The following is a 72089-nucleotide window of genomic DNA, read 5'->3' as shown; positions in this document are numbered from 1 at the left end:
AGAGGCCATCAAAATTGGTGACATGGTAGAACACGGTTTGAAAACAGGTAGGATTTTAAGTCAGGCATCCATTAGAGCAACCTCCCAAGCCATCCAAGGTGGATCCGGAGGAATGGCAAAGAATAGGACAAGAGAAGAAACAACCATGGCAGCATCATGGGGAAAAAGATACCGGGCCCCTAGACCTGTGTTCTCTGAAATAACCCCTCAACACTACTATCCTCATTCTGATATGGTCTATGCTTCACCACTTTATGCGGTTATGAATGCTCAACCTTTCAGCCGACCGCAACCACAGGCTAACAGAAATCAAGCTCCACCACCTAGAAGTCAGCCTCCTTACCAAAACCGCTACAATCCTCGGCCTTCCCAAAATAACTTCCGTCCTCGGGAACCACCCAGGAGACCCAACTATACACCAATCGGTGAACCCTACTCCACCCTATTCCCTAAGCTTGTCCAGATGAATTTGTTGCAGCCCATACCACCAAACGGGCAAAACCCGGAATCACCATCATATCAGCGGGGTGTCAAGTGTGCATACCATTCAGGGGTAGAAGGGCATGATACAAACAACTGTTGGACATTGAAACAAGCGGTAAAGAATTTGTTAGAGCAAGGGAAAATTGTGTTGAAAGACGAGGATGTCCCAAATGTGACCAATAATCCGCTGCCCGCCCACAACAACGGGCCGATGATTGGGATGATTTGTGAAGACAAGGAATTTGATCCGGCACTTAAGGCCATAATTGCTATTGCTAAAACAGAAAGGAAGCCCAAGACCACCCCGAAGCAAGAGAAAGAGGAAAAGAAGAGTAAAATCACCGAGACTGAACCGGAAAAGAAAATTGATGTATCCAAGCAGGCCTATGTGGTATGGGGGACGATCAAACCACCTCGGCTGAATGAGCCAGTGGTTATTGGACGCATACCACAGAAGCCAAAGTACAGTAAAGAGGAAGATGATAAGGGGTTCACGCTCGAAGAGAGTGAGGGAACATGTGAGGCGATGAGGAATAAGTTATGCGAAACACACATGGTCCAGCCAGGAGAGGGCACTAGCACCGCTGAGGTATCGTACATGGGACCAAGCGCCAAGCTTCAAAACTGGAAGGCTACGCCATTCCTGATCAAACGGAAGTCCTAATGGACCTGTCCTGCCACTTTCTCTGCATCACGAGCTACCCCAGGGTGTGACTCAGATGTTTTCTTTAGATTCCTGTTTTTTAATTTCCTGAATGTCAACTTTTTTTTTTATCTCCCCAAAATTCCAAGAAATGAAATCATGTTTCATCGCTCACTTTCTTTTTCAAGAGATCAACTATATTTTCTTTTTTTTTGTTCTCTTCAATTCTGATGATGCAGCTTTAAATAAACATGACATGCTTGCGGACTTCATGCCCAGATCCCGAGAACTCCGTCAGACTTCAAATAATGAGTCAAAATTTGAAATATAAAGAATTTGAGAAAATAGGGACAACTAAAGAGAATTGGTTCATGGTTTGGAAAATGTTTGTCACTAAAGCAGAGTTTGAAGACAGTAAATGGGTTTAGACCCGTACGGAATGTTAACCTTAATGACTGCGGTTTGTCACGAGTAATTGTACCGACGAAGAAGGGTCCATACGTCATTGGAAAATATTGCCAAGAAGAGCATTTGTATCTAGGCTACGACGCTGACCCCGCTTTGAAAGCAGATGCAGTACTATGCCTAAATCGCTCCGGCGATGTCTTCGCACAGTTTGAGATGACGAAGGCTTTCATTCTCGCTACCCAAACACTATCAACCCTTTGCAAACCCATTTGATTCGGTTACTCTTCTTTGATTACCCTCTTTGGAACCTGAAAGTATTATTAAAAATAAAATGAAAGAAAAAAGAGAAATTGAAATGAAAAAGACAAATAAAGAAAAAAAGGGAAGAAGAAAGAATTAGAAAAAATATATATATATATATATATATATATATATATATATATATATATATATATAAAAAGGAAAAGAAAAGATACAATGAAAATGAGAAAAGGAAAAGGAAGTGAAAAACAAAGTAATGCAGAAAAAAAAAATTCGAAAAAAAAAAAAAAAGTTGCCTGAACTACATCTGACTTGATTCCGAAAGGATACGTAGGCAACCTCTCCCTGGTGTTCAGTCACACCAAAATAAAAATCCAAGAAGTCCCCCAAAAGTGAAACTGGGGCAGAAGTTATAATGGTTCGGCAATAATCCCGCCCAAAAGGTTCCAAAGTTGTAGTTCAATCCTGATTCTTTTCACCCCAAACCTTGTACAAGTCCTTCTGATCAATCGGCAAAGACAGGAAAGTGGAAAACATCATTGTTGGAATCTGATAGAAATCAAATCGAGAAGAATAAAGTGAGAAAGTCTTATTGGTGAAAACCTTCGGGCACCATGAGGCGATGAGAGTAGAGAAATCAAAAATGAGAGAGGTCGATTAGCGAAAACCCGCAAAGGGCGTGGTCGACCGGAAAAAGGATACTTCATCACTGAAAGTCCTGGAAAGGTTCTCCGGTTTAGAAACCCAGATCAATAGGTTCATGAGAAGCTGGAGTTTGATACGGATCGGACATCCAGTCCAAAAGGCATGTCATGTCAGGTTGAAGCCAACATGCACTCCAGATAAGTCCTTTTTCCCCCGAAAGGGACGATTCTCTTTAAACTCATATGCTTTCCTTTTGCATAGTTTTCTTTGAATCCCTTTCGATCTAACTCTGATTCCGTAACAATTACAAAGAAAAGGTGGCAGGATCGGTTTCACAGTCCCCCGCCTGGCAAGAGTCAAAGAAAATACGCGGCCTCAGTGGTGCGTCAGTCCCATCCCGACTGACCATGGTAGTTGATTTGCTTCCAAAAGACTTCGAAAGAAAAGAAAAGCCTACAAAGGCAAAATAAAGTTGGAGTTATGTACCATGCGGTTAGCCACTGCAGTTTAGGTTTCAGGATCAAAATCCCTGACACAAAACCGACAAATCCCCATAGGGTCTCCCTTTGTAAAAATCCCAGTCTACCTTGTAAAAATCCCCCAAAGAGTCTGCCCAGCAAATCCCTGACAAGTCTGCCTTGTACAAATCCTCACAGAGTCTCCCCAATAAAAAATCCCCACTGAGTTGACCTCGTAAAGAATCCTCAAGCAGAATGGGATGAAAGAACCAAAGCCTTACACGAACAAATCATCACAAATCCGGAAATGCGAGTCTGATCAGTTTAAAACGGGTCGCCTATGAATCCAATCAATGACAAAGTTTCTCAACAGGAATTAGTCCAAGACCAAGCAATTGGAATGATCAAGGCCACCGAATCAACCACCGTTTTCAAACTGACAATTTTTCTTTGCTTAGGAAAATTGAGACAGGTGCAATCCAAAGCAACCATGCAAGAAGCAGGTTAGCCCAAAAGAAATGAAGCGCGCGAGCATCGAAACAGCTTTGCAGCAGGAAAACGACCAAAAGTAAGTTTCCCCGGAATTCTTTCATGCATTTTTTTTAAAAAAAATAAAATAAAATAAAAAATAAAAAAATAAAAAAATAAAAATAAATAAATAAATAAATATATATATATATATATATATATATATATATATATATATATATATATAAAGGAAAACCAAAGAAAAGAAAGAAGACAAGAAAGAAAAATGAAAATCCCCAGAAGAAAAAACAAATCATGGTAATATAGGACCTCATTCCTCAACTATCCCGGTATAAACCACGGATCTCCCTGGCATCACCCAAGGAGCTTTTTCTATCCAAATTCCCGGCATAACCCAAGGACTCTTACCTTTTCCCGGCATAACCCGATGAATCTTCCCGGCATAACCCGTGGACCTTTTCCGACATAACCCGATGAATCTTCCCGGCATAACCCGATAAATCTTCCCGGCATAACCCGATGAATCTTCCCGGCATGATCCGATGAATCTTTTCGGCATGAACCGATGAATCTTCCCGGCATGACCCGATGAATCTTCCCGGCATGATCCGATGACTTCCCCGGCATAACCCAAGGACTCTTATCTTTTCCCGGCATAACCCGATGAATCTTCCCGGCATAACCCGTGGACCTTTTCCGACATAACCCGATGAATCTTTTCGGCATAACCCGATGAATTTTTCTGGCATAACCCGATGAATCTTCCCGGCATAACCCGATAAATCTTCCCGGCATAACCCGATGAATCTTCCCGGCATGATCCGATTAATCTTTCCGGCATGACCCGATGAATCTTCCCGGCATGACCCGATGAATCTTCCCGGCATGATCCGATGACTTCCCCGGCATAACCCAAGGACTCTTACCTTTTCCCAGCATAACCCGATGAATCTTCCCGGCATAACCCGTGGACCTTTTCCGACATAATCCGATGAATCTTTTCGGCATAACCCGATGAATTTTTCCGGCATAACCCGATAAATCTCCCGGCATAACCCAATGAATATTCCCGGCATGACCCGATGACTCTTCCCGGCATAACCCGTGGACCTTTTCCGGCATAACCCGATGAATTTTTCCGGTATAACCCGATGAATCTTTCCGGCATAACCCGATAACTTCCCCGGCATAACCCGACGAATCTTCAGGCATAACCCGATGAATCTTCCCGGCATAATCCGATGAAACTTCCCGGCATAACCTGTGGACCCTTTCCAGCATAACCTGGCAATCCTCCCAATTTAGGGCTCCGATCCCTAAGTTGATCAAGTTTCTATTTAGCCAGCATTAGGGCTCAAATCCCTGAACTGAGCATTTTTTATTTAGCCAGCATTAGGGCTCCAACCCTGAACTAAGCATTTTTTCTGTTAGCCGACATTAGGGCTCCAATCCCTGAGTTGCGCTTTGTAGATTAGGGTTTTTTCCAATCCCCTCATCAATGCTGTAAATTTTCATGACAATTAACTCACGAAATTTTTCTAGTGAAACTAGGGCAGAAATTTCGTTCGTTTGTTTTGTTGTCTCAACAGGTCTGACCCTGAGGTGCATGGATCGAGACGACCTACGGGGTGAGTCTCAATCCAGAATAAAGAAAAGAACAAAAGAACAAAAGAAAAAAAGAAGAAGATGTTCCCACATATTGGAACAAACAAAGGGCAGGTCGCTCAAAAATTGGATCAAATTCCCGAGCTCCGCCAATCCCGTTTCATTCAATACTGCAGAAATAAACAAACGCCTACAACTTGCGAGCATCAAGATTCGGATCGAAGTCTACAAGCAGAATTAGCTGAGACCCAAGATCAAGTTGCAAAAGAATTATAGATAGGAATCTTGTAACTAGCGGTTGACAGGCATAAGTAGTTAGTTCAGTTTCAAGCACGGTGTAACAAGGAGATCAGTAAGCAGTAGTAATAGCATGCAACAACAGTAACATTGCAGTCCAACGGTAGTCCCAGCTACCAAAATTTCCCGAACTACATTGACCTGATTCCTGTTTAGCCCAGGATATGTAGGAAACCTTTGAAGCAAAGGTTCGGTCAAATCTTTTTCAAAAAATGCTTCAACGGAGTACTCGGATGGGCAAAAATCGCTCGCTTTATCTTTGCACGAAAACCCTTCGTGTCTCCGGGCAAAGAGGGGCAGCTGTAAGCACGTGATTTTTGCCCTATATGAGAATTACTCCCAAAAAATTCAAAAATAAAATGATTTTTCTTTGGTGTGCAATTTTGTGATATTTTGTGATATTTTGAATAATTATTTGTATTTGTCTGTGCGTGTTTATTTGCTAAATTAATAAAAAATACAAAAATATGTCGCATTTTGCATGTAGGATTTAATTCTACAATTGTTAGTAATTAAATTTGTTTTACAAAAATTAAAAATTACAAAAATAGGCATCGTTTGCATTTTTAGCATTTAATGTCCAAATATACAATTTTATGCTTAATTATTACTTAATTGTGCGTTAATTGTTATTGGGAGTTAATTTGCGCTTTTATAACTTAATTTAGTTCTTAATAATAGTTTAAGTATTTTTATAATTTAGTTTTAGAGAAATAAAAGAAGAAAAGAGAGCGAAAATATAAAGAAAGTCGGAATTGGGCCTCTTCTTCGATTTCAAGCCACAGGCCCAAAAAATGGCCCAATCTTCCCTACGACCCAGTCCATTTCGAACTGGGTCGACCCAGTCCATAACCCAACACCCCTATTATCTTACAAACAAAAAAAAAAAAAAACCCTAAAAACACAAAATACCCATCCGCCCCCTCCTCTCTTTTCTTCATCTTCCCAAAGCTCCAAACCTTCCAACCATGGCTGCCCAACGTCGACAAAATCAGCAGCTCCAACGAACTCCATCTTCTCCAAACAAAACGCCGAGCAAGCTGCCTTCTTCTTCGTCGTCACCATCCATGTTTGTCGACCACCATGAACGCTCCCTTTGTTTCTACTTCATCCCGTCATCGTCCCCATCTAGGCAGCGATGAACGACCCCCTCCAGCTTTATGTTCTTTGCGACGCACCCAGCAGCTCCCAGCCTTCATCATCGTCGTCGTCAAAACCGAACCAGCGACGACCAAACTTGCCCGCGTCGCCGCTGCTGTTGCCGCTCCAGCTGTTGCTGCTTCACGCCAGTGTCCAGCTCTCATCGACGTTGATGTCGCGTCCAACCGCGCCCAGTCCGTCGACCTTCTTCCATCTTTCTTCGACGCTGCTGTCGTGTATTTGCTCCCTCGTCCATGGATTTTATTGCTACTGCTTCAACCTTTTTCTACTGCCTCGTCCAGCTCGAGGGCAGCCATGAACGTCGACTGTTCTCCGGCTTCAGTTTTGCTTTCATCTTTTCCGCGTGGGTTCATCCAAACGCGCCCCCAGCGATTCTGCCACGTCAATTGTTGCCGCTGCTTCGGCGTGGCTTCATTTGTTTCTTAGGTTCGTGTTCATCGTCGTTTGGTCGAGCTTTGGTCCAGGTTTGTCGAAACAGTCCGTACATATTTCATTTCAATCCGGTTAGTGATTTTTGAGTTCTATTTTGTCCGTATTTTGTTTTGATATTTTTCGAATCTAAAATCGGCAAATGTTTGTTTTGTTTATCGTTTGAATTAATTTTTAGTTCATGTTCATGTGTTGTTTGTTAAATTAATTTTTCAGATTCCAAATGAAAGATTAAGTACTTGTTTTTCATGTTTATTTCATGTTCGTATTATTGTTGAAGTGAATATTTGTTAGTTTAATGTTTGTTAGATTCAAATTGAAATTTAATTGGTTATTTCTTCAATTTGTTTCATGTTGTTATGTATTTTCCGGAAATCATTAATGTTGTTTGAGTCATATGAATCCGTCATGTTTTGTTGTTTAAAAAAAATAGATTCATTCATGTTCATACTTTGTTTGGATGATTTTGAATCCGAATTTTGTATAGTTTGATTTCTTGTTTATCATTTATGATTATTTCTTGAATTGGTCTCATAATCTTGTTTAAGTTTAAGATAGGAATTGTTTGTTGTAATGTTGTTAGAGTAGTTGATTTTAAGTTCAATATTATTGAATTTAGAAATATCAAAATATACTTGTTTGTTGTTGTTGTTGAATCCGAAAATAGGATTGTTTGTTGCTAAAATATTGTTCAATCAAATTTTAGTTGTTCTTTGTTGTTCAATTTGTGTTCATGTGATTTGTTGTTGAAATGTTGTTGAAATCATGTTCATGTGATTTGTTGTTGAAATGTTGAAGAAATCATGTTCATGAAATTTGTTGTTTGAACATTGTTAGAAATTAATCATATTGTCTATATTTTGGTTAAGTTTGATTAATTGATGTGTTATAGCTGATGGGTAGTTTGGTAATGTATAGTACTTTCAGGGGTAAAATAGTAATTTGTAATAGGGTCGGAGGGGTAGTTTAGGAATTGTACATTTTGTAATTTTTTATGTGAAGCATGGGGGACAAAATGAAATGGGGTGGGTTGTGATATAGTTGTTTAATATAAAGGGGGGACAAGACAAAATTTAGTGGGGGGAATCTTGTATTTATTTATGTTAGGCATGGGGGACAAAATATAATGGGGTGGTGTAATATGTTTATTTAATGTAATGGGGATGGGTGGGAAGATAATGTGTTTGGTAGAGAAAATGGGTTGATTTTAATTGATTAAAAGATTTATGGGTTATGGGATATAAGTAGAAGTCTTGAAATCAGATTTTAGGAGAGACAGACAGAGATAGAGAGAAAAAAAAAAGAATAGAGGGAGAAAAAATTTAAGAGAGAAAATTCCGGAAAAAAAATACTAAGACTTTAGAAAAACAAAAAGAAAAACATTCTGGAAATTCAAAAGAAGAAGAATATACACCTGATATATAGTCCAAATATTCTGAGATACGGATTGAGAAATTAAGGGTTAAACACTAACTAGTCTTTCAAAAATCTGAAAAAGTTTCCCTTTGCTTCTGTCCGTTGGTTGTTGTTGTTTCCGGATTTTGTCTTGATTTTAAAATCTGTCACTAAGTTTCTCGTCGCTGGTTGTTACTAGTTGCTGGGATTGCTGTTGTTGTATGCTACTGAATTTCTGCTGATCTCTCACTTTTCTTTTGCTTCCAATATCAGGTACACAACTGACACGCTGATTATTGTAAACTGAAACAGGAAGCATGAATACGAAAAATGAAGAATTGAAGTTCTAAATTTATTTTGAATTATATTCTTAATTTTATTTGTATATATAAATTATTTAGCTTACAAAAATCGGAATCATGTAGCTATTTAATGTATATATAGTGGAACATCCAACGATAGCTTAACGGATGAACTATCTATATATTGCTTAAAAATAAATAAATGGTGTAGTAACTCCGTCTAAGTTAAAAATCAAACGAATAGACCATTTCGGAACTTGTAAGAAAATTGTTTAGTTAAATAATATTGGTTAATTCCAGCATGTAATTATTTTAGGATTAAAATTAGATTGCCAAGTTTTTTTTTAATTTGACAAACTAAGAACATGCCTAGTATAATATAATTAGGTAGTAATACGTGAGCCTGTGCCCGTATTGGCAACGGACTGCCTTGCTTGTATCATTTTACAGAATTTACGAATCATATTCGAAACTCAATTATAACAACTCAAGCATGTAAATAAATTAAGACCTTTTCTCTTTCATTTTTGTAGAGACAATTTTAATAGAAAATGTAGGCACTTTAGGATTATCCTGATAAAAATAAATGAGATGAGCCTCGCCAAATAAAACGCACAAATTGCGGGGCCCTCGATAAATGTTTAATTAAAATTACTTAGACTTCGGGATGAGCCGTTTAGCAAAATTCCACGGCCTTACCCAGAAATAATAATACGATAATTGCTTCAGGCGTGCATTTTAATAATCTTACCTTCTTAAATTCGGGTGCGCATTTATGTGACCCAAATCCAAATCTCAACGGAGTCGGAATGTATTAACAACCATGGGCGCATTGATTGTGACATGGTTCGAAATGCATTTTTACAATGTTGCAATTCCATAAAAAATAAATAATAATAAAAGCGGTTTTAAACTTAATGAAAGCACATAAGTAATAACATGTAATAAATCAGATATCTAGCCATTATAACAATTTAAGCGACCGTGCTAGAACCACGGGATTCGAGGGTGCCTAACACCTTCCCTCGGGTCAACAGAATTCCTTACTTAGAATTTCTGGTTCGCAGACTTCATTTGGAAAGTCAAATATTTTCCTCGATTTGGGATTTAAGATAAACCGGTGACTTGGGACACCAAAAGCCAAACCTTTCCCAAGTGGCGACTCTGAATTAAATAAATAATCCCATTTCGAATATTGTCACTTAAATTGGAAAAACTCCCTTGTGCATTTAACCCTTCAGGGCGGGCGCGCAAAAAGGAGGTGTGACAAGTATAGCATTAGAACTCTAGTTAATCCCATTTTTTTAATTCTATATATTTCAGGATGTTCTCATTTTACAGGTATGCACAAATGCTAAAGTTAAACGAGAGTTGAAAGCAAAATAACAAGGCATTTTGCAAGCAATTCCTATGTGATTCAAGTGTGCGTACCTGAAGCTACATGAACCAGATAGAAGAACCAATTCCAAGTGTCTGTCTTTTATTCTAGTTCAATTGTAGTAGGGCTTTTGCATTGTACTTTTTAGCTTTCTGTAGAAGCATTTGTACTAGGTACTCTGAATGTATTGTTCAAGTTAGTGTTAACTTGACATTGACGCAACAGCTTGAGGCTGGTTGCCACAAATGTTAGAGGTAATCCTTAGGTTTACAAGAGTTTTGTAAATGTTGTTTTTCGCTCAGTGATTTAGTAAAGTGTTGGGAGCAATCCTACTAAGTAGTAGGTTGTGGTTTTTTCACCTTTTGAGCCAGGTGTTTTTCCACGTAAAAATACTTGTGTTCTTTACTTTCTGCATTTATCATTCCGCAACTATAGTATAAGGAAAACCTAGAAGAACCAGGTCCTTCTATAATCTATGCACGTGAAAATTGGGTACCACACAAATAACCCCCTTCCCTGTGTGTATTGAAGTATGAAACATCAATTGGTATCAGAGCGGGTTATCCTTGAAGAGGCTAACACCTTAGGAGAAGATCAAGATGAGTGCACCACCTGAAAATTGGGAAGGGTAATCCATTGCTAGGCCACCACTCTTTAATGGCCAGTACTACTCTTGGTGGGAGTAATGAATAAGAGATCGCATATAGGGAGAGGACTATAAGCTATGAGACATTGTTACTAATGGTCCACTGGTTACTTTGAATGAAAATGTTGAAGGAGTAGATGTGCCAAAGACAAGAGCTGATTGCAATGCTGAGGATTTGAAGAAGTGGTAAAGAATGCCAAAGCCAAGAAGTGTCTTGTTTGTGGACTTGGTCCAGATGAGTACAGCAGAATCCAAGGTTGTTCTAGTGCTAAGCAAATTTAGGACACACTGCAAGTGGCCCATTAAGAAACAACTCAGGTGAAGAGATCTGGAGGAACTCTACTGTACTCTCAGTAGAGAACTTTTCTATGAAAGATGGAGAAACCATTCAAGAGATGTACACAAGGTTCACTACATTGACAAATGAACTAAACCCTCTTGGAAGGATTATCCCTGAAGAAGAAAGAGTTAAGAAGATACTCACTAAGGTCTTGCCAATTGCTTAGGAAAGCAAGATCACTGCTATCCAGGAATCAAAGAATATTTCCACTCTTCCACTAGATTAATTGATCAGGAATCTCACTATCTATGAACTTATGAGATAAACCATGAAAATGGATGTACCTAAGAAGGAAAGGAGCTTGGCACTCAGAATCACTGAAGGTTTTGATCTGAAAGATGATGAAATAACAATGATCACCAAAGACTTCAAGAAGTACCTAAAGAGAGAAAAAGGTTCTTCAAAAAGTGGAAGCTACAACAAGGCTAGAGCTCCAGAGAAGCAAATCAATGATGGTTGCTACAAGTATGGAAAGACTGATCACATGATCAAAAATTATCCTTTTGTGGGAAATTGAATAGAAGAAGGAAAGAGTTGAACGGAGGAATAGATTCATTCCAAGAAAGGCAACAACAAAGGATCAACAAAGGCTATGGTCGCTGCTTGGGGAAAAAGCTCAGATGAAATCTCAAATGATGATGATAATGAATGAGCACTAATGGTTATTAGAGAATCTGATGAAGAAACTAAGGTAAGTGTCATTCATCTTAATGACAAGATTAAATTTATGTCTAAAAAGAGATTATTTGAGTTATTACTAAAACTAGTTGATGAATCTGAGGATGTGAATAATGATAAGGAATATCTGTCAAAAGAATGTGGGATTTTGAAAGCTAAGTGCAAAAACCTGGAACTTAGGGCTTGTGAAACTGAAAGTAAAAATACTGTGTTAAAGGACCAGGTCCATGCACTTGATACAACTGTCCAAGAACTTAGATCTGAAAATCTAAAATTGAAATTAGGAACAGGTAAAAATGAAAGATGAGTTTTATAAAAGGGATGAACTGGTAAGATTTTTAAAGGAGTATTTGAATAAGGTCAAGCATGAGCTAGACAGAACTTGTAAATGGAACAGGTTCTCTAGTGCACTTTCATGGTTATAAGAACACCATAGTAGCAACAGAAGAGGACTTGGTTTTGGAAACTCTACACCTAAGTGGGATCCCAAGAGCAAGTACCTCACACTCCCTAAGAATAAGATTTGCACACACTGTGGAAACACTGGTCACTACAAGAGTGATTTCATCACAAAAGAAAAGGCAGATCAAAAGAACAAAAAATTTGTTCTAGGAAAAAATAGGCTGCCACGTTGGGCTAAAAAGAACTTGATTTATCCTTTTGCCTATAGAAAGGGACCCAAACTAGTTTGGGTTCCTAAGACTAGTCCCTAATTTCTTTTTGTAGGTACAAGTGAAGGGAAGCAGCCAAATATGGTACATGGATAGTGGCTGCTCTAAGCATATGATAGGAAGCAAGAACAAGTTCCTTTCACTTGAGGACCTCAAAGGAGGTAATGTCTCCTTTGGAAACGGAAAGAAAGTTTAGATCATTGGGGTTGGAAAGGTAGGTAAAACTGATTCTCACTCTATTAAGAATGTCTACTTGATTGATGGATTGAAGTACAGTTTAATAAGTGTATCACAATTGTGTGACAGAGGTAACATGGTAGCCTTCACCTTTACAAAATTCTTTGTGATTAATCTTACCATTAACGAGATAGTTTTTCAGGAAAAAAGAGTGAATAACATATATGTGGTGGATCTGCTCACATTTTTCAGATAATGAACTCACTTGCTTAAGTTTGTTGGACAACGATCCCCTCCTTTGGCACAAGAGACTTGGACATGCCAGTCTAAGGCAACTCAACAAACTAGTCTCTAAGGACTTGGTGATAGGACTGTGCAAGGGGGGAACAGGTCAGATCCTCTTTTAAAAGCAAGAAAATGGTAAGTACTACCAGGACGATGGAACTGATCCATATGGATCTTTATGGACTAATGAGAGCATTGAGTAGATGTGGTAAGAGATATATTATGGTGCTTGTTGTTGATTATTCTAGGTTTACTTGGACACTGTTTTTAACATCTAATACTGAAGCATTTGACATGTTCACTTCATTTGTTAGAAAAGCTCAGAAATAACTAAGTATTCAACTTGCATCAATTAAGTCTGATCATGGTACTAAATTTGAGAATGCTAAATTTGCTGAATTTTGTGATGAGCATGGTGTAGATCATAATTTTTCTGCTTCTAGGACTCCACAACAAAATGGAGTAGTTGAATGAAAGAATAGGAAATTGGAGGAAATGGCTAGGACTATGCTATTTGCTAGTAAATTGCCCCATAGTTTCTAGGTAGAAGCTGTGACACTGCATGCTACATCATAAATAGGTGCATGACTAGACCTCTTGTTGAGAAGATTCCCTATTAGTTACTTAAAGGGAGAAAACCAAATGTATCCCATTTTGGGGCATTTGGATGCAAATGCTTTGTGCATAATAATAGAAAAGACTCCCTAGGTAAATTTGATCCCAAAAGTAATGAGGGAGTATTAGTGGGATATTCTTCACATAGTAAAGCTTATAAGATTTATAACAAAATACCTATATGTGTAGAAGAAAGTGTACACATAGTTTTTGAGGAAACTAACATTCTTTCTAAGAGGCAGGAACATGATGATAAAGCAATTGGGCTGGTAAGAAACACAAATGAAACCACAGACCAAAATGAAGTTGCACCAGAGGAAGGAACAGGTGATGGAACAGGTCCTTCCACCCATAGTAACCTGACAGGGAGAACTGAACAAAAAGGAACAGATCCTCAAACCTCGAGGGAACCTGTCCCATGAACCTGTTCCTCAGCAACAAAATATTGAAGGAACATCTAAGGGAAATCAGCTGGTTGTGAAACCTTACAAGTATCAAAGTTCTCATCTCATTGGGAACATAATCACTGATCCAACCTATGGAATCAAAACCAAATCTTCTTTGAAGAACCTATATGCTCTTGATGCTTTTTTATCTCTTACTGAGCCTAAAAATATTTCTGAGGCTTTGTAGGATACAAATTGGGTGAATGCAATGTAAGATAAACTCAACCATTTGAGAGAAGTCAAGTTTGGCATCTGGTACCAAGTCCCAAGGACAGATCAGTAATTGACACAAAATGGGTCTTCACAAACAAACTTGATGAAGATGGAATAGTTACAAGAACAAAGCAAGATTGGTGGTTCAAGGATATAGTCAAGAGGAGGGCGTAGACTATGATGAGACTTTTGCTCCAGTTGCAAGATTGGAAGCAATTAGACTCGTTATAGCTTTTGTTTCTTACATTGAATTCACTCTCCATCATATGGATGTCAAGAGTGCTTTCCTCAATAGCTATCTAAGAGAAAAAGTGTTTGTCAAGTAACCTCCTGGTTTTGAAAGTAAGGAATGTCCTGATCATGTGTACAAGCTTGGCATGGCATTTTATGGGCTCAAGCAGGTTCCAAGAGCATTGTATGAAAGATTGTCTAATTCTTGCTTGAGCATGGGTATAAGAGAGGTAAAATTGACAATACTTTGTTCTTGAAAGAAAAAGGTAAATATCTCTTAGTAGTTCAAATATATGTTGATGATATAATCTTTGGAGCAACTACAGATAGGTTAAGTAAAGAATTTGCTAAGCTAATGGGGAGTGAATTTGAAATGAGTATGATGTGTGAGCTTAATTTCTTTTTAGGTTTACAAATTAAACAAAATTCAAATGGAATAATGATTCATAAGCAGAAGTATGTGAAAGAATTACTTAAAAGGTTTAAATAAAATACTCCAAAGAAATTGGCACTCCTATAGCAACAGCTACAAAATTAGATATAGATGAACTTGGTTCATCTGTTGATCAGAAGATATATAGGAGAATGATTGGCTCTTTGTTATATCTCACTGCTAGTAGACCAGACATTGTTTTTAGTGTAGGCCTTTGTGCTAGATTTCAAAAAAATCTAAAGGAGTCTCACTTGATTGTTGTCAAGAGGATCTTGAAATATCTAAAAGGCACCACTGATCTTTGTCTAAAGTATTCAAAAAGTACAACTTCAACTTAGTGGGATATGTTGATGTTGATTATGCAAGTTTTCTTGTCGATAGAAAGAGAAATTTAGGTATGGCACAATTTCTTGGCTCATGCCTTGTGTCTTGGGCCAGCAAAAAGCAATATTCGGTGGCCTTGTCTACTCTGAAGCTAAGTATATGGTTGTTGCCTTATGTTGTGCTCAATTGTTGTGGATCAAACAGAAATTAATGGATTTTGAAATTGATGTAGGTTGTATCCCCATCTTTTGTGATAACACCAGTGCAATTAGTGTGACTAAGAACCTGATTCATCACAAAAGAACTAAGCATATAGATGTTAGGCATCACGTTTTGAGGGATAACTATGAGAAATGTTTGATTACTGTGGAATTCTGTGTTACTAACAAGCAAATTGCTGACATCTTCACAAAAGCTCTAAGTAGAGATTACTTTGAAATGAACATGTTAGAATTAGGGATGATTAAGATCACCTAAAAGGAACCAGTTCTAAATCAATAATTGTTTAGATAATTTGTGAATTTTGTTAATAATTAGATTAGATTTTGCTCAGTCTCATACTTTCACTAGTATACTCCTGTGTTATATGCTAAAATGTGTCATTAATCTCTAAAAATATTATCTTTATTTTCTTGGAAAATTCAAACCTACACAAGAGAATTTTTAGTGAAGAACCTGGTTCATCAAGATTATATGGTATGTACTCTCCACTCCGCATATTTTGAAATAATGTATTTGGATCACGATTAAAAAGAAAGTTCCATTTAATTCCAATCTCCCTCAAGTGTATCCATTACAAACGAACCACTTTCACCTAAAAAGAGTCTCATGTGCCATAATTACCTAGATTATAGGGAAGAGTCCAATGTCCATTCAAACTGACTCCCAGTTTGATTAGACTTCTGAACTTCAAAAAGCAACCGTTACCCACTCAAACTCTCCCTCTTTAAATTGATTAGGCATTAACGATTTCTTCACTTCTAATTTTTCAGCCGCAAAAAAATCTCTCTATCTTCTTCATCTCTTCTACACACACATCTCCTCTACATACATCACTATCAAACCCATTTGAAAACCCTTATTCACCGCCCAAAGAATCATCACCTACACCTTTGACCACACCTTCAATCACACCTATCTCTAAGAAAGGAAGGTTTAAGATGCTTGCTCGTAAGACAGTCACTGGTAATGAACAAATCAAGAAAATAAATGAGCAATTGAAAGCAAGCCAAGTAGAAGAACCCAAAAATCAGAAGAATCTTTTACGTCTACAACTAAGGGGGAAGAAACTGTTTCATCTAAAATAGAACAGGTAACCTCTGGTCTAAATATTACTTCTGAGGTCATTTCTGAAGTGGCTGAAAATTTAGAGAACAGATTTGTTCTGGTTGTTACTATTACTGGGGTAGAGACTACTGAGTCTGATAGAATTGGTGGTCAAATAAAAAGAACAAAGAAAATAGAAAAAAGAGAGTGAGAGTGTTCAAGGATATGTAAGGGGAAATAGAAAAGAAGGAGTGGTTGAATCTTCACCTACTCCTGTTGGGTTGACTAAGGAAACATGGGCGATGGTGTTATGGAGTGAGAAAGTTGTTGAGGAGAAATAAAGTTGGAGAGAAGAAGGAGGTAGTAAATCTGGTGATGCAAATGCAACTGAGGGGCTGGTAAGGTTGAGGAAGAGGTTCCAAGAACCTGTTCCGTCTGTGAAGGAACCTCTCGAAAAGTTGTTAAAAAGGGTGTCTGATAGCTACAATCCAAAGAAGAAGAAAAGTTTAGGAGTTAAAATCCCTGGAACTGTTAGAGAAAGGTTGTCTCTTCTATCCCTGTAGATACTCCTCCTATAAGAGGAAGAGCTACAATGAGTCAGAGAAGCAGAGTAAGGCTGAACTTGAAAGAGCCTTAGAAGAGAGTAAAAGAAAAGCTACTACAAAGGGAAAGAAAAAAGTGAGTAAACCTATTGAGGCAATTGAGATTGAAGAGATGGACCTAGTCCTTCATGATGAAGACGAGGCAGATGAGGTGGAGGTTGTGACTCCAAAAGCAAAGAAAAGAAAGACTTCTAAAAAGAAGTCTCCTTCAAAGCCTGTTAATACAGAGCCTTCTGCCTTGGCAAAAACAACCAGGTCTACCAAGAAATCTAGGAAAGTGCAAGTCGTGGAAGAAGAAGAAAGTGAAGAAGAAAAAGAAGAAGAAGAGGAAATTGATGAGGAACAGGACAAAATGGTGAAGTTTGGCAAGAGAACAATCTTGAAAGGTAGACTCCTCAGGGACTTGGAGGAGGAAGGAATGGTGATGCTACTGGAGAAGTTAGAACTTCAGGGATAGAAAGACATGGTCCTTTAGATGGAAGGAAGACTAGCCCAAGCAGTAATTGTGAAGTTTATGGCTAACTGTGAAATTAATAATGGCAGGTCGGTAGTGTAGTGAAAGGGGTAATTATCCGCTTTGATGCCAACGAATTGGGAGAAATTCTAGGGGTACCTATTGAAGGGTACAATGATTATAAGAAGCTGAAATGGCCAAGCCTAGAAAACCTACCCACCTCTCTTTCCATTACAAGAAAATTTGCTAATAGTGACTTAGAGCTACAGCCTAAGGCTGTGTACAAAAGCGATATGAAGCCTGCCCACAAGATGCTCTATGAATTTGTCAACATGGTTATTTTGCTTAGGCAGAAGAGAAGGCACATTGCAACTTTCATGGACCTGGTCCTTATGGAGTACCTGGATAGTGGGAGGTAGATCAATTGGCCAGGGTTTATCATCTAGTTCCTTGATAAGGTACTCACTGGCACCAAAACTCATGCCAAACCCTATGGGTTCATTCTCATTGTTGTGCTTTCTCACTTTAAGGTTACCCTCGAGAAATAGGATGTTAGCACAAGCAAAGATCACTTTGAGGCCAATACCTAACTGCATGTGACTATGAAGTCCATACTGCTCTCAAAGAACCTAGTTTATCCAAGAGGGTGCTTGTGAACAGCAAAGTGAGAGCCTTGGTGCAGGAGAGTGGGGCTAAGGATATTGAGATTGAGAGGCTGAAGAAAAGACTAGTAGAAGTAGAAACTAAGAGGTATGCTCTCAGAACTGAGCTTAAAAAGGAAAAGGAGAAGAATAAAGGCATTCTTCATGACATGTTGAAGCTGCTTTAGGCCAGAAACCAAGAACCTGGTCCTTCCCAGCCTTAAACCTTCCTAGCCTAGTTAGAAAACTAGTGACACTAATGGGATGATTTTTTTGACTCTTATCAATGATAATCAACTGTTTTTACTCTAATTATTTGTTGATGTTTCTTAGATGGCTCATATCCTTGGATTGATAAGTGATACTTAACTCCATGATTGCATTTAAAGTAGCCTAACTGACCATGAGTAAGATCTGATAAAATCTGGTTATCTAACAAAATTATGTAACTTTTCGATGATGCCAAAAAGGGGAAGATAGGTTGTTCTTTTTACTTTAAAGTGTGATTTTTATAACCTAATGAAACTGGTCCTTGATGATTTGTGACTTTAAAATGAAAAGTGTTCTAACATTGTGTTGATGTTGAGCTGAGTTGAAACAAGTCTCATACTTATGAAAAGCAGAGAGTTTGTCATCATCAAAAAGGATGAATTTGTTGGCCTAAGTAAGTTTTGATGATTGACAAAAGAAACACATGCATGAACCAGGTCTATACACAGTACACATAAGGCACGGGCAGATTCAAGCACAAGGCATGCACATGAAGGAGATAAGCATAAGTGGCTAAATCTGATATCTCCTTAACGAAAAGGTTGCATAATAGATAAGGATTAGGAATCCTTACTCGAATCTATCCTAAATAAGGGAGGAGTTAGAAGTTGAAGATAACTAGAACTCTTCTATCATGGAAGAGTATTGCATTAGAACTCCAGTTAATCCCATTCTACTAACTTTATATATTTCAGGATATTCTCATTTTAAAGGGTACGCACAAACGCAAAAGTTAAAAGAGAGTTGAGAGCAAAATATCAAGGCATTTTGCAAGCAATTCCTGTGTGATACAAATGTGCGAACCTGAAGCTACATGAATCAAATAAAAGAACCAATTCCAAGTGTCTGTCTTTTATTCTAGTTCAATTGTAGTAAGGCTTTTGTGTTGTACTTTTCAGCTTTCTGTAGAAGCATTTGTACTAGGTACTCTGAATGTATTTTTCAGGTTAGAGTTAACTTGAAATTAATGCAACAGTCTGAGGCTAGTTGCCACAAAGGTTAAAGGTAATCCTTAGGTTTACAAGAGTTTTGTAAATTCTACTTTTGGCTCAGTGATTTAGTGTAGTGTTGGGAAAAATCCTACTGGGTAGTAGGTCATAGTTTTTCACCTTTTGAGCCAGATGTTTTTCTACGTAAAATACTTGTGTTCTTTACTTTCTGCATTTATCATTCAACAACTTTAGTATAAGGAACACATAGAAGAACTAAGTCCTACTATAATCTGTGCACGTGAAAATTGAGCACCATACAAATCATCCTCCCTCCCCCCTGTGTGGTATTAAAGTATAAAACATCATACTCCTTGACTACAATGAAATCAGTCAATCTCAGTACTATAAGAATGAACCAATTCTGAACAATACCATAGATAAGGAGAAAGAAAATTTTGGCCCTATAACGTTATCACAGGAGGATAAAAACCGCATGTACCACTCATGGCGATTCTCCCTTATCTTCAAAGTTTTTGGTTGTAAGGCAACCTATCACTACCTCCGCTCCAAACTTGTTGATCCTTTGAAACCATTTGAACATATAATCTTGATTGGTCTAAGATGGAACTTCTTCATTGTCAAGTTTGGATTAGAGGAAAACATGGTAAAGGTACTACATCAAGGGCCATGGTTCATAGCCGACAACTTCCTCTCCGTAAGAAGATGGGAGCCAAAATTTATCCCCGAGGAAGCAACCCTATCATTCACTACTATATGGATTCGCCTACCACAACTCCCCATAGAATTCTATAATAAAGAAATTCTGAAAAAAGATGGTAGAAAAATAGGGAAGCTACTCAAAATAGACCTATGTACCTCATCCACCCTAAGAGGGCAGTGTGCGCGAATCTGCATACAAATATCACTAGAAGTTCCTGTGGAAACATCAGTTACCATTGCTGACCACAAACAAGTGGTTGTCTATGAAGGTAAGGGGATATTGTGTAAGGAATATGGGAGACTAGGCCACACACTAAAATCATGCAATCATAAGCTACCTCCACAAACCCCATCCTAGGAAAAACATATATGCTCCGGAATGAATAACATACATGTTGTGGAAGATGACTGGAAAACAATGACCTTTCCAAGAAGAAAGAAATCCAGTAATCCCACTATCCAAGGACAAGCAAAAGCGGAAAAGCACCTAAACTACAACAACAAATTGGGACATGAGATTCGGGTAAAAATATTTGATGCAACATCTGGTAAGTTCCTTGAAACAAAAATGTTCAAGTACAAAAACAAAAATATTTTTGATATTAAATTCTCATAAGTCGGGTAAAACTACCGATAATGCAAACATGGTTAATCGGAATAGTACTAACAATTTTTTCGGTTTCCCCAAAGCCCAATCCCCACTAACAAATATTTGTGTGCTAAAGGATTTTTACGATCTTTTTGGTATCAGTTCAGAATAAAAAATTTAGCACATCAAATTTTAGCTAGTAACTTCTTGTCTCATCAGTTTTATTAGTTTTCCTCTTTAATATTATTTCTATATTGAATTAGTTGAATCATATCTGGAAATTATACTTTTTTAAAAAAAATTTGTTTATAATTCAAACACATTTTTAATAATATTTACAATATATAATTTTTTAAAGATTTATACTTTTGATATAGAATACATGTGCAATGCGTGTGCCAAAAAACTAGTTTTCTAAATAGAGAAAATGGTGAGTTCTCCATATCTATGCCACCTACCAGATTTTATGATATGATGCTTCACATCAAGTTTGAAGTTCTAGAACCTGCTTGTCGCGCCCCCTTTTTTCCCTCCGCATAGAGGGAAGTCCGGATTTCGATATTTATGGGGGTAATGACTTATTTTCTTTTGGGAATTGGGTATTTGAAGAGTCGCCACCTAACGGGTTATGGTGCGTTAAGGCACCTAGAGCGATTAACTCTTGGAATGGTTTGCATTACCAGAGATTAGGGTAAGGGCTCGAAATGAACTCGAGTGGAAGGTGTTAGGCACCCCTCTTGGTCCACAACTGTGAGTCCCAGCCAAACTTATATTTACAAATTAGTCCATTAACAAATAAATACTTGAAACAAATAATTACAAGTAAAGCACTTTTGTATAACTCAAATAATAAGACAAAGGTTTTGGACAAGTTGTATATAAAACCAAGTTTTAAACAAAAGGACTTTTGGGAAAGGAGCCTAGGTTGGTTAGCCTATAGGATCATCCTACACAATGTCCGGTAAACACTCCTTAATGAGGGGCTACACGTGACATTAACGCGTAGTCATCATATCCAATATCTACCCTTCTCATCCCCTTAGTGGTCATTAAAGCGAGTATTGGTCAGCGATCTCTATTGCGTACCGTTACCTGTCCCTTCTTAATGGTCCTAGAGGAATTTTAGGACCTCTACCTATAGGTAGTTCTAGACAGACCCCTAAGGTTTTAAAGGTGAAAATACTAAGTCCACCGGCAAGAACAAATAAGACCTTAGCACATAAGATAAAAGGGAGCAATTAGAGGCTCAAGTTTACCTCCTCAAACAATACACATAAGCAGCACGACTCAAGCACAAATAAGGGCCTTTTAAACAATATTCTAAGGCATGATGTCTAAGTGAATATCAAGACATAGAAGATAGGAAATTTATTTTATAAACTCAGAAGTAATGGCCCTATTAGTTTGCCTACTAATTTTTTTAAAGCATGTTAAAATCAGAAAGACATTAAGTAACAGAAATAGTTTCAGAGTTTTGAAAACGCCCTATAGGCTTGCCTACACACGGAATAAGATAATTACGTTTATATGATAAAACAGGGAAGATTTTAAAACAGACTCTTGAATCCCTTTAGGCATGTTGTCTAATGATAGATTAAGGCAGTTTTTGAAAGAACTTGTTTCAGGGAAAATAAACCACTAATTAAACCAGTTTCGAAGTGAACCAATCGTGGACTGGATTGACTTATTGGTTTAAATCTATAGGCAGAATTTCTGGTGGTGTTCCATATAGGCATGATATCTAGTTGTTTAAACTGATTTTTAGAAACTGGTAGACATGATAACAAATGAAAGCACATGTAAATATCTGTTATAACAGAAGTTGGACTGGATCATATTCTATAGGCATGGTGTCTATTTGTGATACTGATTTTAAGACCTATAAACATGATTTCTATTATTGAGACCTATAGGCATGATTTCTAACATGGTAAGGTAAAACATCGCAAAATATAAAGTCCTATAGGCATGGTTTCTACTTGGTAAGGCAATCATAGCAAAATATAAAGTCTTATAGGCATGGTTTCTACCTGTATTACCCCACAAACATGTAACTACCCATCCTTTTTTCACTAGTTACCCCAATATTCGTTTACAAATTATTACAGACCATATGAATGAATTACATAAGTAGATAAGGAAAATAAGAAGTTATTCTATAGGGAGCCTACAAATAGGCCCAGATTTCCAACAGCCTCAAATGCCCAAATTCCACAGACAGTGATTGTCTAGGTGCGTCAGAGTTCCCTAAGGATCTCAAGGATCTCGAGAAGTGCTCACACCTAGACTTGGTAACCAAATTGAGTAAGTGCAGTGTAGAAAGGCAAGCCTTAGTGTGCCAGAGTTAAGAGGGTTCTCAAGAGGATCCCAACGCAGTACACACACTAGAGGGGCAGAACCTAATGACTTAGGAGTAGAGTGAGAGTGCTTGACACAGTTTGAAAGGTTTTAGTGGAAAAACAGTATTAAAAAGAGGTTTGCTTGAAATAGTTTTGTGGAGTAAAAGAGGGAGTCATGCGGTAAAACAACTTTGAAAAGAGAGAGTTACATGATTAGACAATAGCAAATCAAACATGGAGCCCAAAACCAACTCAGCAATACTTAAAGAACACATAAGCAAAACAGAAGGAACAAACCTACACACCGGGGTGATAGGGATTGGGGATACATAGAGCACATGATGGTAAACACATAACAGGCAGAGGTTTTTAGAATTGGTACAGACATGCTCAAAAACAATTGATCAGACATAGTCATAGAATCATGCAAGTTTAGGAGTGCGGACTATTTTACAAGGAGGTTCCTACCAGAAACTAGATAGAGCAAGATCACATGGAGACAGACTACATATAGGGGTAACATGTTCATACTGATCCTAAGGAAGGGGAATACATATCATGCTAGTAATATAAACATATCAACTACAAGTTTCACAGCAAAACTATAAGTAAAAGTAGACTAGAAACATAATGAAATGAAGTAATAAAGGGACTATATTATTTTTGGAACTTGTATTTGAAGTCAGAACATACCAGTAAAGAAGGTAGTAAACACAAAGTGAGGAGCAAGAGAGTATAGTAATCGGCCTTGGCTTGTAGCCGGCTGACTTAGAACAATAGCAAGTAACCAGAGAAAAGAGAGCATGAGAGAGTTTTTTTCGTGTGAAAGAGAGTTTTTTAACCAATGTGTTCGTGTATTTGTTTAATGAGAGAGTGTGTATATATAGCAGTTCAAAATTAGATAAAAATAAGGCAAGAATCATAGTAGCATAGTAATTATTGAACCAAATACTAATCAGAATCAAATCAATGCAAGTACTCCTTTAATTAAGGGGTAATCAATCAACGGTAATAGACAAAAATGATTAACGAAAGAAATCAAGTAGAGCATAAGGTACACAATAGACAATTAGGGGTAAGTACATAGGGGTTCAATTAAGGAAACAGATAATGAAGAATCAGTAAAATACTCGGTTAACCAAATAAGGTAAGAAATAAAATAAAGTTGCAGAATATGGAAATAATCAAAAAAACGCATATAGTAAATCATGGAATCAAAGATTCAAAATTACTGATTTAATGAGAGTAACATGGGTTCCCATGAATAAGCAAACAAACAAGTTAAAACAGGAGAATCGAAAATCTAGAGGGAAGTTTTTCAAATCAAGCAAAGAAACAAGGATCTCAGTGTTAATCAAGGAGAGAGTCATGAGTCAATGTCTCAGCATATAAATAGAGTGAGATAAGAGTAACCAAACATAGCAAGCAAAGAGGCAAATATTGACCAGTCAAGACGAACACAAGCAAATAGAGCTGATGTAGGTTACACATAAGTTTAGGAAGTAGAAACACATTCGAAGCGAGATAGTCGCAGAAACTCAAACAAGAACAGACTAGCCACAAAATCAAACGAAGAAACCTAGAAAAATTAGGGTTTTCAACATAGGCGAGTTGAAGAGGTAGTACACTCACAGAATCAGTCAAAATATGGAAGAAATAGAAGTTTAAACATAAAAAATCAGTTTAAACAAAGTTTTAGAAGAAGTTTAGAAAACCCTAATTTTAGAAGAAGACGAAAACACTTGAAATCACATGGTTTTTGTAAAGAGTTCCAAGGATATGTAAAACATCAAAGAAACAAACTCAAATCATTTTAAATTTGTACAGATCTAAGAGATATAGGAAGAAATTAGGGTTTCAAAAGAAATCCATATAGAGATGAAAGAACTTGTCTAGAATCCCAAGGATCGTAACAAATACAGCATGATTTTGCTCGAAATCACACTGAAGTAGCCAAGAACAAACAAGTGACGAACCCTAGATGCAAGTCGGCATGGCCCTGGGCTCTTGAAGACCTTAGAGAAGGCAAGCGTGGCATTAGAGGAGCCATTGGAGGCTTAGGAGTTGATGGAAGATCACCGGAGAAGAGAGGTCGGCGGTTAAAGGGGCTAGGGTTAGGTTGAGTTACTGAGAGAGGAGAGGATATAAGAGAATACAGAGGCGGCGGGTTTGGGAGAATGAGATAGGGTTAGGGTCGTTTAGGATTAAAAAAGGGAGTTAATACGGGTCGTTGATCTCTTAGATCAACGGCCATGATTTAATTAGTTCTGGGTCGGGTAAGCGGGTTTAGGGTTTGGGTCGAGTAATTTAATACGAAATTGGGCTGGGGTTGGGTTAAAATTAAGGCTAAAATTGAAATGTAATCTGGCTATATTTTAAATAGCCAATTTATCCCTATATATTTTATAATAAATAATTTCTACAAAATAATTTCATGTACTAAAATGATTTAAAATAGATATTTATCATTTTAAAAATATAGAAGATCATTTTTATGCATATAAATGTAATTACACATTAACAGGGCTAATATTGCAATTATATGCAATTTAGCTTTAAAAATACAAAATGCAATTATAAAAATACATAAAAAATATTTTAACCATATTTTTGCATAAATATAGAAATTAAATGACTAAATCACCACAACAATAATTTGAGAGATAATTATTGAGGATTTTATGAGTAACGGGGAGGAAATAAATCAATTTTAAATCTTTAAAATTATGGAAAAATTATATCAAACTTGTGCATGCTTATGCATATATATATATATGTTATTTTAAAGGTATTTATGCATATAAAAAATATAGAAAAAAATTGGATATCAACACTACTCTCAGTAGTTACCTTGTAGATTAGTAAAAACTGTGTGAGTGCTACTAAATAAGGATGAGCCTATTTTCTAAATGTAGATTTTCTTCCGGTTATTTCCACAAATTTGAAATGGTACATGTATTCTATGTATGGTGATGGCCAAAGAATCTTGCATCACGATGAACATTTTGGCTGAAGGATAGTGTTGCTTATTACTGGTCTATCTCAGAATGGAGAGAAAAACTAATAGCACATTATATGTGTTTGCAACTAAGTTCAACATATGAAAAATAAATTACAATCACAAAATAAGAGAAAAATATTTTTACTAATCAATTGTGAGTACATATTACGCCCCGCAGTATTACGTCGATGTTATGCTCTGCAGTAATATGTTATGATGATGTTACGCTTTGCAGTATTAAGTTACGACGATGTTGCACCCCGAAGTATTGTACGTTAAATTTGTTGTACGGTAATTGACATCAATCCAAGTAAAAGATTATCTGGAGATTATAAGGATTATGCTATTTCACAAGTAATTAGTAAAGATGAAAGGGGGAGCAAGTCAAAGAAAACGAATTTTCGTCCAAGTTTGGCATGTTAGGATAAAATACGGCTCAAGCTAAAATACTCGGTATTTATGGACTAGTACCATACAAGGTATCATATGACCATAATAGTAAAGTATAAGGTATGTGAAAAGTGAATAATATTTCAAGTAAGTGGAAATAATTCTCAATTTTGCGGGTAATTATTGGTCAGTGGGAGATTAATAAGATAATCAAGAAGATTAATAAATAATTGTGATTGGGTTAAGGCCAAAAAGGCCCAAAACGTGGCTGTCAAGGGACTTACGTAAGAAGTGACTCTTAAGTCATAATTCAATATGTCAAAATTAGTATGTTTAGTTGGCTTAGTCACCATACAAGGTGGGCCCCACAAGTTGTTAAAAAGTCTTTCCTATATTATTAAGTGAGATACACATAAATTGCAATTTGAATAGTCACTCTTTATTGATAATGATGCAGAGCAGTAAATAGCCAGAAACGTGATTAGACAACTATGATTTTACTGTTAATGTCACCTATTTCTCTTGAGTTTATGCCATCCGTTCTTTGTATGACCATATACATCTTCACGTTCTCTTTTGGTTTGTCACGTAATTCAAAAACAAAAATGGTTCTACTATTCTTAAACCAAATTCTTGAGTTGAGTATGGGAAAGATAGAGTCGATGATGTTGGAAGTTATAGACTCTTACAGTAACTCAAACACCCTATTGTTTCCAATTTTATCCTGTTAGCGCTATGAAAGTACGGTGCAATCTCTCTCAAGAATACCATACGGATTTTTTTCTCTACTCCGATCTTGCCATTACGTGCTTTGTCACAATTGACATGTATTAGAGAGATTGTCAAGAGAATCGACTCATGTATGTTAAGGCTACCCCTTCTTTCTTTTGGCATGATCCATACGATACAAATGTGCAAATGCACAAATTCCATGAATGACTCTATTCATAGAAGTATTAGAGATATTTATGTTTTTTAATTTTCACGTATCATAATATTTTATCATATGTTCATGGGTCTCGGAAAAATACGAAAGTTGGAAACAATTTACTTTATGATATTACTCAAAGGCAAAATGGTCTTATGACCTTCCGAAAGATTTTCTTAACGTACTTTTTATGCATTGCATTCATGTACAATGACCCGTGACCAGATGGTGTTGTATACGCGTATATATGTATGTGTATATATATATATATATATATGGGATATGGGAAAGGTTATGGCGTTATATACGCACTATCACCTGATCAACCAGTATACATTGATGATTTTGCTCACAGTGGCCGATATGATATGATGGGATGCCCTCACATGCTAATGATGTTATGAAACATGTACCTATGCACGACATGACATTCATACGCATATGCATGACGCTAAAAGTATTTCATGATTTACAGAGTTATCCAAACTTAAAGGTTGAGTCAATTACTCTATATTTCTTCAATGTCTGTTATGTACTTATTTATGTGCCTTACATACTAGGTACATTTTTCGTACTGACATCCCTTTTGCCTGGGGACGCTGCGTTTCATGCCCGCAGGTCTCGATAGATAGGTCGAGAGCCCTCCAAGTAGGCTATCAGCTCAGCAAAAGATGTTGGTGCATTCCATTTGCTTCGGAGTTGCTTATTTGATTAGTATGATTTAGACGTGTATTGTTTGGTATGGCGGGACTCTGTCCCGACCTTTATGACATTTATGTACTCTTAGAGGCTTGTAGACATATGTTATATACGTGAAAGATTGTACGGCCTTGTCAGACTATGTTTTGAGTTTATAAACGATCATGTTGGCCTATTAGGCCCGTATGTCACGTGTATATGATAATGTAATAAGAAAGATATGTTACATTGGTATTCGGTTGAATAAGGTACCGGGTGCCCGTCGCGGCCCATCGGCTTGAGTCGTGATAAAAGTGATATCAGAGCAGTTCTGTCCTAGGGAGTCTACAAGCCGTGTCTAGTAGAGTCTTGTTTATGGGTGTGTCGTGCACCACACTTATAAGCAGGAGGCTACAGGGAATTTAGGATTGTCACTCTTTCTTCTTACTCTAGATCGTGTGGTAGTGCTCACTATAAAAATTCAAATTTCTAATTTTTTTTATTCGTAATAAAACGATACCTACATCCGGAAAGAAGGATTGGAAAGAGATATAGTTGTGGAAGAGCTGAGTCAGAGGAATTGGATTTTTGTAAGATGCCTACGACAAGTAAATGTGAGGTCTTTAGCAGATCATGGGTGTACTGAAAGGTGTAAGCTTCCTGATAAGAAGCTTTAAGGCAAGAATGTCTATCCATCTTTATGGTAAAAGACAATAAGAGATTAAGAAGATAAATACAAGTTTCAACAAGCAAAAGAAGCAAGATGAAGAAGGGTACGGGGCGCCCAATTAATGAAGGTTAACGGCGTTTATAATTAAGGCAGAGGAACATAAGCTTTTTGAGTTATATTCAAGAGTAATATAGGTATATATAATTGGTCGCACCCATTCCAGATATGTCCTATGGGGGTTAACAGAAGTAGAAGATATGATGGATGAATTGTTTGCGTCAGTTGACATTTCCGAAGGATATTACAAATGTGCTAATAGATCTTTTTATGAGACACCCAGATGGTGCATTCTAAAATAGTACAGCTAGATATGAGTACTACAAAGATAGGCACTAGAAGACTTGAAGGGATAAATATTACCTTAGTATGGCTCCCATCCCTTCCCTAGTAGAGCGAGAATGCTTTGTAACCCGAAGAGCCAATGGATGAGCAAAGGGGAGCTAATTAGAAGGATGTCTTGTTCGGGTTTTCAGAATAAAGTAATATGCATAAATGTTAGCGAGAAATAAGAAAAGAGTTAATGAAGTATTATGAGTAAGATATGATACAAAGATGACAACGGTAGATCAAAAGATGACAGTATTACAAAATCTATAGTCAAGTGAAGGAAGAGACGAAGAGTGACAGGCCTTAGGACAACAAAAGAGTATATGCCACACAGTCATGTCCTCATTTCAAAAAATAAGTTCGCAACTCTAACGCGATTACCAAAAGGAAAAGTAGACCCCAGAGTAATATAACAAGTATGGACTGGTGAATAAGATAAACTAAACATGAAGTAGGGACTGAGTGATTGATAACAGTCGGCATCATGAGAGTTTCAGATTTCGTTCTGGGGATAATAAAATGGACAACAGAAAAAGATCCATGATGAATTCAGAGAATGGTCATTCAAGGAGATGCTTCCCTAAAGCAAGCAATATGAGCAAAGTTGAGCTTAAGGGACTGTATGTGCCGGTTACACTAAGTGTCACCATCTCGATTAAGGAATTTTGTTATCCTTGGTACAGAAGGATTACCGCAAGGCGAGTAATGGCCATTGATGATGTGAAAGGACATTGATAAGTGTATTTTACTAGATTTTAAATATATGATTATCCTTGTAAAATCATAAAAATTATCACATCTTTTTTGTATATTTAACTAAATAATGCAGGAAAGAGTGCAAAAGTAATGGTGCAAGGTCAAGGAAGATTTCAAGCAAGAAATTCATCAGAGTAAAAAGTAAGAAGCAGAACGTGTCAAGAAAAGAAAATGAAAGATATTATGCAACAAAATTACAACCAAGAAAACCGTTTTGATTCAAAAACTGTTTCTTACGAAGCAAAACGGTTACCATCAAGTTACCTCATGGCTATAAAATGGACATTGCCAAGCTCTGCAAAAGTAACTTGGGAGATTTCAAATCATTCCTCTTATAAAGTTTATTTCAGTTTTTAATCGCCTTTGTAGACCACGGTGGTGGCTACATTTTCATTTCAATTCTAAATAAATTTCAAGGTTGGAAATTACTCTAGTTCCTATTTTTAATTAAATAGGCGAAATTATTCTTATTGAATATTTCTTTCTATTTTCTTATTTAATGAACGTGAATATTTTTATTAACAGTACTAGATCTAGTATGGAGTAATTATCTTATGTTGGGAGAATGATGGATCTTGATAATTCTATATAATAGTGAAAGTTTATTTTTCAATTTCACTTGTTTGGTTTGAAACTTTCGATTTATAATTTTATCAGCTTTTATAGTTAGATGTTATTTAATTTAGTCACACCTATTCTCTTTGTACCACAAACTAACCTGTTATTCATTTTGTAATCGAGAGAGGCGGAAGAGGTAATAAGGTTAATAGTGGTGTTGATAAGTGTTGACATTTATTTAATCACATCTATCTATTTTGTGTTATAATTTGATTTTATGCTAATTCTAAAATCAAAAGAGGCGAATAGTATAAAATTCAAGTTATAAAAAGTAAAGTAACCGAAAGGAACTTACTTTGAAAAAAGAGCATGTTTCAATTCAAACATATATTTCTGGTTCTTTAATATTACTATCTTGATAATTAATTTGTAAAACCGAGAGGAGTGTTGTTAATTGTTCAATTTAAGTAATCATATATAAGTGTAATCGAGAGAGGCATTTATGCATTGTATGAGAAATAGAGACTGAAAAATAAATATATGCTTTTTAATAGAATTATCAAGTGAAATCAGGATCCCAACATCTTTATCATATTTGTTAAAACCAAAAATATTTTTCTCTACGGTTTATTTGTTCATTATTTGCTTCTAAACTTTCAACTCAATTTTTTCGATTCTCTCAAATAGTAATTAAAACAAGAATAATTTGTGGAATAGAGAAACTAATCTCTGTGGGATCGACATCTTGCTATATTATAATTTGACAGAGTACGAGTTTAAATATATATATGCTAGACGCTCGTCAGACATCAAAGATGAAGATGAAAAATATCTATAGGCAGGTCGTCATAGCTCCAAGTCTTAGTACTCCCCTAAAGGGGGGGATATGGAATGATAAAATAAGAATGAGATAAAAATAAGAAAGGGATGAGATTGTACCTATCCAGATATTACAAATATGCTATGATTCCAGAATGTTATGTAAGCACGACGTCAAGGAAAAAAAGTAAGGGTTCTTGCACGGGATGTTATTGTTAGATAAGGAGTCAATACGTAAGATAAGTTAAGACAAAGAAATAACCCAAGAAAGATTATACAGAATATTATAAGAGAATGGGCCAATGAGTAATTAGTAGTTGATTTAGGAAGAGCCTAGTCATGACTAGACAAGAAGTTACGGACAAATTAACAGATCATGCAAGATGAATGTAGTAAACCCCAACATGAAGAATTCAGCCTCGCAGTAATGTCATTATAATACTTGAGATATATTCAAATAGAAGTCGGGGTGGTTAAAGATACCGTATAAGTATTACGGGGATAAAAGAAAGTGCCACTGGAAAGGCAGTCGAAATATCAGTTCAGAAGCAACCCTACAAGAACAAGGGCGTGGAGATAAGTAAATATAGATAAGTATAAGCAAGGAAGGACATCAGAATGTCTGTCGAGTATACAATGTAATAGGGTCATAACTTTACAAGAGTCATAGGACTTCCCTAAGTACTACGACGAAAGACTAGCTGAGGAAATAAGGAAGAAAGCTTCAATCTAAGCTGGGTGACCTAAGGAGGAAATGGTCTTATAACAACAGTCTCACAACAACATCGTATGCACTCCAAGACAAAATGACACTTATTGCAACTAAGGAACGGGAAGTAAAATTAGAAGTGATATTCAAGATCATATGAGTTCTATGGAATTCCAATATGCGTGGATACCAAGATAAGCTATGTATACACGCACGAAGGGGGTAGAAAGACCAAGAAAAGTAATTGCTTACGTTTGAAGAAGGCTGAGATGGAACAAAAAAGAATTATTCGATTCACGATCCAGAGTTAGTGACGTTATGAACGCACTTAAGAGTTTGGAATTTTATACATGCAACATATACAGCCGTAGAAAAATCCCGGTACAAGTTAAAAGAAAGAATTAAGCCCAGGTCATAGACAAAGGACTATATCATGGATATTCTTCAGCACCTATGAAAGGCTAAACGTAATAACTAATACCATGAATCGCATATCGGTAGGTAGCTTAAGCCTACATAAAGGTTGATCAGAAGGAGGAGGAAACTAAAGAGATACATCAACGAAATAAATCAGGAATCTGATTATTGGACCCTGAAAATTATAGAAATCGTGATTGAGAACATTGCAGGATCACTCTTACTATTAAAGATACAAGAGAGATAATTCAGTAGCCATACTCTATAACAGCTCAACGATAAAGCCAGTCAGAAGTGTCCCAACCTCATAAGAAGTTAGTATGAAGCTCTCACGAGATTGTGTAAAGGGGTGCATGTATTATAATAGAAGTTCAAGACATGGATGTGAAAAGAAGAGTTTGAGACGATGTGATGTCTTGCTTGATGTTCTAAAATAACCCAAGGAAATTCAAGCAAGTTGAAGGAAGATTACGAGTAGTATAAATAGATAGGTTGCAAGCTAAATTATGGTAAAGCGACAAGGTTTTAGGAAAACAAGAATACGGATAAGAAAGGGCAGTGATAAGGTGACGAGAATGGATTAGTCCTCAGGATTAGGCCCATGAAAATAAGGGAGCTAATGGATTCTCTATATTATAGTAAGCTCAGTATAGCCTAAATAGACTCAAAGGAGTTACTCTTCATAAATAGCATTTAGAAGAGATGGAATGTTGCCCTGATAGTAGAATAAGTGTGTAATTGTGATAGATAAAGGATGACGTTTGGGCCTTCGATTGATTAATGATTTGAAAAAAAGAAAGAAAGAAAAGGGATTCATGAATTGTACGGGATTAAAATACCCACGTAAGAGAATCACCTTGGGATGCTATAAAATATGGTTATCGTAGTATAGTATCACTAAGTGGATCAGGAACCTTACTTAGAATATTCCTTGATGTAAGGTAAGCTCTAGTGGCAAAGTATTACATAAGAAGTTTCAAGTTAACAGTGATATATTGTAAATCAATATTGAGGTGAGTCAACAATGGATGGGCAAAAGTCACAAAGTTTGAGATGAGATTAGGTCGTCATTCTAAAGATGAGCAGTAATGAGAAAGCATTAAAGGACTTAAATTTATACATATGGAATAAGTAACGAGAGTAAGCTGGGATTTGGTAGCAGACCTCAGCAACGATAAATTAAAATAAAAGTTATGGTAGTAAATTCATACGAATGGCTAAACGGACCTATGCGATAAGATATAGCAATATTCATGAATTCAACAAAGTACCGAGCGAAGAACTTCGGTATACTCATAGATGCCCAAAGAGATATCTTATCAAGCTCTACATATGAAGCCTAGAGATTGGACACACTTACAAAGTCAAAATCGCACAGGTTGTAAGATGAAAGGTAGCAACAGCTACGAGATTGGAAGGATTTCGACTACAAATTGTGGTGTAAGAAGGAGGCCTAAGGGGGGAATGCCCGGACTTTGGACTTATTCACAGAACAGTCGCCTAGATGGCAAGGGAAGTTCTACAATATTCGGAAGACATAAGTTATGAAAATGATAAGTGTATCAGTCAACATTCGAGGACGAATGTCCCAACGGGGGAATAATGTTACGCCCCGTAGTATTACGTCGATGTTATGCTCTGCAGTAATATGTTACGATGATGTTACGCTTTGCAGCATTAAGTTACGGCGATGTTGCGCCCCAAAGTATTATACGTTAAATTTGTCATTAGATAATTGACATCAGTCCAAGTAAAAGATTATTTGGAGATTATAAGGATTGTGCTATTTCACAAGTGATTAGTAAATGTGAAAGGGGGAGCAAGTCAAAGAAAATAAATTTTCGTCCAAGTTTGGCATGTTAGGATAAAATACGGCTCAAGCTAAAATACTCGGTATTTATGGACTAGTACCATACAAGGTACCACATGACCATAATTGTAAGATGTATAAGGTATGTGAAAAGTGAGTAATATTTCAATTAAGAGAGAATAATTCTCAATTTTGCGGGTAATTATCGGTCAGTGGAAAATTAATAAGATAATCAAGAAGATTAATAAATAATTGTGATTGGGATAAGGTGAAAAAGGCCCAAAACGTGGCTGCAAAGGGACTTAAGTAAGAAGTGACTCTTAAGTCATAATTCAAGGTGTCAAAATTAATATGTTTAGTTGGGTTAGTCATACAAGATGGGGCCCACAAGTCATAGTGTTAAAAGTCTTTCCTATATTATTAAGTGAGATATACATAAATTGCAATTTGAATAGGCACTATTTATTGATAATGATGCAAAGCAGTAAATAGCCAGAAACGTGATTAGACAGCTATGATTTTACTGTTAATGTCACCTATTTCTCTTGAGTTTATGCCATCCGTTCTTTGTATGACCATATACATCTTCACGTTCTCTTTGGTTTGTCACGTAATTCAAAAACAAAAATGGTTCTACCATTCTTAAACCAAATTCTTGAGTTGAGTATGGGAAAGATAGAGTCGATGATGTTGGAAGTTACTGACTCTTACAGTAACTCAAACACCCTATTATTTCCAATTGCATGCTATTGGCGCTATGACAGTATGGTGTAATCTTTCTCAAGAATATTATACGGATTTCTTTTCCTACTCCGATCTTGCCATCACGTGCTTTGTCGCAATTGACGTGTATTAGAGGGATTGTCAAGAGAATCGACTCAGATATGTTAAGGCTATCCCTTATTTCTTTTGGCATGATCCATACGATACAAACGTGTAAATGCACAAATTTTATAAATGACTTAATTCATAGAAGTATTAGAGATATCTATATTCTTGAATTTCCATGTGTCATAATATTTTATCATCTGTTCATGGGTCTCAGAAAAATACGAAAGTTGAAAAGAGTTCACTTTATGATATTACGCAAAGGCAAAATGGTCTTATGACCTTCCGAAAGATTTTGTTAACGTACTTTTCATGGATTGCATTCATGTACATTGACCCGTGACCAGATGACGTTATATACGCGTATATATGTATGTATATATATGTATATGGATATGGAAAAGGTTATGGCGTTATATACGCACCACCACCTGATCAGCTGGTATACGTTGATGATTTTGCCCACAGTGGCCGATATGATATGATGGGATGCCCTCAGAGGTTGATGATGTTATGAAACATGTACCTATGCACGACATGACATTCATACGCATATGCATGGCGCTAAAAGTATTTCATGATTTACATAGTTATCCAGACTTACAGGTTGAGTCAATTATTCTATATTTCTTCCATGTTTGTTATATACTTATTTATGTGCCTTACATACTCGGTACATTTTTCGTATTGACGTCCCTTTCTGCCTGGGGACGCTGTGTTTCATGCCTACAGGCCCCGATAGACAGGTTGAGAGCCCTCCAAGTAGGCTATCAACTCAACGGAAGATGTTGGTGCGCTCCATTTGCTTCGGAGTTGCTTGTTTGGTTAGTATGATTTAGACGTATATTGTTTGGTATGGCGGGACTCTATCCCGACCTTTATGACATTTATGTACTCTTAGAGGCTTGTAGACATATGTCGTGTATGTAAAAGATTGTACGGCCTTGTCGGCCTATGTTTTGAGTTTATGAACGATCATGTTGGCCTATTAGGCCAGTATGTCACGTGCATATGATGATGTAATAAGAAAGATACGTTACGTTGGTATTCAGTTGAGTAAGGTACCTGGTGCCCGTCGCGGCCCATCGGTTTGGGTCATGACAGTACAATTCTGTTTCTCCCTTGATTCTTCTCTCCTGATTATCTTCGTGATTCGAAGGCTGAAGCCGTGTATTTCTCGAATATAGGATGATGCAGACTTCCTGGGGTGGTTGTATTTGATCTCCAGCTTCTTGAACTATTTTATTGTCAAGAAGTATCCGGCTATATTTTAATCTCTCTGTGAATAGCCCGAGAGTTTATGGGATTTTGGGACACCTCTTCAAATAGCCGATAATTATCAAGCGTTAGAATTCTTTTAAAAGAGTATTTGTGTAAGCTCATAAGTACTTTTTTGATAGTAGTACTTGGCCTTTTGAAGTTTGACTAATGCTATCAAACTTGATTATAAGCATTTTTTGACTTGAGTACTTGGCTTTTTGAAGTTTGAATAATGCTTATAACTTTGTTATCACAATCATATAAAATTCAATATTTGTCACCTTCTCATTCTATGCATCTTTACCTACTCTAATTGCACGCATGAAGGTTTTGTCATAATCTGCAAAAGAAAAAGCTAGAAAGATATGGCAGATACGGCAATACTTTAGGCCAGGACTTCAATACCAAGAGACATGCTATCGAGAGGCTGCTAACAACTTTAGACCCAAAGTGGTTTAATAATAAACATCTCCGCTTGTGAGTTGGCACATATAATATGTGTCAACCAATAATTTGTCTAAAAAATCACAAACATATATATCAACCTAGATCTCATTGTATCTCATGGTTGACAACAATAACCAATGGACCAGACTCATCAGACGAGAACTTGTCTTTATGAGTGGCAAATAATTTATTCAAAAGATATAGTAGCAAGTTACTAGATTTGTGCACATGTTTTCATAATCTTTCTCTCGTTCAATCTTGGTCTTTAATTTTTCTAGAGATGGATTTAGATTTTAGTGTACATCACAAGAAATTTCAAGCCATTGGAGAATGTGCACTTGATTAGATCATAAAAGAGAAATGTTCATTTTGAAAAGTCAATGACAAAATATAAGTGACACCCTCGACTTGTCCCAATTCGGTTGCATACTTTAACTTTACGGGTATTTACATTATCCTCTAAATACTTTTTGGTCATTATTTTCCCCCTTCCATGAACTTGAAAGGAGAACATTAACTATGTTAAAATGATAGATTATTTTTTAATAATTTAAATAATATTTTTATTTCCAACCTTTATTTTTGTGATTTCATGTAATTGTTCATATTTTTTATTTTCATTTTCTTCATTTAGCATAATTATGGTATTATTCTAGTTTTGAAACTACACCTCTTAATATTAAAAATAATGGGTAATTAATAAACTTGGCATATAATGAGTGATGTCATTAAAATATAATCTTATTGTTGAATGAGGTTATAGACATATATTTTTCTTTTCTTTTAAATTATATTTACTTCAATTATGTTGAAACTTTTTTGATGTTATGTTGTAATTTTATGTAAGAGTACTATGTTAATTTTTTTTGAATTTTAATATTATATTTTCGGTTCCGTTTTATTTGCTTTAGTTGTATTGACTTATTAATTTAGATTGCATGCTATTCATTTTTCAATTAGAATTGATAGATTATTTTTTCATAAAATATTTGAGTAATGTTATGATATTATATTTATAAATATTAAATTTTTTTTATCAAGCAAACAATCCATATACAAAATATGTACTTTTGGTTTTTATAATTAATTAAACTAAAATATTATTAATTCGAAAAATATATGTCAATTATTTTTACAATATTAGTTACAAATAATGATTAGTAATTAATATATTTTCAAGAAATAATATGTTTTTAAAATGTATAAAGGCAAATATTAATTTGTTAAATCTTATTTTTTACTTTTTGATAATTAAATTTATATTTAAAATTTAATTTGATTATTTAATTACAATTGTGCAATCAAACAATACACTTTTAATTATACTTTAATTATATTATGACAGGTCATCGTAATTATAATACTGTGTAATTACTAGGCTGTATAATTACTGTAGACATATAAAATTTATTGGGTCTAATTCGTACAAAATTTGAATTAAATTCAATTGGGTTAAATAATTAATTTGGACTTTATAAATTAAATTAGCCCGTTTTATTATTTTCAAGCCCAAGGTCCATTTCATCTTAAGGCCCAGACTCATGCCATGTGTCAAGTGACATGGCATATCCAGTCAAACTCAAAGCCAACAAGATGACGTCACGTGTGAAATGATGTGGCAATCCCAATCTAAAATAATAACCAATCAAGAGTTGCCACGTGTCTAAAATGACATATCTTGGCCAATCACAAACAAGCTTATCGCATAGCTTATGTGATAAGTTTGATGACTCACATGAACCAATCAGAATCAAGCAACAAAGTTCATATGTAGCTGGACTGTCCATCCTCTAGCATTATAAATAGAGGGGTTACATAACTCTCTGGGGACATTGAGAGTTGGAGAAAAACACTCCGCAATTGGTGAAGGCATCCACAAACAGAGAGATCAATCATCGAGTGCTTAGTTCTTCGACAAATGAGTGATCAACGGAGTTCTTCCCGGAGATCAGCCCGTAACAACAAAGTGCTGCTCGACGTTCTTGGCGATTAAATACATCACAAGGAGGTCCGCATCATCCTACATTCGAGAAAGACGCTTCTCAAGCCCTCGAATCACGGAGAATTTTAGAGAGGAGAATCAAGGGATACATAGAATTGTACTCACAAATATTTATCAATAAAATCTCTTTTTCTTTATATTATTTTTTTGTTACAGTTTATTTTTCGTCTTACGAAAATTTGTTGCGAACAATCACTATCTTAGTAATTATAGCAACTCCAATTTTCAAACAAAACCTTAGTGAAATTCCAATTTATTTATTTTTTTTAAAAAAACTTGAAATTTATGTCCAAACGCCTACTAAGAAAAAGAATTCTGAAAATCAGAAGAAACAAAAGGAAGAGAAAATTAGCTTTGTTAGTACGCGAGAAGTGCGGTTTCTAAAGTTTGGTGGAGGCTATCCAATCCGAGTCAGAAAAACTCAGCAAATCTGCTGTTAACGAATTAGGGCTTCGAAAACCCTAGCTCTCTTTTCCCTTTCTTTCGGAGAAGACAAGAAAAAAATGGTGTTCTACTTCAAGGCCCGACCCGAATCCGGTGACTACACCATCTTTATGGGTCTTGATAAGTACGAAAATGAAGAACTCATCAAATATGGCTTCCCTGAAGACATCTGGTAACGACCCCTTTCTTGATTTTATTTTTGCTGTTTTGGGTATAATTGAGTACTTTTTTTGGTTCAAAATTAGACCTTTTTTGTTGTTTTGGGTAGAATTGAGTGCATTTTCTTGGTGCAATTAGACCTTTTTTGTTGTTTTGGGTAAAATTGAGTACATTTTTGGTGCAAGATTAGACCTATTTGGCTCTCACCAGTAACAACCCTTTTTCTTCAATTCTCTCTCTTTTTTGTTTGAGTACATATAATGTTGGAAGATTAGACCTTTTGTACTAATTAAAGAAAATGAGCACTTGTTTGTACTTACAGAAGTTGTTGTGTTTTGAGGAATTTTGGTTGTGTGGTATGTATGTGCTGTTAAGTTCATATTCTTAAAATGCCCATTACATTGGTTTGTTGTTCTTGATTTCCTCCTTTGGTCGTTCATTGTTAGTGTTTCAGCTGATCAAGTAAGAGTATTTCTTTTTTACCTTTTCCGAGTCTTAGTTTTCACTTATGCAATAAGTTTTGCTAAGGCCTCATTTGTTTTTGTTTTTTTAAGATTAAGACGTCTGAATCTGAATACACATCTGAATATCAAGATGTGTATTAAGACATCTGAATCTGAAACACATAAATATATTAAGATGTGTATTAAGACCTGAATAGAAATAATTAAGACTGTTTGATTTTTAATATTTGAATGTATAAAATTATCTTTATTTGAAAGTTAATAAACTTTAAATTCAAATGAAATAACTAATCTAACGATGGTGATGGCTAACGGGTTAATGCCGACTAGAGGTGGTAGTTTTGGTTGATGATAGTGGTTTATGCTAGTAGCTAGTAGTGATTGGTAGGGGTGACGATTATGATTGAGGATGGTGGTGGTGGTTGGTGATAGTTAATAATGGCGGGTGGTGGTAGTAGTTGTGACTGAGGAAGGTGGTGGGTTATTGGTGGTAGGTTATAATGATGGGCAGTGGTTGTGGAAGTTGATGGTGATGGGGTGGTCAGTTGTGGTAGTTGAGGTGGATGAGTGTTGAGTGAGGGGGAGAATGATGGTGGTCGGAGTGGTGGGGATAGTGGGTGGTTATGGTCGATAATGGTGGCGGCTATGATTGAGGATGATGGTGGCATGGTGGTGGTTGAATATGGTGGTGGCAGCAGCATGGTGATAGTTGATAATGATAAGCGGTGGCGGCTGTTAATAATGAATATGTGATAGCATCTTAATGAAATTAAGTCTCTGTTATAGATCTTAATCATACAGACCTATTAAGACCCATTAAGTGGTTGTAAAGTAAAAAAACCAAACACACTTAATGATTAAAATCTGAATAAAAACAAATGCACTTAATGTCTGAGATCTGAATGATTAAGATTCAGACCTCCATTAAGTGCAAACAAATGAGGCCTAATACTCTTTTCCTATATAAACTTGTATATGCATAGACAGGGTCACATCGGTTGTGTGTATATTTGAGCTTCACTTTGTTTCTTAAATTCAGTTGTGATGGCTATAGTTGAGTGCAGATGTTGTTGCAAACTGAGAAAGAACAAACAAAGAAGAGAGCTCTCTCATTATTTAGTGTTTTACAAATATCTTAATATATGAAATGGGACGTAGTGAGAGACATAGATTCTTCCTAATTAATATCAATAATTTCTTGTATTATGAATCTGGGACATAAGTACAGAATCTACAGATTCTCAACAGAATGCTTGCAGACTACAGAATGTACCAGATTCTGTTTCAAATCTTCGCTGATTCTTAATAATCCCATATAGTTGGACATACATATTGTGTGCTTCGAGGTTGTTGCAAATATAACTAATCTTGGAGCCTCAAAGAAATTGTAAGGATGCTGGCTAATTGGTTATTTGAATTGATAAAACTAGTATCATTAATTCTAACTCAATCTTTTGTTTGATGAAGTGGCAATCTGTTTGTATGTGTATCATTTTAAACACATGATTTGAAGCAGTATGCAGTGTGCTTGATTGTCAAAGTTAGTTTTATTTTGTGCATTTCTTCCATATCCGACCTCATAAAGAATCTGCTTCAACCACATAAATTTACGTATGACAAAAACTTTGGCTTGATGCTGTTCTTCTGCCTTGATTGGCCGCACATCTTGTTTTTACTTGTGGAGATATTAAATTACCCCCACGTTCTCAAACAGGATATTACATTACCTCCAATTAGAACATGAAAATCTTGAAGTAGATTGTTTTTGGAAGGAGAGCCTTCCTTGCATGCATCAGAGTAACCAACGATCTGTGTTTGTCCAATACACCATGTTGTAGAGATATATTAACATATCTTAGAATGAGAATTATTGCATTTCAAGTCTGAAGGGAGCTTGTAGGAACTATAGTAGTAAGTAACTGCACTGATAGTGATCAAATGATCGTGGAATAATTGAGTTTACCATACTTTGTCATAAAAGATATTTGAGAGTACGACATACCAAAAAGAAATTTATGCTCCTTTTTCTTAAATACATGTTTTCCCATGCCTATTGGGGTGATCATTGTTTCTTGGTTTCTCTTGCCTTTTTTCTGTTTTCACTCCATGAGTTATCTGGATTAAGAAAGTGAATTCTTTTGGCCCCATGTTACATTTGGATACTCAAAGCTGTTCTTTCGGTTTATTGTATACCTCGACTACTCTATCAGTTACCTACTATCTCTGTCAGCACGGTACCAAGTAACCCTATTTAGGCCAAATGAAAGTAGATATCCTTAACTAACCTTCATGAGTTATCTGGATTAAGAAAGTGAATTCTTTAGCCCCATGTTACGTTTGGATACTCAAAAGCTGTTCTTTCAGTTTGTATACCTTGACTAATCTATCGGTTACCTACTATCTCCATCAACACGGTACCAAGTAACTCTATCCATCAAGATTAGGCCAAATGAAAGTAGATATCCTTAACTAACATTTTCCTTTGCGTTCCTGATAGTGTTGGAGGTTATGAAAATGTGGGCTATTGGTTATTATAGTTGCTTAATCTTTGAAAAGATTAGATTGCTGTAGAGCACATGTTAATTTATGCGGACAATCTTGATGATTGACGTATGTGTTTCTTTTTTAATTCTTTGATACATCCATTAATTTTATTCGACGACGTTTACTATGCTGTAGGTTCCATGTGGATAAAATGTCATCAGCCCATGTTTACTTGAGATTGAACAAAGGTCAGACGTTTGATGATATACCTGAAGGTGTATTGGAAGATTGCGCTCAACTTGTCAAGGCAAATTCTATCCAAGGTAAATATTCCTGTCCTGAAAAATGTAGCACATAATTCATAGGTTGATGTCTTTACATCTCCCTTCCCACCAAACCAAATTAAAAAGAGAATGGGAAAAGAAGCGTCATTGCACCTGCCTTTGGATCTTTGACGGAACATGGTTTTCTGGTCAACTTGAATCCTTTTAGGAGGATACCAGGGGATGCTTCATCTAAAGCAGTTTATTTCATATCTTCTTGTTGAAAGTTAAAAAGATTAATGAGGTTATGTCTTGGAATATGTCTAGATGTACGTGACCTAAAACTCTTACATAAGGAGATATCTTTGTACATTGTTATTAGATTAAGTCAATAAGAAGTTCTCTTTTTACACATGATATCATGACGACATGACTTATAGTCCTATGCGCTTTTGGTAAAAGCTTAAGTAGCTTTTGCCTAAGGCTGCATGTCCGGTCAAAACTTTTCCTTCTTTCTTAAGTCTGCTTGTATTGTCTATTTTGGTTCCAGCGGCACCTCGTCTTCTCTTCAATAGCCTGTTTGTCATTTTTCTTTCAATAGTTCTTCCTCGGACCCTGCGTAAACGCGAGATGCTTTGTGCACCGGGCTGCCCTTTTAGTTTTGTTGTAGCTCTCTTTCTCGTCTCTTCCGGCTAGTATTCAATCTTTCCCATCACTATCCATGTCATAGTAAAGTCAGCTCGTGCCACATTTAACATTAGCATCTAGTCAGCTGACACGTCATCCTCCAGTCTAGTGAAATGTCATTATCCAGTCAGCTGAAATGTCTACATTGCTGTTTTGTGTCACGTCACTCTCTGACCGACGGTTAGTTATTGGTATGTCGCCTGTCTAGTGACACATATTCAATTAGTGTCCTATCGGCACCATGTCACCATGCAGCGGTACTCTCTATTCAATGTCTTTGTAATGTGACAACATCATCATTGGTCAGCCAGCTCCTCAGAACCATGTTTTCATCCGTAACACCTTACTTTCCAATGCTCAGCGTCACATCCTCTCCTAGTGATGTCACTTTCAAATTTAGATATGTGAAACTGTTTCGCCACCTTGAGTTTGAGGCTGCATGTTGATAGTAAAGGATTAATAAAGCTGTTCTTAGATCACAATATATCTTACAACAACATCAACAACAACAACCCAGTAAAATCCCACTAGTGGGGTCTGGGGAGGGTAGTGTGTACGCAAACCTTACCCCTACCATGTCTTAAGTTCATGAAATTTAAGTAGGAAATGTTGTAGAATATTACTTATTTGTTCTTTTTAAATAAAAGAATATTACCTATTTGACAGTAAAATATCTGCTGTAGTATTTGTTAAGAGTGGAAAATAACTACTTATCATATTTAAGTAATCTTGGAGGAGTTTTCCTCACATAATTGTCACTAAATTAAATCAATAAGTTCTTTTTCCCATATACCTTGGAGTCACATGTCATGGCTGTTCATGTGCAGTGGAGGATAATTTAAAGTTTGGCATGTTTGGCTGGGTTAGTTGACCCAGTGTTTTGGATAGCGTGCGGCGACAAATAGCGACGAGAGCCCGCTTCACTGAGGCGAGAGGCGCGTAGCGAAGCGCTTGCCTTTTTGATGCGAAGCGACAATTTATACAAAAACATAAAATATTATATATATATATATATATATATATATATATATATATATATATATATATATATATAACTAAAAACTCAATAACAATAATATATTAATAAATATATCATTCAAAAAAACAGAGCCTAAAAAGACACTTCTGCTTCTGCTGCTTGCTCCAAACAGAGCCAAAAAAAAATAAGAGAAGAAGAAAGAGGAAGGGAAGAAAGAAAGAGCCTCTGCTCTGCTGGTCAAAAAACAGAGCACAAAAAATAAAAGACAAGAAGAAGAAAAAGGAAGAAAGAAGAAGAAAAAGAAAAAAGAAGAAGACAACAATGGTTGAAGTCGAACTGTCGAAGAAAAAAAAAAGAAGAAGACAGCAATGGTTACTGTCGCTGAAATAGAAGAAGAAGAAGAAGAAGAAGAGAAAAGAAAGAAACATACCTGGGTTACTGTCGCTGATGGCTGAAGATGAATCCCAAGCCCTAATCTTTCTGTTGCTGAGAAAAGGTCGCTGAAGGAGAAGAAGTGAAAAACCCAAGACCTAATGTTTTAAAGTGTTTGCGCCTTTTCCTTTCTTTTTTTTTTCAAATAGCGACGCCACAGCTCTCCTCTCGCTACACAGCGCCTCTCGCAACACAGGCAGAGGCGCTCGCCTTTTACAATCGCAACGCAACAGAGCCAAAATAGCGCAGGCTGCTCGCATCGCTTCGCCTCACGCTATTAGCGCTGAGGCGAGCGCTATTTATAACACTGAGTTGACCCCTTTCTAAGCGCAGAGTTTGAAGACCTTACTGAAGCTTTCTGTGGAGTGTTGTTTAACTTTTGATCTGTTGCAATGATACTGCCCAAGTATAAGCTCCTGGCAGTAGATGAAATGCCTAATTTTATTTAAATCAAATGTCTATGTTTAAAGCAGTGTTTTTAGAGCTAGAAGCGCAAAAAAGTGACAAGGGCCCGCTTCGCTTGAAGCGAGACATGAAAAGTGAGAAGCAAAGTGCTCGCTTCATTTAATAAAAAACCTTGCACAGATAAGTAAAATAACTAAATGAAAAAGCACTCAACAAATAATATATATATAAGAAAATCTTTTTTATAAACCAAAAAATAGAGAGTCAAATATATACACACACACACACAAGCAAATCTTTCAAGTTATAGGTTGATTTCTTATAATAAAGCAAAAGATTAATAGAACTTAAAAAGAAAAAGAGAAGAACAAATAAAAAGCTTTAAAATACTGATAAAAAAAGTAGATAGCTTTAAAATAAAGAAAGAAGGGAACAAGAAACCCTAGCAGCTGGAGCATGTGAACAGCGAAAATGGAGAAGGAGAAAAAAGCGCAGCTTCCAGAAGAAGAAAAAGGAGAAGGAGAAAAATTATGCGGAGCCAATTTCTAAACCTAGCAGCGATGGAATGGAGCAGATCAGAAGATGAAATCTCCTTTCTCAGCAAAATAATCTTCAAGTTTCTTCTTCTGTTTTAAAAAAGGTTCCCTACTTTCTTTTTTCTTCTAAAAACCCGACTCCTTTAAAAAAAATACAAAGCTATCGCTTTCTCTGCTTCTCGCTTTTGGGATAGAAGAGACCGCTTCATTGAAGTCGCTTCACCTCACACTCTAAAAGCGTTACCTGCTCGCCTCGTCTCGCCTCGCTTCCATCTCTTTAAGCGGTGAAGCAACTGCTTTTCACAACAATGGTTTAAAGAATCTCGAAAGGCTGCTGTTTGAGAGCTTGTCGTTATCCTTGATCTTGTCTATTTATTGAAATAACACCATCTTGGGTGATCTGATCCCATTTTGGCAGGAAATAAGGTAAACAATGTTGATGTTGTTTATACGCCATGGCAAAACCTTAAGAAGACGGCTTCGATGGATGTTGGGCAAGTTAGTTTCCACAACCCAAAAATGGTGAGCATATTCATGCATTTAATGTGTCTGTGCTTTAACTGTTGTCTTCTGATTTTGAAATTTCGTTACTTTCCATAGTTGTGGTTGTTCTTTTTTTCCTTTTTCTTAATGGATGTGAAAGTTAATTCATGTCATGATTTTCCAATAGGTTCGTACTGTGAAGGTTGAGAAGCGAATAAATGAAATAGTCAATAGATTAAACCGTACAAAAGTGGAGAGGAAGCCCGACTTAAAAGGTAAGTTGCACCTTGCTAAGTTTGTTTGCCGGGGAAAAAATATTAACTCCATTCTACTTCTATGCATGACACTTCCCATTTCTTAGGACTTCTCAATATGTCTGCGTAGATCAAAGCTTCATTATTTGGACAAGATCAAAGCTTCATTATTTCAAATGATATTTGGAACATTTGGAGGAAAAAAATCACAAGTGTTTTGTTTTACAATCTGGTTCATTTGTTCAACTTCAGCTTGAAATTGAGAATTTGAAATTTTGGTTTGAGGAGTAGTTCAAGTTAAGTAATGGTTTCCACTCAGAAAACATCAACTTTATTTACCAAGTGAATTCATGTCCAAACACAAAGGAACCATGTACCCTTCTCCAACTTCAACTTCAAATACTCCTTTTCTGAAAATTCGACTAATATTGCCCAAACGCCTTAGGTATTAGTATTTGAACTCTGATATCGTCCTCGTCAAATATGCTCATCAATCTAAGTTAAAACTTTTAAATCTCCTGCTAGTTAAGCTGGGTTATGTACAGTGGAATGTAGGGAATAAACACATAATCTTCTTGTTAAAGGAAGTGAATAAAGTCTCTCTATAGTAGTTTTCGAGATTACCCCTTCCTCCTTTTGACTTAGGTAGTCTAGATATTTATCTTGCAAGTAATGATCCCTCTTGTTTGTGTTTTCAGCTGAGCGGGAGGCCGTCAATGCAGCTGAAAGGGCAGAGAGGAAGCAGCAGCTTAGAGAGAAAGTAAGATCTATCTTTTCTTGGAAAAATATGCCTAGCGTTGAATATGAAATTGGAAACTTTATTGCGTTAGGAATGATATTTTAACATTCTGGGAAAATAAGATATAGTGGGAAAACATTCACAGAAATAGAGGCCCTTACCCAGTCCGGCTGACCTTCAAACCTGGAATGTGGCACCCTGTTGAACATGTGTAAACTGGCATTTTAAATGTGTGGACCTGAATGGGCTAAAACTTGATGTTGCCTAGTTCCTAAGATGTTGAAATTGGGATAAGATGTAAGGGCTATACTTGATTGGTGGTTGTTATATTTTTTCCACAACTGTCCATGATTATAGCCCATCTTTGCACATCATTTATATTCTATAATTCCTTTCACTGGGTTTTCCTAGACTAATATGGTGCTCTGGATTAAATTGGTCAACTTGATACAAACACTGATGTTTACCATTAAGTGTAGAATGTGAAAAAACAGAAAAAAGTAGTAACATTTTAGAGCCTTCTACTTTTTAGGATCCTGTGCTTCAGGTTTTCCTGCTACTGTACTTTCTCACTTTTATCTTCTTTTATCTATTTAATATAGTTGTAGTGGTGGTATTGTTTCTGCAGTCAAAACTTTTGCTGTGAAACTTCTTCGTCCAGCTTTGGAAAATTTAATGCATTCTAAAGCTCATTTCTTTTCTATTTTGAATGACCAGAAACGACGAGAGGAGATGGACAGGCTTGAAAAGGAGAGACAGGCCGAGATGAGGAGCTACAAAAATTTGATGGTTGCTGATAAGATGACATCAAACAAAGATATTGCATCAACAAACAAATCCCTGCAAGAGCTGGAGGAAGACTTCATGTGAACGCAAAATCAAATGGACTTATTCGTTTCAATTGATGCCTTGTTTAGAAAAAATTGCTAAATGAGAAGCTGCTTATGAATGCAGAGAGGATAGGAGACAAAAGAAGAAGGGGATGGGGCATGGGGCGAGGTAATCTTTTATATTGTTGTGTGTTCTTTAGAAAGAGTTGTGCTCCTTATTAAAAGTTGATCATATTGATCTTTGCAAGGCCTGAACCTCTTTGTTAATAAGGTATAGGAGACTATGGGTTGGAGTTCCATGAGAAGCTTGCTTTGTAAAACCAACGTCAAATTTTAATGATGAAGAAAAAGATTGACTTGTTAAGATGAGGAGCTCTTTGTTTATTTACTTTAACAAAAAATTAAATATTGAATGCAGCTTCTCACAAGTCAACTTGCATTTTGTGGTCTTTTGCTTGGTACATCTTTGGGAAAGGAATATTATAGAACCTAATAAGAGTCAAATGTTGGAGTGGTTAATGATAGAATCATCAGAAATGAGATATGATCCTTTAGGTTTTACTGTCAAGGTTGAACATTCATTCTCTGTGCTGCCATCCATTTGCTCCAGCTTTGAAAGGAAAGAATGGGAAAATAGACTAGTTGTATGAGGCTTTTTTTTTGTCTCACGGTTTTGTGGACCCAGAAGTGTAAGATTGAGATCCACAAACTTGTGAGACACACAGTAAAGCTTCTCTTGTGGATCCAATCCTTTATCCTCTTCTACAACATGCAGCATCCTTGGAGCTTGGAGCAATAATTAAGTTGTCTCCGTGTGACTTATAGGTCACGGGTTCGAGCCGTGGAATCAGCCACTGATGCTTGCATCAATATGTTGCCTATATCGCACCCCAAGGGTGTGCGGACCTTCCTCGAACCATGCGTGAATGCGGGATGCTTTGTGCACCGGGTTGTCCTTTTACGCCATGTCACTGGTTATTGGGTTGTTGCAATCTTGTTCTTGACCTTTACAACTTCTAATTTCTTTTTATTTTTAATCTCGTAGTAGAGATAGTTTTAATTTTGTTTAGATGCATCACTTTTTTATCAAGGAAACATAAGTGAATTAAAAAAGATCATCAATAAAAATGATAAAATAGCTTTTTACTTCACAAGTTAAAGTTCCTCCTAAGTTTATGAACGTAATGAACTTTCTAACAATTTGTTTCTTTTTTCACCACTAAAATGAGGTCTTAATTCGCTTAAAAGTCTACATTTAAAAGGATTTTTCTAAATGCATAAAGATTCTTCCATAGATTAAAAGAGTTTAATAGGTAAGAAATTGTATACACATGTGATCATGATATAATGACTAATTATTAGACATTAGTGAATTAATAAATAGGTGGAATATCGGCTAATAAGTAGGCTATCAGTCAGGTATTTAGTATACAAGTAAAGAATTATACAAAAAGATTATGGCCACAATCTTAACCATAATAGTCGCTGAGATGAAAAATCATGAAACATTAACACAAATATTACTCCAACACCTTTTAGTAACAAGTGAATATGAGAAAAATATTGTAATGATGAATCTATGGATCCATATAATTTCTTTCACGTATAACATGTTTTGGAGATTTTGTTTTGATGGTGAAACGTATTCACTCCGTCAAAGATTGTGAGGATGTAATAAGTAGCTCTTCATCTTAATTAGAGGTCGACTTTAATAGGGATACTTTATCTCCAAAAGAGACTTTTCGAGATGAATTCAAATTAGTCGAACTCCAAGCGGGTATCAAACACCAGATGAAAAATTAAAATTAAAAAAAAAAGTTATTTATAATAGTAGGTGCGAATTCAATTTTGACGGCCGCAATGCAATAATAATTAAAAAGAAGGATAATTTCAGAGAACTCCCCTCAAATTTAGCCTTATAACATCAATTTCACTTCTGGTTTCTGATATTACACTCACCTTACTTATTTTGAATTTTTTGTGGTGAAACTCGTTTTAATGGTAAAACTCATCTAATATTCCATAGTTTTTCTTTTGTGGCATTAAAAATTGAATACTAAATTTTGGGACAAAAATCTTAAAATATATCTTTAGACTTAGAATTATTCTACCTACAGTGCTCCAATCCGCCCCCCGCCCCCCATCTTTCATTCGCTGCATTTATTTATTCTCTTGTCAACTACACAACTTGCTTGTTGCTACTACTCAAACATATTGAACTTTAGATGCAAAATTTTTCAGTTACGTATAAATACTTTAAGTACAAAAAATTGTTAACAATTTATTATAACTAATATAGTTTAGCAACAGAGAATAAAAAAACTGTTTCACTTTCATACATTCAGGCTAGGGGTGTACAAAGGAAATCGATAAATCGCACTAACCCGATAATCCGAGTCAAAACGAGAAAAAGAACCCGACTATGATTTGGTTTGATTTGGAAAAAAACCCGACCATAATTGGTTTGGTTTTAACTAAAGAGAGTCAAACCGAAACCAAACCAACCCGACATTACATATATAATTTTTTAAATACATTTAATATATAAATATACTTATTGTGATGTAATTTATAAATATCTCTTAAACTTTTTCATAATTTTATTTTTTAAGGTATATTTCAAGGTTGGACTTAGAACTTTTGAATGTTCCAATATGTTTTATAACCATTAATATTAGTAACTTAAATAATGCTAACAAAAGCCCAAACCAAAATCAAATCAATACTAATACTAACAAAAGACATTCAATTCAATATTACGAACGGTAATGTATTGAATATCTATTTTTTGTTTTGCAATAATTTAGATAAAAATGCATAACCTATTTTTATTTTTCTTTGGCGTTTAGTCATGAACTTAATATTCCCTTATTAGTCTATTTATTTTAGCATGACTTAGTACTTTTAGATTATGTTTATTATGGCTTTTTAATTATCAATATTTATATTATATAATTTTATTATTTTTATTGTTGAATATTTTAGGATAATGCCATGACACATCTCATATTTTGTATTATTTTCTTGAAAAATACCTTATATAATTATATCTTAATAGGATTAAAGAAATATTTTGAGCACAAGTTATATGTTTTGTGCTACGAAGATTTTACCGAAAAAACCCCGAATAACCCGAATAGCGTGAGAAAATCCGAGATTGAAAAACGCAAGTTTTATTGGTTTGGTTTGATCTTTAGATTTAATAACCCGACACAATTAGTTTGATTTGCTAATTGCAAAATCCGAACCAACCCGAACTATGTACATCCCTAATTCAGGCCACATAACTTTTCTGAACATGAACTATTCAAAAAAGAATAAGTAATATTTTTTTCCTGGGAAAGTACGAGTTATGTCAGCCCATAAGTAAGTTAATACAAAAATTAGTCATTTCATAAAATATTATCAATATTTGCCAATTAGCTATTTGTAGCAAAGAAAAATGTCAAATTCTTACTTTCTTTAGAGTGAGTATTGTTTGAATAGATTGAATACATCTTAAGGAGTTTAAATATCAGTTTTGGAATGATTTGGTGGAGTTTTGAGGTGGTTTGAATTGGAAATTGAAGTAGAAGATGAACATGGAAAAAATAATGTGTATCTCACTATATATAATATGTGTATCATATACGTATCATATTTGTATCAAATATGTATCACATGTATATTCCTGTGTACTTGTGTGTGAGATACATACGTGATAACAGAAGAATTTTTTGAACTCGATTTACCTACAAGTTTTAATACCAAATCAGTCCAAATCATCTCCAATCTTCTTCAAATTTTGTATATTGAGTCATCTATATATTTTTAATGAATTTCAACCTTACCAATTGAAAAAGGTCTCCTTCTGCTTAGATTTTTGAAATCTTGTATTTTTTTTTTTTGTATTTCATCACCTTATTTGCTACCTCATCCATGAAATTTTCTTTCCGTCTTGTATCTAATGTTGTTGATCACGCTTAAAAATATGGAAGGAGATTTTTATTTGTGGTTCTTGGAGAGAAAGAATCATTATTTATTTGGGCTTTCGATTTTTGTATGTACTTGAGTAACTTTGGTAAGTTTATAATTAATGACTAAAGATTGATAAGTTAGGACTTATTTGTGATATTTCCGTAAGATTCCCTAACTTATAAGGCCAAAACTTAAAAGGGAGGTCTTCAAAATGGGGGCATTTGCATCTATACCCGCTTTTTGGGTCACGTTTTAACTTGTGCCCGCTTTGCAAAAAAAATTGCAAACGTACCCACTTTTTCGCGTAACTTCAACATACGGGGCTGAAGTAGCAAAGGCAATCACGCAAAACTTCAGCATTCTAGTAGACGGGCCTAAAGTAGCAAGTGTGATGAACCAAGTGTGCTAGAGTTTTTGTTTGTAATTGCTGAAGTTAAGCATAGTAGCTGAAGTTTTGTTCTCTATTTACTGAAATTTTTGTTTGTAATTGTTGAACTTAAGCATAGTAGCTGAAGTTTTGTTCTCTATTTGCTGAAGTTTTTGTTTGTAATTGCACTAAATAAGCTGAAGTTTTTTTGTCCTCGATTCATTAGTTTTGTCATTAAGTTTTTTCAAAAACTTCAGCAGAAGATGCTGAAGTTATTTAGTTCATTTATAAAAACTTCAGCAATAAATAAGTTGAAGTTTTTTTGTCCTGGATAACCTTTTTCAAAAACTTCAGCAGAAGATGCTGAAGTTATTTAGTTCATTTGTAAAAACTTCAGCACTAAAAGCTGAAGCTTTTTTGTCCTGGATTCATTAGTTTTGTCATAAAGTTTTTTCAAAAACTTCAGCAGAAGATGCTGAAATTATTTAGTTCATTTGTAAAAACTTCAGCACTATATAAGCTAAAGTTTTTGAAAAAAACTTTCTAACATACTAGATAAATAATCAGATTGCAAATAGTATCCAAATCATAAATTTTGGAAACAATAAACGTGAAAAGAACAGAATTATCATTCTCTACTAACTTAGTACGTGAAAATATTCACAAATTATTATCTACTAACTTACGTAATTATTTATAATTTATCTTTAAATAATCTGATAAATATATTTATGACAATCATCCCATGAACTGAAGTTTCATAGCAACACCAACATCAGTAGAAGAAAGAAGAAGAAGAAAACGAAGGAGGAGAAGGAGGAGGAGAAAGGGGGCTGAAGTTGTTTAAAAAATGAGTACAAGTTAAAACTTTTTAAAAAATGAGTGTAGGTTAAATGAGGGCGACCAAATAGACGCCGGTGCAATTTAATGCTCAAAATGTTAGAATGATCCGGACCCGACCAATTATAGGCCTAATAAACATCCGGTTTTGCGGGTCAAGTTATTATTATATATACAAACTTGAAAACAACTCATTTGATAACTAAACCCCTTATTTCCCAAACCCTAGACGCTGCTTTCTGTCTTCGCTTGTACCTAATGGCCAAAACTTTGAACGAAGAAACAATCAAGAAGGTCATTCGACAGGTTAGCCTTTCTGGGTTTTCGATATCCTTAAAACAGTTGCACCTTTTCGTCTATCTGATTTTCTCCCCCAACCCTTTTCATTGCAGGTTGAGTTTTACTTCAGTGATAGTAATCTTCCAAAAGATGGGTTTCTTAAGAAAACTGTTGATGAAAGTGAAGATGGGTGTATCCTTTTTTACCCCATATATGTACTCTTATCTGATCGTTTATTCCATTTTTTAATTTGTCATTTGTACTAAAGAGTCAATCTTTAACAATATAAATCATGAAAAAATTTAAGTAGAATTTTTAATGTCTTGGAAAAATGTTGTTGATCTTGTGAATAAGTTGTTTGGAAAGAGGTAGCATATGCACAAGGAATTGTGTGTGTTGTACTCGTACTTAAATAAAGGCTCACTATTGGGAACTTTAGCTTTGATTTATGTGATACTGTACTAAAGATTAACTCTTTAACAATAAATATCATTAAAAACATTAGTAAAATTGTTAAGGTTTTGGAAGAATGTTGTTAATGATGTGAAGTTATGCAAGTCTTTTGAGATATAGTAAGTATATGTACAAGGGCTTGTATGTTTTAAAACTCACCTAAATATGGAATTGTATATTTTTTGAATAGTTTCGAGGTGGCAAACCAGATAAAGGAGGAGTGTTGTAGTAGGTTGACAGGCAAACAAAACTAGTCAATTTTCAACCTCAGAATATTGGGTACTGGAATGGAATTAACCCAAATATATATTAGGGATTCAGAAACCCAACTAGATTGACATCAAGGCATTGTTTTTGTTGACAAAATGTATTGTAATACTTAACTAAAGCTTTATAGTGGTAAGTTTGGCTTTGATATGTTCGTTTTCACGGATGAGGTATCATTTGGGTTTGGGAGCTTCAAAGCAGGAAGAGATATCAGATGATACTATACAAGCTGTTGCTGAAGCTTTAAAGGCTTCTTCTTTTCTTAAGATTTCGGAAGATGGTAAGTGTCTTTGTTTTTCTTAATAATTTCGCCTTGAGGTGGCGCAGCCTTGTAGTTGGTGACTTTGTTTGGTTTTGCTAATTTGTGTTGCTCTCTTTGATCTCTACTGAATGACATAATAGTAAATGGGCTGATTTGAGCCGATTTATGTTATAGGGAAACGTGTTGGTAGAGTGACAGAGCTTTCGAAGCCTGAGGAGGTTATAGAGCAAATAGATGTCAGGACAATTGCTGCATCCCCATTGGAATACAGTGTCAAGCTTGAAGATGTGGAGTCCTTCTTTGGTCAGCATGGCAAGGTGTCTAACTTTGCACTTGCCTTACTTTGTTGGTGTTTTACCTATGATGAAATTTGGTATCTTTATCCAAATTTGTTAAACAGGTTACTCTTTTGTAAAAGGGGGAAAGAGTGGGATGGGCTGGGATGAGGTAGATTAAGAAAATAAAACTTCTCTACACTGGTTCGCATGATCAGCGTCTGTTGAAATTGTTCCGATCTTCAAAGAACAGTTTATTTATTTTGTGTCTTTCTAGATGTTATCCATATTTCTGCCTTACTGCTGCAATTTTTTTTACATCACATTGCTTGCATCGGTATCCAAAATAGTATTGCATGAAAAAAAGATATCCGAGATAATAAAATGTTGCTGCCTGTTCAATGATTTTTTTGCTTTCTTCTTCTTTTAGGTTAACAGTGTGAGACTGCCTCGTCATGTAGCTGACAAAAGGATGTTTTGTGGCACTGCTCTGGTTGAGTTCGCCAGTGAGGAAGATGCGGCTAATGTTGTGAAGCAAAACTTGGTTTATGAAGGAGTCGAATTAGAACTGAAACCAAAGTAAGATAGTATTTCCTTTGGTGTTACTTCCTATAAAACGGTGACAACAGGGAGGGGGGGGGGGCACTTTGGTTCCTATGTTATTTTTGGAGTTGGAGTTAACAACTTCTAGTGACATATTGTCTATATGAACTAGCACTACAAACAGTTTTTATACATTGGTAGACTTCTACCTTCATTGTTTTCCCTATATTTTAAACCAAAATCCAACTTGGCAACAGAAAGAACGGGAGAGGAAGCTGATGCTCATTCGTAGGAACGTCTTCTGCTCTTGTATAATCTATAGTTTTGCTTGTTTGGCTGGACTTCCTTTTGCAATATTGGACCCCAGGATGTAGAAGGGAAGACTGCACCTCTTTTATATTCCTCACCTATTGCTTTTTGTTTCACCTTCTTTTTCCCTTTTAGTCTGCCTAAAAACATCACGTTTTTGGTAGATGGAAAAGTCCAATTCCAAATATTCGAATATATCAATACATAACACTACTGCACATTTTCTGTATTTGCGATGACATTTTTTATACTTTGTTAACACCTACCAACCATTATTTTCAACATATGTTACCAAACTCATACTATATATTTTGTTTAAACAAATCCAACTCATACAATTTTTTATTTTTTTTTGGGGCGGGGGCATGGGGGAGTCATTATGTCACTAGGGCCAAGATATCTATGATGTATATTAACCTGAGTTGTCCTGGGAAAGTATGGATCTTGTATTCTATTTGTCTAGGCTTTGCTGTGTTAGGGTTCAAATTTTCTCTTTAGGTTAAACTTGTCCAAACTTTGGCTATGTAACCTAGTAGGCTCATTTGAGTAATTAAGTAGAATCTATTATTTTGTCACAATCTTGCATCATAATTATGACTTGATTCCAACGGAAGATACTGTTCATTTTGATGGCCACTGCTTCGAATATAAGTTTTCACTGATACAAGTTCGAGACATTCCATTCACAAATTACTTTCAATGGTTGCTCATACATATCACTGGTTTGCTGTTATTCAGGAAAGATTTCGATGTAGAAAGAGCCAATGAAGAGAAAGAAGTTGAGCATAACCGTCCTCATCTTGGTCCAAATAGTAAAAATAATGCGAAGCCTGAACCAGAGTGAGTATGATGCTACCGCTAAGTAGTGAGTCCTTACTAATTTGGTATTTTGTTAGCATGCTTGCCATGTGGTGTTAACACGATGGATGTGATTGTGGCAGCTATCCTAAGGGCTTGATCATTGCATTTAAGTTGAAGAGAAAAAGCTCTACAGAACAAAATGGTAATCATCAAGCGGCAGCTGAAAGCGCAAGTGCTCCCGAAACAGAAGGCAATAAAGAAACAACAAAAGACAATGTTAAAGTGACAGAAGAGAAGGTGCCCGAAGATAAAGATGAAGACAATAATGAGAAGGGTGATGAAAAAGATGTAGAGAATGGAAGTGGGGAGACTGATGTTCAGAATCCTGAAGCTATAGAGAAATCCGTGGAAAGTCCAACTGAAGAGGATGATCAAGCTCCTGCTGAAGAAAAATTATCAATTGCTGCTTGCAAAGACAACAAGGACGTTGTTATGCGTGAAGACTTAAAGAGCGTTTTCCAAAAATTTGGCACTGTGAAGGTAAATTTTTTCTGTTTTCATTTGTTCATTTTGTTCAATATATGTAATTTGTAGGTTTCTTTCTTTATGTTATCTATTGCTGTTTCTTTTTTTTAATCCTTCTATTGGGATTAGCAAAATGAATGTAGTTCTTTTCTGATATTTTGATGAAAACTGAAGTATGCCTACTGTTGTAGAAGAGAAGTATCGAGCTGTCTCATTTTAGTGTTGCCCAATCTCAAACAAAAAATGCCAATTAACTGAAATATATATCACAGGATTATTGGCAATCCAAAACAATTTGCTGGGACTACAGATTATAGTGATGAATTTGTAGGGGATTGAGTCTCCTTTTTCACATCTTAAGAATAGTCTTTTATCTTTGATAGCTTTTTGGTGCACTCATATGGCCCCTGCTTGTATAGAAGATTGGGCGTCTTTTGTAGAGAATCATGTTCTGATGTAAATTCTCTACTTTTTGATATATTTCCTGTATACGGGAGTTCTCTCCCTTTTGATTAATACAATTTACCTTATCAAAAAAAAAAAAATAGTGATGAACCTATTGTAAAATCATATATTTGTTATTAAAGGCACAATTACCATTTTTCAGGAAGGACATGATACCGCATGTTTGGATCTTTCCACAATTCATTTTTTATCTAATCGAAGCTCCAAAGTTTTCTTTTTTTCTGAAATTGAGTAAAATCAGGATATGTATGTGAAACAGAACTGTAAATGATGCATCAAGAAAGCATAGAGTGACATCTCAAGTTTCATGGGTTTCCTTGTGCAGTTTGTTGATTTCACGATTGGATCAGAATCAGGTTATATAAGGTTTGAAAATGAAGGGGCTGCACAGAAAGCACGTGCTGCTGGTGTACTTGCTGAAGAAGGTGGTCTGACGGTGAAAAATTTCATTGCTGCCTTAGACCCAGTAACTGGTGGGTGCTGACTGTTCTTCCGCCTTTTGATTGCAATCTTAATGCATCCTTTTCCTATTATCTTGCATGTGTTGGAGACCGCATTGAGCTTTGTAGGTTAAGGAGTGAAATTGGGTAAGGGGTCAGGGGAAGGGGGAGCAGTTTTTGCTGTTGAGGATATTGGCTACATTGAATGCACCCCCAGAGTCAGCTGATGGCTATTAGTGGGTGCTTTTGTTCTATCTAGAGCTGCAGTAATATTATCAATTGGCCTATGTTTATAGGTTAAAGCTATATATTGTTTCTTAAACCTTTGTTTTGATCTAGCACTTCAAGTATAACAGTTTTTCTTAATTTTGTACTTCTTTTATATCATCTTTTGTTTGTGCATTGCTTCTATAACTAGATTTTTACTTGTGTGCTACATTGTTATCAGGTGATGCTGAGAAGGAATACTGGAGTATGTTCCGTAATAACCAGGACAAACGCCGCGACTTTAATAAAGGGAATAGGGGAAGGTAAAGCCCTTAGCTCGTATTGCTTTTACTTGGTTGTTTATGTGGGCATAAGGTTCTGTTGGATTCTTTCTCAAAAGGCATGTTGCACTATACGTTCCAATTAATTGGAGGGTTCTCTGGAAAAGAGAACAGTAAATAGATGACCATGTACACGGTACTTGTGACTTACGGAGTATTTACATGTTCATAGCTGTTCTATTTTCTGGATTCTTCCAAAGCCTATTGGGATATTAGGTCCAGTATAGTGTTGCATGAGAAAGAAACTCTTGTATTAATGAGCATGGGTGCCACGTCACTGCAACAGAAAACTAAAATGGAAGGAGTAGATGATACTTGATAGTGAAAGTAATTTATCAATGAATGTTGAGATATGGATATTTTTTATGATGATGATACCCCACTTGGATGAGCCGGGATAGGATCATAGTTTACAACTTTTTCTTCTAGTGCCATCTTTATTTGCTTTGGAGCAGAAAAGCCTTTCTTAGTTTGCCTTGTACTTTTGAATGTATTCTGTTATAACTCTAATTGTTATTGTTCATGGACATAGGGGAGGAAGGCACAACAGAGGCGGGAAGCATTCGCGCCCAAGGGGAAACGATTCAGGTGGTCGTCCAAACAAATTCCAGAAAGTTAGGACATGAGGACTTTATCTTTTGTAACCTTTACAAAGAACATCTCAAGCTATTTTGTCTCACATTACTGCGATGGTACTTTCTTTGTTGTAATGTGTTAGCAATTTTGTTGCCTAATTTATGTCTCAATATCATAAAATGGTTTTTGTTCTCCATTTTCTGTGTTCCTTGGTCAAAGTTAATATATTTAGTAGTGCAACTTTGTTGAATCTGTCCATCTTTTTTTTATATTGTCATTTTGGGGGTAGTTTTGGGAGCGTTTATAAAATTGGTCAGCAGTTTTGCTAGAGGGGAGGAGGGAAAAAGGGGCAAAGATCACTTTTAGCCCGTGGTCGAAATTATTTACATTCTGTAATTGTAAAAGTGTACATTATTTTTTGTATATATCATACAAAAATGTGTATATATATATTTTTTCTGGATATTATTTTTATTGTGGTTATACAGTATCATTTTTCCCTAGAAAAATAATGATATGCCTTTTTTAAATTTATTGTTTCACCTGTTTCTCTAAATTAACAAAGTACACCTACGTGACTTCACTAAGAAAACACAATAACGTTCTTTTTCCGTTCATTAAAAACTTTATTTTAGGTAAGAAAGCAAATGATCTATATTTTTCAGTTTCTTTGTTATATTTGGAAAGTTTAAAACCGACAATATTAAAAGTGACACGGAATTGAACAGCAATGTAGAATCAGACTATGAAAATGTCATATTAATAAGTGAGTATAGGCGTGCTTATGCACAGCGATTTTATTAGGAAAGGAGAATCCAGAATGCCAGAAAAAGAGTGTACACAAAGGGGTCATATTAAGAAGCATTATTTTATTTTTAGTATCATACTTTTCACAATAGAAATTTGCTGGCTATTTAGGATATAGATGGGTCAAAAAACAAGTAACGCAAAAAACAGATAAAATATTTCGACCCATATTTAATACAGATAGAAAATGGGTAAACCATCTGATAATATGGATTGCCATATTATCCATGACTTCTTGAATATGATTACTTTTGGGAGAATTCCTACTCTCCCAAATTTGAGGAACCCCCAATTTGAATTTTGCAAATGTGTAAGTTAAACGGGTATTTGCATCTATACTCAGTTTTAGGATCACCATTAAAGTAATTCCCAACTATGCATAAAAATTTATAAGTCCACCAACTTTATAATCAACTTCAGACTTATCCAGTCTAAAATTGAAGAAACTTTTTTTTTGTCTGAAGTGCAATGCACTTAAGTCCAACTAAGTCTAAAGTGCAAAATTGAACTTAAGATGCACTTAAAGCCAAATAGGTCTGAAGCGCAACAATTGTTTTACGCATTTAAGGCTTAATAGGTCTTATTGCAACAAATATTTTATGCACTTAACAACAAATAAGTCTGAAGTGCAACAAATATTTTCATACACTTATGGCCAAATAGGTCTGAAGCGAAAAATTGTACTTAAGGTAAACATAAGGGCAAATACGTCTGAAGAACAAAGTAATATTTTCATTCACTTAAGACCAAATGTTCTCTTTTATCCTTTGCCTCGAGAACATCCTTATATCATCTCTGTTAGACTAATATATAATATTTGTTATAGATGCCATTTGTAAAGTATATGGATTGTGAAAAAAGGCAAAAGATGAGAGAAAAGATGCATAAGAAAACACTTCCGCTCATTGACTTCAGACCAGATCAGGTAAAACTATTAATAGTTTCTCTCTTGGAGAGAGGTTATCTACAAGTCTTCTTGCCATTCATTTTCTATCTTGATGAGCTTTAGGGGTTTTCAGCCATATGCACTTATGAGGATACTAGTGTCATGTGACAAATACAAGAGATGTTTATATATCATTTTATATTTTCAAAATTTTGTTGTGCAAAATATCATAATTAGATTAGTTTGGAATGCTAGAATAAATTGTAATATGCTCATATAGGTATTAATTTTGGAATTAGTTGAAGCTTGTATGAACTCATTACATAGATTCACGCTTTATTATTAGCTCTGAAATTGAGTTGATTCTTTTCACTACCTATAGTATTATTATTTTCATTGGCTAGAGTTAAATATTAGCCATTGTTTTTTTTGGTTTAGTGAAAATGTTTGTTCTAAAATCTCGTTATACGTGTTTCTATGTTTCTTTCCTATGTCCTTATGCGAGTATGATGGTTATTGTATAAGTCAAAATCCGCCTCAAAGAAATTTAGCATGAAGTGGTATTATGGAAAATGATGCAGCCGAGGTCGACTAGTAAACGGTGAAGCTTATAGCCGGGCAGTCAATAACGGCCGAGGTCAAGTATCAAAGACAGTATTAACGGCTAGTTTTCGTAATAGGATATTTAGGAGAATATTCTATTGAATATTCACTGTAGTTGTGCTTTTAGAGTTGACCTGGGATATGTCTCATATAAATAGAAAAAGAGATAAGGGGAGATGTATGTAATATTAATTTGATAAGAATACTTTTTGAGAAGAAGACTCTCTCTCTAGAAAAAATACAAACATTACCTTTCTAATAAGATTCTTCCTTCTATTATCCTAGACTTTTTCATCAGATCCGAGAATAATTCCAATATTCTAGGATTTGTCTGTCACTCATCATTGTCAGAAGGACAAATCATCTACCTTATCCAATATTGGGTGAATCATTGTTCTTATATACGTTAATACCATTTATTGAATGATATTCTCTTATCATTACTAAAACTTTCCGGAATAGTAAATGCACGCTGCATTTAATCCCCTGCCAATATTTTCTTCAATATTAGTGCTAACTAGTTATAAATCTAAAAATATTATCATTAACTTGATTTAATCCCTTGGTACATAAAATTAATTAGTTTAACCAAAGATTTACTTTTGGTCAAACAGTTATATTTGGGAAGCAATAATTTGAAGAAGTCGATAAGAAATGTCAGACGAGTGTCTACTGTCTCGTGTGCAATTCTTCTTTATGTCTTCAGATTGTAAAATTTAAAAGTAAACTCTATTGTATGACATCTATATGGAATATACAAGCTTAGGAGACTGATAAAGGGAAGGAAATAATAACCAAAAGAAAATATAGGAAGATGATGGAGTATTGTTTTTCCTTTCTTAGTCACTGGACATAAAATGATAGACAGAATGAATAATAGTAATGCTCTTTGCATATATTGGGAAAGCTAAAACCACTATATTAGGATAGAAGAATCTAGAATGCCAAAATTAATAAAAAGAAGTGTACTAAAGTGTCATTTTAAAACATCAGACCTAGGCAACCCTAAGGTCAGTTATACTCTCTTTATCCTCTGCCTCCTTCACATCCTTACCTTACATCATCTTCTGTTACCATTGCTTCGTTCAAGGAACTTTGATTTTTGTTATTCCAAACATATGGATCTCTTTTGTTTTCTTCAGCATGAGATACTGTTGGTGTTTGAGTTTAAGGATGTGGTACAACTTATGCTCTTGATTGCTGGTGTTTGTCGAAATAAATCGGTCTTCGATCACGGTTTCTCTGTATAAGAATTTGAGGTCTTTATAACACTGCTAGAAATTCAGTAAAAAGCGATCACATATAGCGACCAACATTGATCGCTTATCTCAATATACCAACCAAAACACGTATAAATAGGCTTGGTAGCTATATTGGTGGTCCTTTTACCTTAGCGACCAAAGTTGGTCGCTAATTAGCTACATATAGAATATTATAAGGATAAACTTACAAATTGTTTGAACCGCGTATCAAATCTTGTATATACAACATCATGGCCAAATTGACCCACGAAGTGACTGTGACACATCAAATATTTTTAGTAGTTGCATTGAGATGTAATCACAGTAAATTTTATATTTTGATAACTACTAAATCAATACTTACTTGAGAAATGGTACAACTTCGGGACAATTTAGCAACACATGAAGTGTATTACTCCCAAAAAATTCAAAATAAAACAATTTTCCTTGGTGTGCAATTTTTTTTTTTGAATTTTTGTGGTATTTTTTGGATAATTATTTGCATTTGTCTGCGCATGTTTATTTGTTAAATTAATAAAAAATACAAAAAATATGTCGCATTTGCATTTAGGATTTAATCCTACAATTGTTAGTAATTAAGTTTGTTTTACAAAAAATGAAAAAATCATAAAATAAATGTACGTTGCATGTTTAGCATTTAAAAGTCTAAATTGTGTGATTTTTTGTCGTTAATTGCTATTTAAATGTGCGATAATTATTTTTAGATTTAATTAGTTTTTTTATAAGATAATTTAGTTTGTAATTTAATTTAGAATTTTAGTTTTATTAATTAGGAAGTAAAAGAAAAGAGAGCAAAAAATACAAAGAAAAATCGGATTGGGCCACTTCTTCAAATTTCAACCCCAGGCCCAAAAAATACCCAACCTTCCCCATGACCCGGTCCATTTTAAACCGGGTCGACCCATTCCATAACCCAACACCCCTATTATCTTACATTTCACAAAAAGAAAAGAAAACAAAACAAAACAAAAAAAACCCCAAAAAACCCTAACACTAACCATCTGCCCCCCCTTCCTTATCTTCTTCTTCTCCAAAAAACACCCCAAGCTCCCCTCCCATGGCTTCCCCCCGTTGCTGCTGCCCTACCCCCTCATCCCCACGACCACCCCCCTCACAACCACCCCCCTTCACACACACACGCATCAACACATACACACACATACACAGCAACGTACACACACACACACACACACTTCGTCTTCTTCCTCACCTCAAACGACCTCCCATGGCTGCCCTACTGCGCGTCTCCTTCTTCCTCTCCGTTCGCTGCTGCTGCTTGCTTTTGCTACGTCCAACCATGGACGAGCTGCAGCTCGTCGCTGCAACCACTACTTCCGCTTCTTCCAACTTCGTCATCGTCGAGTTTGAGCTCGACACCCATGGATGCCGCTGCTGCGTTGCTGCTGCCCGTCTGCTGCTGCTGCGTCGTCTGCTTCTTCTGCTCCTTCTGCTGCGTCATCCATGGCAGCTCGTACTGCTGCTGCGACGCAAGCTCCAGCTCGTTGATTGTTGTTGTCCGCTACTTCTCCTTCAAGTTCTTAGTTTGTCCGTTCGTGATCGTCTTCAACATCAAATGGTTTTGGTGCGATATTTGTTTCCGGGCAAATTTGTTTTCGTTCGAGTTCATCATCGTTCCGATCCGGTTAGTTGGTTTAAGTTTCGTTCCCATCCGTAATTCGTTTGATATTTTTCGGATATGAAATCATTAAATGTTTGATTCTTGTTCTTGATTTTTATTCAGTTGTTATTTATTTTTAGATAAAAATGGTTAGTTTAATTATATTGTTGTTAGATTTAAGTTGAAGATTCAATTAATTATTTTCATTTTGTTTTATTAATTTAAAAGGATTTAATGTTAATATAAAAGAATGTTAGTTTAAATCGCTTGAATCCGTTGTTTGTTGTAGATTAAATTCGTGTTCATTTTGTTTAAAGTTCGTCTTTAATTTAGTGATTTAATGAGAAGTTATGTTTTGGTTTTTAATTTTTTTTGAATCATGTATCTTTGTTATAATTTTATTGGAGTTAATTAAAAAGATCAATTGATTATTTGAAGTTTAGTGATTTGAATATGTTTATTTGTTTTGTTTAAGCTTAATTCGAATTTGAATAAAACTTGCTTGTTATTGTTGTTGAAACTTTTCATTTATGTTCATACTTTGTTTGATTGTTCTTGAATCCGAAATTAGTATAAGTTTGATTTTCTTGTTTGTTGTTTATCATTTATGATTATTTCTTCAGTTTGCTTCATGATCTTGTTTAGTTTTAATATAGAAATTGTTGGTTGTAATGTTGTTAGATTTAATTTTAAGTTCAAATGATTATTGAATTTAGAAATCTGAATATACATGTTTGTTGGTGTTGGTTTGTTGTTAAAAATATTGTTCAATCAAGATAATTTTAGTTGTTTCTTTGTTGTTCATCATTTAGTTTGAATTTGTTGTTAAAAATTTATTTAGAAATTGGTCATATTTGCTGTATTTTGGTTGAAATTAATTAGGTGAATTGGTTATAGCTGATGGGGGTAGTTTGGTAATTTGCAGTACGTTCAGGGGTAAAATGGTAATTTCAGTAAGGGCAGAGGGGTATTTTTGGAATTAAAATTCTGAATAATTTTTTATTTTGAGTTCTTTCCATTAAAATTAAGATAATATTAAAATAATCAATAATAGGGGACAAGATATAATGGTGGGGAATAATGCAATTGTTTAATATAAGCATGAGAGACAAGATATAATGGGGTATTTGTTTAATAAAGTGGGGGACAAAATATTAGGTAATGGGATTAAAAGGTGGATGAGTGGAAGATAGTGGGTTTTATTTTTTTTTAATGCTGAAAGATGTTAATAAAAGGAAGGACTTGATCAGATTTTGAAAAAAAAGGAAGACAGATAGGGAGAGAGAGAAAAAAGAGAGCTGAATATTTAAGAGAGAAAGAAAAATTCCGAAAAATATTAAAACTTTCAAGAAAAAAAAAGAAAAGAAAAAAATACAAATAAAAAAGGAGCTGGAAATTAGAAGAGAGAGTAGCACACACATGATAAATATTCTGATATATGGGTTTAGAAATTGAGGGTTAAACATTAATTAGCCTTTCAAATCTGAAAATTCCCTTGGTTTCTGTCCGTTGTTTGTTGTCGGTATTTCTGGATTTTATTTTGATTTTCAAATCTGTCACTGGGATTTCTGTTGACTGGATTGCTGGTTATTATTGTTATTGCTGTGTTACGTACTACGTGGCTGACTTTCTTCTTCTTATATTGGCAATATCAGGTACACAACTGTAATTTTGGCATTTTGTAAGATGAAATGAAGAATGGAATGTTAAATTTCTAATTTAGTTTTATTTTTTTAATTGTATTTAGATTATTTCATGTATTATTATTCTGTAAATCACTGTCATTTGGCATAACTAGACATGTTGTAGCGTATATTAAACAATGCCTTAACCTGATTATTAGGTAGTATATATTTAAGCTTGTTCATTACTGATTAAACTGTCTAATAATTAGAGCGAGAAGAAAATAACGTAAAAAATGACTTTATTAAATCAGTTTGGCAAAATTGATTAAGTTCCTTATTTATAAGGGTTTTAGTATCGCTAACCTTAAGTTAATCGAAATCATGTAGCTAAATTTAGGTAAAACAGGATTTTTTTGATTTTGCGAATCAAGTATTATAACATGATTTGAATTAAAACAAGGTTAGTTAAGGTTAAATTAATTAAATTTTAGAAATACGCATTAGTAATCAAGATTGTTTCTAATTCTCCGTAATTGTAAATAATTAATTTCAATAGCTCAAGTCATCTAACAATGTGAATTTAATCTAGATGGGATAATTAGTTTCTTTTAAAATATTATTTGACAATTCCATATTGTTTTTATAATTACATTTTTAGTGATATTTCATTTCGTTAAATATTTGTCTTAAACTAGTATTTAATACGTTATTTTAAGTATGTAAAAAATTGATTTTTGTATTTATAGACAAGTTTAATAAAAAGAAATGTAGTCATTTTAAGATATTCATAAAATAAGGGAGGATTTCGCTAAAAATAAATAAATATAAACAATACAAAATTTGTAGGGTCCTCCAATCTTATTTATTTTTTTAAAAAAATACTTAGATTCCGGGATGTGCCATTTAGTAAATTTCACAGTCCTACCTAATAGTATAATAACGCGTAGTATTTTGGCGCATATTTAATAAGGGTATTTTCTTAAACATGAGTGTGCATTTATGTAACCCAAATCCCAATCTTGGCAGAGTCAAAATGCGTCAACAAATCACGTGTACACTGGTTGTGACGTGGTTCGAGATGCGTTTTCACGACGTTGCAATTCTTGTATAAAATAATAAGAGGAATAATGATAAAAGCGGTTTAAAAGCTAAATTTGCATATAAGTTCTTAATTATTTAAAAAATCATATAAATAAGCCAAATATAATAGTTAAGCGACCGTGCTAGAACCACGGAACTCGGGAATGCCTAACACCTTCTCCCGGGTTAACAGAATTCCTTATCCGGATTTCTGGTTCGCAGACTGTAATACAGAGTCATTCTTTTCCTCGATTCGGGATTAAAATTGGTGACTTGGGACACCCTAAATCTCCCAAGTGGCGACTCTGAAATAAATAAATAAATCCCGTTTCGATTGTCCTTTAATTGGATAAAACTCCTTCACCCCTCGCGGGGCGGAAAAAGGAGGTGTGACAGCTCTGGCGACTCTGCTGGGGACTGAACCCAGAATCTCTGGTTCAGGGTTCAAGAATTCGAGCTTAGATAAATTGTTATATTTGGCTTTATCTGATTTTTACATGTTTGAGCCTAATGTGCTAAATCATGCTTTTACTGCTTTGATATTATTTGACTGTATATATAAATTGTGCCGAACCCTTCTCTCTTCACCTCCGGGGATGTGCTTGCTGGTTGAGACTCCCTATTCTGTTAGTGTCATACCCTGAAATAAAAAAAAAGGCTCGGATAAGTTACGAAGCCGGATGGCCTTTTGGTTCCCGGTAAGTTGCCCCCTCCTCGACTTGAGTTGTCCGCTCGGGTACACAGTCTAGAACACCGACTCAGGTTTTGAACATAGAATAACATGACTTCATGACGGATCCCTAGTAGGAACGATTATTTGCATCATGTTGCATTTGACTTAGGGGACTCAACACAGGGGTTGGGTCCGTCTAGGACTAGCAACCTGAAATGAAAAGACCATCCTGCTGCATCCTGTTTGCTTTATGCATTTATTTGCTTCAGACTTTCATGCTGACCGGCTTCGAAAAATCAGGAATATTGTAAAATTGTGAAAAAAAGAGAGAAATAACATTTAGGGAGTTAATTGATTATTTTAGAAAAACCCAGTGTCAAAGTACGGTTGGAACTCTGTCGATTTTTTTTTTAAAAATAAAATAAAATATATTTTACTTTTAAAATTGTTTGTTTACCCAAAAAAAAAGAAGTGTGTAGGAAAAAGTCCTTTATTTTAGTTTGCTTTGTTTTCAAAAAAAAAAAAACGAAAAGGAAAAATAGTTTCTTTCGCTAAAAAAAAAGGGGGAAAAATATGTTTGTTTTCAAAATCAGTTAGTTTATTTACCCGAACTACGCCGGTTTGATTATCGCAGGGTGTGAGATACGTAGGCAACCCTCATCGGGTCCAACTTCCCCTTTTGCAAAAACGACCAGAAAAGAAAAAATGACAAAATGTTGCCATTTTTATAAAAGAGTCAGGTGATGCCGTTTTTTGTAAAAATAGCCGAATGTTCCTAAGCGGGACGCCGGAAGGCTGACATTGCATAAACAACCATCTTTGGTCATCATTTTTTTTTTGATTTTTGACCGGTTGACCCTTGCATCCTTAAAATCTTCGTTCCCGAAGTGCTAAAAGGAAACCGAGTCCATCGTTTTGAAAAAAAAAATCTTGGAAAAGAACGTAGATAGTTTTATTTTGAGTCTAATAAAAGTTTTTCATTGGCATAATCACCTTAATAAATGTGCAGGATGAGCACAATACAAAACAAACCCTTTTCAATAATGACCAAGATCCCTTTTGAGTTGCGATTATGGTGGAATGACCTAGGCAAGGAAGGGCAAGACAAAGTAAAGAAGTATCTGAAAGATCTCCCGGATTTACTAGACATCCAGCCTCGGGGTGATGTTATCAGATCATTGGTCACTTACTGGGATTCAACACACAATGTATTTCATTTCTCGGACTTTGAGCTCACCCCGACATTGGAAGAAATAGTAGGATACATCGGAAGTGATGAAGCTCCGTTAAGGTTCAAGTATTTGATTGCACCTAGGGCCGTTACTGTACACCGGTTTTTGGATTTCCTAAAAATACCCCGAACATTTCACCATCCAGATTTTGCAAAAGGTTTCTGCAGTCTCCGCCTCATATATGCTAGATACGGCCACGTGGGCGGGTTCAATAAGCCAGATTTCAAACTATGCAGTAGAGATAACCGACAAAAGTGGGATGAACACAGGCTGATAGCTTTTATGATAGCTTTTTTGGGTCTTATAGTGTTCCCAAGGAAAGATGAAAACATTGATTTGAAAGTAGTTGGGGTCGTCAGTACCTTGCTCACCCAGGATAAAAGTACTCTGGCGCCTATGATTATGCCTGACATCTTCCGGGCTCTCACTGCTTGCCGAGCCGGGGCGACTTTTTCGAGAGATGTAACCTATTGTTGCAAATGTGGATGACCGATCATTTATGCCACCACTCCCAGCTCTTGGGTTACGGTTCGCCCGAGAAGACTTGTATTGGAGAATTTTACACAAGAATCAAAGGGGTTAGTCTACCCGAGTGAGTCACAGCTTGGACGTCATTCTTCCGAACTCTCACTGCCAACCAAATCTAATGGACGCTCGGATGGTTTCCTGTTGAGGAAATCATATACATGCCGGCAACCAGGCCCCACTTTCTGTTGATGGGACTTAAAAGCATCCAACCCTATGCACCGTATCGGGTTTTGAGGCAACTTGGGAGGTATCAAGTAGTGCCGAAAGATGAAGACTTGAGTACCCAAGTGGTTGAAATCAGTCCGGACGGTCGGTTCCCCGAAGAAGAAGTTCGCCAGATCTGGAGTGAGTGTCAACATCTGACGGCAAATACTTGTGTGTTGGATACGGCTAAAGGAGAAGTTTCCCCGAGGTATCACGCTTGGTTTAGAGGTGACATGTCCTGCGGGAGACCAGCTAAAAGACCTCATCTCAAAGATTTCGCTGAGTCATCCCAGGAGAAATGGAACTGGTTAGCAAAGGAAAAGGGTTATCGGGCGGAGATCGGTGAGTTGAAGCAACAGGTTGAAATTCTGAAATTCAATAACAGTATGCAAGTTGCTGCGGATTGAGGCGAAAAGAATAGATTGGCCCAAGAAAATGAAGAACTTAGGGCCCAAATCCAGAAATTGAGAATGGCTCCTGATAAACAACTAAGGAGTCGATAAGATGAGCAGTTGATAAAAGGGTTGAAAAATGAAGTCAGGAAATGGCGGGATGGTTTAGAAAAGTCTGAGAACGTCATGGCAGAGCTCAAAGTACAGTGGGGTACCAGAGCAGATAAGCGTCGCCGATACTTGAATCAATTGAAACGCGACCACGAGAAAACTGTTGCCAACATGAAGAGAAAGGTGGCTACACTTGAGGGTAAAGCAGTTAAGCAGACTGAGGATTTCCAAATTGAAAGCGGACACTGTTACGACTTGTTGGCCCAAATGGAGGTAGAAGTGCGGCAACTGAAGAATCAACATATGCAGGATTCTTAGGCGTTAAAAACATGCAGTGATCAGATAAAACGCCTGCTTATAGAAAAGAAGCAAGCAAGGGACAGGATTAGAGCCATTGCCCGCGCCATTTTTAGAAGATGTCGCGCTTGTGAAGATATGACCCATGCTATTTTTGTCTCAGCAGTGCTAATCTATGTGAAACGGACCATGAATGAATTAGAGCAACTCAAAAGGGACTTGGAACCTAGGCCCACGGCGAGGCCGAACGACGCCCCGCGGGCACCCATATTTGAAGCTTTAGAGTATGCGTAGTTCGTGTCTGTATTTCTTTATATTTTTTTAGCCTATGGTTTGTTAGTCCATTGTCTTTTCGCATCAAAGTATTTCCGTAGTATTGGAACTTGTATCTGACCTTAGTTTGCGTTTGTAATTTTCTTTCTGCAAAAGGATTTTAGTTTGTAATAGTTTGTTTTAAGTAATGAAAAATGGAAAATCTTTCTGCATGAACTACGCTTGGTCTGATTCGTGCGGGGTCACGATACATAGGCAATCTCTATAGGATTCGACCGTAATTAATAAAGGAAAAAGAGAGAGAAGAAGAAAAGAGAGGTAACACTCGAAGGAGGCACAAATAAAATAAGCCGGAATGATGCATGCGGTCAGAGCAAAAGCATGTTAAAAATGGTTAACTACCTAAGAACATTGCATCCCCCAACGTGCAATTACAATATCTGTTAAGACTCTAACACTGACAAGTTTGTTATTTTTCCAATCAATACCAGTTAGTTTGTTAGAGCGTACTGGCACCATACCATTATCAAACAAGATCGAAAGGTCCTATACCAGAAAGCATGACTGGGTTAGACAACAACGTTGAGTCAGAAAAGACAGCCAATCAGATACTGAAGGAAGCCCTGGAGAAAATGGAAAAAATGAGGTTGGAAATGAATGAAATGCAGATAGCCTTAGCTAGAGCCCAGAAGGGGCAGGAACTACCCGTTACTTCTACCCTCCAACCAGTACACACACCGGAATACCCTTCCACCGGCCCTTCAACGAGTTTCCCAAGCCATCACTACTATTAGGGAAGAGAGGAATATGATCCCCAAGCTCCACCACCCAGTCAAAACCCTCCTCCACCAAATGTTCCCGTCTTTGTGGCACCTCCCCCAGCCCCATTGCACAGATCATCCAGTGAGCCACTGTTTCAGGCTCACGACACACAATATTACCCCCCTGAACTCATATTCAAAGCACCCGAGCCACATAACTATAATCCCCACTTTGAGGTCCCGACGGAGATTGAAAAGCCGGCTAAGAGCCCAGAGCAAGATGAGGTAATGCGGAAATTTAAAAGCCTGGAGCAGTCCTTCAGGAACATACACGGGTTAGGCAACCAGGTCAGCGTGGCTTTCAAGGATCTATGCCCTTTCCCTGACGTTCAATTACCAGCAGGGTTCAAGATGCCCAAATTCGATTTATACGAAGGGCATGACGATCCTATGGCACATCTACGGGGGTTTGTAGCAAAATAAGGGGAGCAGGGGGAAAAGATGAGCTACTGATAACTTACTTTGGCCAGAGTTTGAGCGGGTCGACATTAGAGTGGTATACAAGACAAGATCCAAACAGGTGGTACACTTGGGATGATCTGGCACAGGCTTTCGCAGGACACTTCCAATACAACCTTGAGATAGTCCCAGACCGTCTCACATTGCTAAAGCTTGAGAAGAAACCCGGAGAGAGCTTCCGAGAATTTGGGTTCCGATGGAGAGAACAGGCAGCCAGAGTTGATCCTCCAATGAGAGAAGGAGAAATGGTAGATTACTTTCTACAAACTCTAGAGCCGACTTACTTCGGTCACTTGGTGACGTCAGTTGGCAAATCCTTCAATGAAATGGTGAAAATGGAAAGTATGATAGAAGAGGGACTTAAGTCCAATAAGATCCTGAGTTACTCGGCAATTAAGGCAACAACTCAGGCCATTCAGAGCGGCACGGGAGGTGCGCTCGGAAAGAAAAGAAGAGAGGAGGTCACGACAATAGAGGCAGACAATTGGTCTAGATCTAAAGGCCCTTCCCCTCATTACCAACCCAAACCCCATCATCTAAACTACCCACACAATCCATACAACCCTCCATAACCCTACTACCCACCACAAGAACAACATTTTTCCATACATCACGCCCAAACTTACACCCAGCCTCCGGCTCGTCCGCAATGGCATGTACCGTCTC

At 36.0% G+C, this 72089-nt stretch overlaps 2 protein-coding genes across 2 annotated transcripts; both read left to right on the top strand.

The window, feature by feature from the left end:
- Positions 1 to 38798: 38798 nt before the first annotated feature.
- On the top strand, positions 38799 to 48009 carry LOC104231378 (uncharacterized). Its single transcript, XM_009784366.2, has 6 exons — positions 38799 to 39102; positions 42233 to 42360; positions 45758 to 45861; positions 46010 to 46097; positions 46775 to 46836; positions 47533 to 48009. The coding sequence occupies exons 1-6, from the start codon at positions 38990 to 38992 to the stop codon at positions 47683 to 47685; spliced, it is 648 nt and encodes a 215-aa protein (XP_009782668.1). The 5' UTR covers positions 38799 to 38989; the 3' UTR covers positions 47686 to 48009.
- Positions 48010 to 52998: 4989 nt separating this feature from the next.
- Positions 52999 to 58748, top strand: LOC104231377 (la protein 1). Its single transcript, XM_009784365.2, has 10 exons — positions 52999 to 53115; positions 53202 to 53280; positions 53939 to 54088; positions 54245 to 54387; positions 54776 to 54924; positions 55936 to 56037; positions 56139 to 56538; positions 57314 to 57461; positions 57877 to 57958; positions 58509 to 58748. Exons 1-10 carry the CDS (start codon positions 53068 to 53070, stop codon positions 58600 to 58602), a joined length of 1395 nt encoding a protein of 464 aa, XP_009782667.1. The 5' UTR covers positions 52999 to 53067; the 3' UTR covers positions 58603 to 58748.
- The last annotated feature ends 13341 nt before the right edge of the window (positions 58749 to 72089 follow it).

Source organism: Nicotiana sylvestris, chromosome 8 (genome assembly GCF_000393655.2).
Source record: "Nicotiana sylvestris chromosome 8, ASM39365v2, whole genome shotgun sequence".
Lineage (NCBI taxonomy): Eukaryota > Viridiplantae > Streptophyta > Magnoliopsida > Solanales > Solanaceae > Nicotiana > Nicotiana sylvestris.
Note: the sequence above shows the minus strand (reverse complement) of the source record. Positions and strands in the feature narration are given on the sequence as shown.

What these genes read in the sequence shown, in the direction of transcription:
- LOC104231378 (XM_009784366.2), top strand. Translation starts at nt 38,990, where the DNA reads ATGGTGTTCTACTTCAAGGCCCGACCCGAATCCGGTGACTACACCATC. An exon ending in GTTTCCACAACCCAAAAATG is followed by an intron (nt 45,862 to 46,009) that starts GTGAGCATATTC and finishes ATTTTCCAATAG; the next exon opens with GTTCGTACTGTGAAGGTTGA. An exon ending in AGCAGCAGCTTAGAGAGAAA is followed by an intron (nt 46,837 to 47,532) that starts GTAAGATCTATC and finishes TTGAATGACCAG; the next exon opens with AAACGACGAGAGGAGATGGA.
- LOC104231377 (XM_009784365.2), top strand. Translation starts at nt 53,068, where the DNA reads ATGGCCAAAACTTTGAACGAAGAAACAATCAAGAAGGTCATTCGACAG. An exon ending in TCAAGAAGGTCATTCGACAG is followed by an intron (nt 53,116 to 53,201) that starts GTTAGCCTTTCT and finishes TTTTCATTGCAG; the next exon opens with GTTGAGTTTTACTTCAGTGA. An exon ending in TGATGAAAGTGAAGATGGGT is followed by an intron (nt 53,281 to 53,938) that starts GTATCCTTTTTT and finishes AAAGCTTTATAG; the next exon opens with TGGTAAGTTTGGCTTTGATA.